The sequence below is a fragment of the Caretta caretta genome, chromosome 7, assembly GCF_965140235.1.
Source record: "Caretta caretta isolate rCarCar2 chromosome 7, rCarCar1.hap1, whole genome shotgun sequence".
Classification (NCBI taxonomy): Eukaryota; Metazoa; Chordata; order Testudines; family Cheloniidae; genus Caretta; species Caretta caretta.
The window spans coordinates 57,393,057-57,465,145 of record NC_134212.1 but is presented as its reverse complement, the minus strand read 5'-3'; the positions used below and the strand labels follow the sequence as shown (position 1 = coordinate 57,465,145).

The following is a 72,089-nucleotide window of genomic DNA, read 5'->3' as shown; positions in this document are numbered from 1 at the left end:
ATAAAGTCAGAAAGGGAGAGCAGAAAGAGGCTGAAGGGAGTTGGGTTGCCAGGTGTCCGGTTTTTGACCGGCATGCGCATTCAAAAAGGGACCATGGTGGCTCCGGTAAGCACTGCCAACCGGACTTTTAATGGCAGGGCTAAGGCAGGTTAGTCGCTACTTGTCCTGGCACCACGTTGAGCCCTGGAAGTGGCCAGTAGGTCCGGCTTCTAGGCAGGGGGGCCACAGGGTTCCATGGCCAATTGGACCTGGCGGCGGGGGGGGGGGGGGGGCAGCGGGTGGTGCCTGCTGGCAAGAGCAGGGCACGGAGCCTCCTGGCCCCCTGCCTAGGAGCCGGACCTGCTGGCCACTTCCAGGGTGCAGCGCTGAGCCTGGACAGGCAAGGAGCCTGCCTGAGCCCTGCTGTGCCACTGTCTGGGAGCCACCTGAAGTAAGCCCCCTGAATTATTCACTGTTTCTCAGGCCCCAACCCCCATGTCATATATTCATAGATTCCAAGGCCAGAAGGGACCATTGTGAGTCTCGTCTGACCGCCTGCATAATGCAGGCCAGAGAACTTTCCCCCAAATAATTCCTAGAGCAGAGCTTTTAGAAAAACATCCAATCTAGATTTTAAAATTGCTAGTTATGGAGAATCCACCATGACACTTGGTAGGTTGTTCCACATGTTAATTACTCTTACTAATTAAATGTGTACACCTTATTTCTAGTCTGATTTTGCCTAGCTTCAATTTCCAGCCATTGGATTGTGTTACACCTTTCTCTGCTAGACTGAAGAGCCCACAATTAAATATTTGTTTCCCAGGTAGGTACTTCTAGACTGGGATGAAGTCGCCCCTTATCCTTCTCTTTGTTAAGCTAAATTGATGATCCCCTTGAGACTATCAGTATAAGGCATGTTTTCCAATCCTTTAATCATTCTTGCGAATCTTCTCTAACCCCCTCCAATTTATCAACACCTTCTTGAATTGTGGGCACCAGAACTAGATACGGTATTACAGCAGCGGTTGCAGCAGTACCAGATACAGAGCTAAACTATACTTTCTACTCCTACTCAAGATTCCTCAGGGAAGAGAATCTTCACAGTGGGGAGTTTCCTGTCTCCTGGCCAACTGGTGGCAGATTTTTAATTATATTTCTTTTAGTGACTTCATTAGCTTGGAAGATTTTGTTTCTCAAAACTGCTAAATTAAAAAAGCAAAAACCAAAACCCACTTATTTTGGCTTTCTGAGGAAAGTCTGAAGGATAGCACCTCTGCTCCCCACTTCCCTCAGAAATGGCAGACGCAGGCAGCAGCCTTCAGAAACTCAGCTTCCAGCCAGCTTGTGGGCAAGGTCCACACTGAGACAGTGGAGCAGGCTGGAGCAGAGCCAACTTCTGGTCAGCAGCTGGGCAAGGTCCATGCTGAGATGGTTGAGCAGGCCGCATGGACGCTCCTTTCACTGAGACCAGGCCTGAATCACAGGCGTGGAATTAAAGGTAAGTATTTCAAAAGAATTGCAAAGTGCTTGCTGGGTAAGCCAGGGAGCAGAAAGGATGTGTGTGGTGGGTTGGGAGATGCTTACTTCAGAGTTCTTATGCTCTTCTTCCTATTTTCATTCAGTTACAGGAAAACACACCTCTTCCAAGCTCAGTTAGATTCAAAGCTGGTTGCTGTCACCCTTTCATTGGCTCAATACCTTCCCAGGTTTTCTTTAGGAGTCTCTTCATCTTATGACATACATAGTTTGTTAGGGCATATGTGCATTAGAGTTGTAATTCTTTCTCTACAGTTATATTTCTTTGTCTTTTTGGCAGGAGCTTCTTGGAACCTCTTTAAGTTCAGAGTTTTAACTCTTCTTTTTATTCAGTCCAGTTTCTGTGCTATTCCTTCAATTTTATTAGACTTCTATCAGAAACCAAAGTCTGTTTTCAATAAGTCTATCCTGTTCTTTATAGTTAAAGTTTATAGTACGCAAAACAGTCTGTGATGGGGTGTCAGCCCCACACTGGCCCAAGAGGGATTATAAGGGGCCTAAGGCAGCTGTGCCAAGAGTGGCCAATCAGAGAACAGCAGCCAATCAGGACCAGCAAGCCAACATAAAAGAGGGCTGCAGAGAAGAGCAGTTCCATCCAGTCGCTTCAGGGAGCCCAAGGTGTGAGAACTGAGTTCCTGCTGGGCTGAAGCAACTTCAATACCAGGGACAGCTCAGCAGCCAGTAGAGATCCCAGCGGCAGGGGAGAACTCTTGGCTGGCTGCCAAGGCTGAGCAAACAGGTTCTGAGGTGATGGCGAAGCTAGTGCTGAGGCTGGAGGAATTTTGGCAGCAGTGGACCTAAGTAGAGGGATGCAGGAGGAGGCTGTCATTTGTAGAGTCCCTGGGTTGGGGCCTGGAGTAGCGGGTGGGCCCTGGCTCCCTCACATTAGCCATTGGGGAAGTGGCTGAGAATTTAAGAATGCTGGACTATGAAGCCATACTCCCAGAAGGGGGAGACATAAATAGTGACATGGCTGGAGGGCCAAGCCATGAAGAGGATGCCATAGTTCCTGAGGTGGTGAGAAGGGCTGCAAGCAGAGGCAGTGATGGTGCACGGACCACTGACGGGGACATCAGCCTCAGAGTTAATCCCCAAAGAGACCAGAAGGAGGTGCTGGAACACGGTGAGTGATGTGCTCCGTGATAGTCTTTTAAATTTCAATAATTATTGGAAAGTCTTTATCTTAAATAGTTATTTGAGAAGTTGTAGTTTCTTTATACATTTCTTTGGAGGAAGGATCTTTAATGGCTGAGAATGCTCAAGCAATCCCTTCACCCAGTTCAGAAAGTTAGGTAAAGGGATTCTTTGAGCACTCCCTGCAATTAATAATTAATTCACTGCAACATGAGTAATTCTCTTTGTCTGAAATTTTGACACCTCTCTGTTTACCCCTTTTCCAGGTCATTTATGAATATGTTGAACAGAAATGGTCCCAGGACAGATCCTTGGTTGACCTGCTATTTACCTCTCTACATTGTGAAAACTCACCAATTCTTCCTCCCCTTTTGTTCTCTTCTTTAAAGCTAGTTACTAATCCATGAGAGGACCTTCCTGCTTATCCTAGGACAGCTTACTATGCTTAAGAGCCTTTGATGAGGGACCTTGTCCACAAGTTTGTTAACCCCTGACAGAATTGTAATAGATTGGTTAGACATTGATTTCCCTTTACAAAAGGCATGTTGACTCTTCCCCAGTATTTTGTGTTCATCTAGGTGCCTGATAATTCAATGCCAGGCAAATTGGTGAAACTCTAGTAAAAAACTGAAGTTAGGCTTACCAGCCTGTAATTGCCAGGATCACCTCTAGAGCATTTTAAAAAAATCAGCGTGACATTAGCTGTCCTCCAGTCATCTGGTACAGAGGCTGATTTAAATGAGATGTTACATACCACAGTTAGCAGTTCTGCATTTTCATATTTGAGCTTCAAAACTCTTGGGTGAATACCACCTGTTGTGGGTGACTTATTACTGTGTAATCTATAAACTTGTTCCAAAACCTCCTCTAATGGCACCTCACTATGGGGCAGTTCCTCAGATTTGTGATAAAAAAAAGAATGGCTCGGGTGCGATTGAAATCTTTCAGAGGCATTGGACTTCATACATTTACTCGTGATGTTTTACCATTTTCCCGTGTTTTTTTGCCGCCGATGCATGGATATGATCAGAGCTATACACAAACTTCCGGTATCCTGATCTGAATGATCTCCCATTTGCCCTTTTGTCGAGTCATGCTGTTAAGCACATTGAAATAGAAGCCATATAATAAAAGTATTAATTTGAAATAAACCAATCTGGTAAAAAATCAACCCCAAAATGTCACTGTCTAGAGGTCTAAAGTGTAAAAGAACAGCGACTTCATTTAAATCTGGATGGCTGAATGAGACTATAGAGACCGTTACATTAAAGTCACATAGTGTAATGCTTGTTAAACTTGTGAAATATTCACATATGATGAGGATAACGGAGTGGTTTGTGTATATTGTTGAGATGCCAGATCTTCAGGAGAATTTTCAACAGGAAGAATGTGGAACGATGTATGGAAGTTGGATTTCTTAAAGCGTCATCTGTCAAGTAAGTCTCATATAGATGGTGTAACAAGACTTAGAAACAAAAACCCTTCCTTACAGAGTGAATTGCTTAGGATGATTCTTGAAAGTCCAGCTGAAAAGCAGAGGAGGCAAATTAATCTCGAATGAAAGCGCTTAAACCCAGAAGAAATCAAAAAGAAAAGGAGTACTTGTGGCACCTTAGAGACTAACCAATTTATTGACAGTGTGTTATTGGCTATTAAAATGAACAGCTCAATGCTTTCTGTTCAGGATATTAATGACCATATAGAAAAGTATGTGCGCATACTAACAAGGTGGAAAAGTAAAAATTATGCTTTTGAATTTCTTGAAATTATCAACTGCATTGTCCAAAATGACCTCATGCATGAAATAGCATTGGCAATGTTTCATACTCTAGCTGTTGATGAAAACACTGATATATCCAATAACAGATACTTGGTACTCTACTTTAAATGTAGATCCATAAATTCTGCAGACTATAAAACTTTGTTTGGTGGACTATTACAATTGCAAGAATGTGATGCTGTTTCAATAGTGTCTTCAATCAAAGAGTTTTATAAAAAACACCAACTTAATTTAATGAAAATGGTGATGTTCACATCTGATGGTGCCTCCATGATGTTGGGCAAACTCAATGGTGTGGCGGCTCAGCTGAAATGTGATATTCCACACTTAGTCCAGCAACATTGCATTGCACACCGGGAAGACTTGGGAATTTCCGATGCATGGAAAGAGGTCAAGCTGATAAGAGACATCGAAACCTTAATGAGAACTGTGTACATGGTGTTCTGTCACTCATCCGGGAGAAAATGCAAATTTCAGGAAATAGTGGATGCTTCTGACTGTGAGTCAGTGGCTTTCAAGCCACTCAGTGAGGTACACTGATTATTGAGGCACTTTGCACTTCGAGCAACTATTCGCAACTATAATCCTCTTCTGGAATATTTTGAGCAAGACAAAGATACTGATCCAGTTTCTAAATATTGCCACAAAAAGCTGAATACCATGGAATACCAAATAACATTAGAAGTTTTGAATGATGTTTTGTCAGAGCTGGCTTCACTATCCATGCTGCCCGAGGTAAACTGAACAAGATCAGAAGACAGTACTTTGGAGATTCAGTCTTATGGAGTGACAAAGTTAAGGCTCTCTTAGATATGAGCTCTCAAGAAAATAATGAAATTGATACCAATTCAATAATAACTTTCATAAACATCTTGTGTGCACATTTGGCAGACAGGTTTCCAGAGGATGAAGTCCAGGAGTGGTCCTCTTTTGATTGTGCAGCAATAATTAAGTGTTACTTCAATTTTGGAATTCATCAGGTCAAATCCCTATGTTCAAAATACAAAGATTATCTTTCTGAAGAGATTTTTATAGTCAGTCAGTACAATGACTTCAAGTTTGCAGTAGCTGAAAGAATCAAAAGCCAATTGGTTTTAAGTTTCCTGGATATGGTGACATTTGCTCACTAGGATGAACAGTTTCAGGATCTTGCAAAGTTGATGGTGTCAGGGTTCCTTCCCCACTCTGAACTCTAGGGTACAGATGTGGGGACCTGCATGAAAGACCCCCTAAGCTTATTCTTACCAGCTTAGGTTAAAAACTTGCTCAAGGTACAAACTTTGCCTTGTCCTTGAACACTATGCTGCCACCACCAAGAGTGTTAAACAAAGAACTGGGAAAGAGCCCACTTGGAGACTTCTTCCCCCCAATATATTCCCCCAAGCCCTACACCCCCTTTCCTGGGGAAGGCTTGATAAATATCCTCACCAATTTGCACAGGTGAATACAGACCCAAACCCTTGGATCTTAAGAACAATGAAAAAACCATCAGGTTCTTAAAAGAAGAATTTTAATTAAAGAAAAAGTAAAAGAATCACCTCTGTAAAATCAGGATGGTAAATACCTTACAGGGTAATCAGATTCAAAACATAGAAAATCCCTCTAGGCAAAACCTTAAGTTACAAAAAGACACAAAAACAGAAATATACATTCCATTCAGCACAGCTATTTTACCAGCCATTAAACCAAAGGAAATCAAATGCATTTCTAGCTAGATTGCTTACTAACTTTTTACAGGAGTTCTGAAGAGCATTCCTGATCTGTTCCTGGCAAAGCATCACACAGACAGACAGACCCTTTATTCCCCCTCCTCCAGCTCTGAAAGTAACTTGTCTCCTCATTGGTCATTTTGGTCAGGTGCCAGTGAGGTTATCCTAGCTTCTTAACCCTTGACAGGTGAAAAGGTTTTGCCTCTGGCCAGGAGGGATTTTATAGTTCTGTATACAGAAAGGTGGTTACCCTTCCTTTTATATTTATGACAGATGGATATTGGAGGAACATTCCTAGCATCAAGTGCAGACTGTGAGTGTGGCTTTAGCTTAATGAACACTCTAAAAAACAAACTACAGAATCGTTTACAAGTAGATCATTTGGACATGCTGATGTGTATTAAGAGTTACCAGCTGGATGGAGGACTGATAGATCTGGACAGAGTTTATATTGAATGGGCAAATGAAAAAGATCACAGGGAAAAACAGTAAGGTTAGTTTAACAGTCTTTGACATTTCAACCAATAAGGAAATTAAAATGCATTTGTAATTACATATCTTATTCTTGGCTGATAATCATTTATTGATATTTTTTAGGAAAATTTTAAATTTAAAACAAACTCTTGTTTTTCTTTTTTTACTTTTACTTATGATATCTCTATCTGAAAACCCACATAAATTGACATAATGGCATACTTATTAAATTGTCTTTATTATATGTTTATCAAAATCTTTTTGGACATGTGAAAAGAATGAAAGATAAAAGTGGACACCAATGGGCAGAAGCCTATGAACTGATAATGATCATGATTAATATGTGCTTGATATATGCTCATGATTATCTATAAAAAAGATCATAAAGCGCAATGCTTAAAACTAACTTCTGCTTCATGAAGAATGGTTAAATTTCCTTTTTCTAAGTATTTTAAAATGACATTTATAAAATAACATGGTGTAAAACTATTATTATCACAAATTGCAAATTCCAAAACTTTTTAAATGTATAAGCATTTTACCCACTTGGGCGCATTTGCCTCATGGCCCACAAATTTGAACTCTGCTTCAAAAATTTGCACAGAAGAAATTTTTTGCGCATATGGCCTGTCAAAAATTAGAGGGAACATTGACTGGGAAATGCAAAGGGATGACAGCCCTTTACCAGGCTGTGTCCAAGAAAACAGCCTGGAGATTGCACACCCTAAAATTGAAGGGCTGATAGATGTAACTGGAGGTGAGGGTCCAGTAATTGACCTGACTGTTGACAAATTAAGCTGGGTCAGTCAGTCAATCCCGATATTAGGGGCTTTGTCTTATGTAAGACCCTATTACCTCTCACCCCCATCCTAATTTTTCACACTTGCTTTCTGGTCACCCTAGCCCCAGGGGTGAATGCCCCTCTGGGGCCTTTGGTCCAGCCTGCTGATGGACTCTGCCCTCCTTGGCTACTGCTTCCCCTATGGGGCACTGGGGGGGCTGCTGAGAGCAAATCCCATCTCTTGTTACTCACACCTGTGGCTCTGATTGGCCAGTGGTGCTGGTAGGTGGGGAGCAGAATGGGGGCCAGCTCAGAGGGGGCAGATAGGGCAGCTGGGGGGTGTACCAGCCCAGCTCCCCAGCTGTAAAATAGGGATAAGAATACCCGCTTTCTCCCACCCTTTGTCTGTTTGACCTGTTTAGATTGTGAGCTCTTTGAGGCAGGGACTGCCTCCAACTTTGTGTATGTACAGCCCCTAGCGCAACTGTGTCCAATCTTACTTGGGGCCTCTACAGGCTACTGTAATACAAATAATTAAGAAAAAGAATAAGGGTGCATCCTGTTCTGAATATGTTATTTGGATGTGAATATCTTTTCAATATCTCAGTTTAGGTCATGCTCTAGACATCAGCAAGATCTTTTAAATAACCCTCATTTACAGTCTCCTAGGGTATGTCTATATTAAAAGCGCTACAGTGGCACAGTTAAGGCTCTGCAGTGATATGTCCTACATCGACAGAAATACTTGAGTGGGGAAAATGTCCTTTGCTGGAGAAATGAAGGTTTATCCCTATAGAGGCAGAGTTAAGGTTCTTTGGATGATGTTAGACCATAGCTACAGAGCGGGAGACAGTGTCCTGGAAACCAGTTAGCATGAAAAGGATTTAGGAGTCACAGTGGACAAACCACTCAACACAAGCCCCCAGTGTGACTCTGTGGCATAAAGGTCTTGTATGGTCCTCCAAGGTATAAACAGGCAAGCAGTGAAGAGGAGTAGGGGTATGATTTTGCCTTTGTGTGAGACAGTGGTTCTCAAACGTTTCTACTGGTGACCCCTTTCACATAGCAAGCCCCTGAGTGTGACCCCCCCATACATTAAAAACACTTTAAAATATATTTAACACCATTATAAATGCTGGAGGCAAAGCGGGGTTTGGGGTGGAGGCAGACAGCTCACGACCCCCCATGTAATAACTTCACAACCCCCTGAGGGGTCCCAACCCCCAGTTTGAGAACCCCTAGTGTAAGACACCGGTGAGATTGGCACTGGAATACTGTGTACAGGTCTGGTGGCCACATTTTTAAAGGGATATTGAATAATTGGAGAAAAGAGTCACAAAAATGATTCAACGGCTGAAGAAAACGCCTTACAGTAAGTGCCTTAAACAGCTTATTCTGTTTAGCTTCTCAAAATGAAGACTCAGAGGTGACTTAATTACAAGGAATAAGCACCTTCAAGGGGAGAAAATAGCGGCTATTAAAAGGCTGTTTAATGTAGAGGGGAAAGGCAGAACAAGAACCAGTGACTGGGAGCTGAGGCCAGAGAAGTCCAAATTAGAATGAGGCACGTTTTTTACCGTGAGGGTGATTAACCACTGAACAGACTACCAAGTGGTGAACTGTCCATCTCTTGAGATCTTCACATCAAGATTTGTTGCCTTTCTGGCATAGCTGCTGGCAGGGCTGTCCCTAGACATTTTGGTGCCTTACGCAGCCCTCCGTTGGGGGGCGGGGAGAAGGGGGCTGGCCCCAGGCCTCTGTGTATGAGGAGATTTTGGCAAACCAGTAAAGTGCCTGAAACCACTACTGCTTATTGCTAAAAGCAGCCAAGTCACCAGGCTGTAAAGTGGCCATACAGCAGCCTCAGTTTGTCCAAGGCAGGAGGGGAGGGGCGTTAGGGTGCCACAGAAAGGGCAGCTTGACCCCACATCCTTCCTTATAAGAATTGTGTTGAAGTTGCTGATACATGCATTTTAGAAGAGCAGGATGTGCCCTCAGGAATGTGTCTGTTAGGGCCTCAAGGCTGCAAACTCTGGGAAAAACCCACACCTGGTTAATAATCAGAAGGAAACCTCTTGCTGGACCATTGAAACCACTTGCTTGACAAGTTTTCTTTAAGGGACAAGTCATTGCAGTACAAATAAGGGGGAAAAGGTTTGAGCCGGTGGGACTGCTCGCTTCCTCTGGATGCATCTTGTGTTCTCCGCCGGCAGACGGGCTGCCGCTGTGCCACTCGAGAGCCACACTCCGCTCCGGTAATTATCGAGGCTTGGGGGTGTTTTACTAACCTGTTGCGGACGTGTGTAAGTGCTTGAGACTAAGTAAAGTTTAGCTTTAAGTGAAAGCACTCTTGTGTTGTCCTGTTTGTGCCAGCCATCTATCGGTCAGATGGCTGTGGCTCCCGATTTATTTCCTGACACCACCTCGCACAGAGTAAAAGTTACCAAGAGCTTTGGGTTGAAAGAACCCCAGGTAGCATCCATGGGGGGGTGTCCCCAGGCCTCCGTGGGGGGGCGAGGGAGGGCTGCACCCAAGGTCTGTGGGGGGCAGGAGCAGGCTTGGGGGGCAGGGGGAGAAACCACCCCCCAGCACAAGCTGGAGGAGCGGGTTGGGGCCAGGTCGCTCCACTACCTGCCCCCCAGTGATTGCAGGGCAGGCCTGACTCCACGCTCATGGGGCAGCGGGAAGTGGAGTGTCCCAGCCCCAGCCCACTCTGCTCTGCTCCCCGGCTTCCAGCCTTGGGGGGCAGAGGGGAACCACCCCCAAGCACTCACCGGCGGTGCGGAGCAAGCCAGGTCGCTCCACTACCTGCCGCCTGGTGAGTGCAGGGCATGCCCGACCCCTGCTGCAGTCCCCTGGGACTTAGTTCAGGGGAAGGGGTGGAGTGGGGGTGGGGCTGCGGCAGAGCAGGGGTGGGAAGAGGTGGGGCCGGGGTGGAGCAGGGGCGGGGGCTTTGGGGAAGGGGTGGAGTGGGGGCAGGACGAGAGCGGGGGCAGCTTTCCTGGCTGGCTCAGCTGGCCTGGGTATCAGGCTGGCCGCTGGAGCAGCACGCAGCTGCGTAGTTTGCGTATGGATAAGGATGGCCCTGGGTGCTGGAACTAAGGGTGCGGAGGATGCTGCAGTACCCCGTGACTTGAGGTGGTTTCCATTATATACAGGATTTACAGTTTGGTTCAATGGTTCTCAGCCCTCCCACCCACTATAAACATTGTTCCAGCACCCCTGCTTTCTGGAAGATCTGGTTGTCAAGCGTAAGTTATTGGGCTCAAAACATTGTTCACTGGGTGAATGGCCTGTTCTATACAGGACATCAGACTAGAGGATCTAGATTCTTCTGCCTTAAAATCTATGACTCAATGTTAGTTCTGCATTTCCAAACTTTGAAACCACTGGTTTTCTTTTAAGCTCCACGCTGACCTGAGGAGTTGGTCCCTTTACATCCTGTTTCATTAATTTCTCCTGGACCCTGATCCAAATCCCACTGAAATAAATGGGAATATTTCCATTGACTTCCGGGTCATGTCAAGTCTTGCATCTCAGAGTCCTAATGTTTCAGTTTGAAACCAAGAGTTGTACAGGTTCAATATAAGAGGAGCAGGACTGTCACAACATTTTTTAAAGGTTAATCAAACTTTATGAAATATTCAAAAAGGTTCAGGATTTGGTTTGAATTTTTATCAAACATTCAGCTTGGTGTTTTTCTTAAGTGTCTGCTGCTCATCGATCCATACGAGAGAGCAGCATGAAAAGGAATGATCATTATATGTGTATAATGACCCAGCTGGCACCAAGGCGATGAGAAACATTAACCACATGAGTGGGGAGAAAGGAGGATTTCAGGATGGTTTGGGCAGTTTTACAGAGATTCAGTTTATGATTAATTTTCATGCTCGGTCAGTGACCACATGAGCAAATGGAGATGATATATTCATAAAATTCAAAGGAGTTCATTCCTAGTATGACGACTCCAGTCACCTTTGTTAGTCCAGAGGTTATCTTGTTAATTCAGAGGAATTGACAGCTCCTATTGGCTAATTGCTTGCACCCACTTTTGCTGTATACAATATAAAAAGCGAGGATCTACTTTTCCTTTCTTTTATCCTGCCAGAATCCAGAATAACTGCTGCACTCTGCAATGGAACCTCTGGAAGCAACAGCTGTTTTCCTGGTGATTTGTATCCCTTCGCTTCTTTTCCTTTTGGCATGGAGAAAGGTGTCTGGAAGCGGGAGGCTGCCTCCTGGGCCTGTAGCTTTTCCCATCATAGGGAACACGCTGCAGCTGAATATGAGGAATTTGCCCAAACATGTGGAGGAGGTAAGGGTGTTTTCTTGGTATCAGTTATTGGGTTTTAGGTGGACATTAAGCAGAGCCTGGCACAAGCCTAGCATGGTGGCAATTCCATGTCACTCATCTCAAATTTCTGACTTATTTTTTTCACTAAACAATCAATTGTGGATGCTAGATGTAAACTGTTCAGGATAATATACTGGTCTTCTTAGGGGGGTCTTATTCACAAGTGATCCAGAGTGCCCCCTGTAGCTGCCTGTGATGGGTACAAATTATAGCAGGGTGGGGTCTACTGTGTTATGTAAGGAAATGGCAGTCAGGTGCCTTGGGTTCTGTTCCTACCTCTGCTACAGACTCCAGGTGTGCTTTTGGGCACCATGCTTAATCTCTCTCTGCCTTAATTTCCCCATCTGTAAAATTGCTCTCATGCTATTTGCCTACATCACAAAACGATGGTAAGGCAGAAACTGCAGATTAGCTTTGAAGAAATGACATTGTAGTGTTGCATGTTCTGGCATTTTAGCCAGCTCAGCAAACACACCCTGGGATTGGACAGACAGGTTGGATTCTTTCCTTCTCGCAAACCATCACAAATAATGAGGGTGGTACAGGACAAATGTTGCCCCCAGTCACAGCTGTTCACCTTCATTCTCTTCTCATCATGCCCTGAGATACAGATGTGTTTGTCCATTTATTTGCAGAGGTGTAATCAACTGGAAATTGAACAGTAATTCTGCCGGTGATGTTAACGGGAAACAGAATCTTACTTTTCTCTGTCCTTGGCTCTGCAGGGCTGAGAAGAGTAAAACGAAGGGAAACTCTGTCCTGTCATTATAAAATCAGCTGACATGACTGAATAAACGCAGGCAGCATTTCTGTGGTGTTAGAAGTGTCATTTTTACATAGCACTCAAGATCACCATTTAAAGGCCCCATATTAATGTAGTCTGCTCTTATAATGAGGTAATTGTATAACACATATAGAATTATCTTTGAAAGGCACAAACACATCTATAGGAAAAAATGTCAAAAATGTATTAAGATAAAGTGAAGCACTGAAAGATCAGGAAGTCCCAGATCCTCTAAGATATATAGGCGTCTAACTCTCATAGAAATCAATGGAGTTAGGCTCCTAAACACTGTACCTTGGAGGATCTGGGCTGAAATGGCCAAGTCTGCACGGTGAGCAGTAGTAAACTTGCTTAGTATTAGCTCAGTGGCATGAGAGCACTTTCATCAGTTTGTAATTTGATCTACACACATTCTTATTCTTATTTGTAATTAAGTGGATCTGTTAAACATTCACAGCTCAGTGCAAAATATGGCCCAATTTTCACAATATACTTTGGCTCAGTATGCGTTGTGGTGCTGTATGGATATGAGATTGTGAAGGAAGCTCTGATTGGTCTCGGGGACGAGTTCAGTGGAAGAGGAAGTATGCCAATATTTGAAAGAATCTCCAAGGGAAGAGGTACATTTCAAGTAACGTCAGCATATAGAGGAGAACACAACTGCAAAGACAAAAGGGAAACAGCTGGAGTTTCATTCATAGAGTAGTAAAAATTGGATAAATAGTCTTGGTTTCAGGAAAGAGCCCATTCCCTATTGTGCCACTGTTGCCCCAGAATTCGACATTCATGCGGGGACCCCAGAACTTAACAGTACAGCAGTCAGCCATAATGTATGTTCAGCCACTGCCAGCTGAAAACCAAGTATCACATAGCTAGGAATAGTCTTAGGCCTTTGTGAGACAAGGTCAGACAGCTGCACACTTGCAGTTTGTTAATCAGAATGGGAGGATGGGATAGAAAGTTATGGAGGAAAGTGAGTGAATAGCGACCTTGGTTTTTAGGTGCCCCTAACATATTGTTGTTATAGCTAGAAATACCAGAAATGTTTTGAGCTAATGAGTAGTTTGTTGAAAGTAGGAGAATTGAGGACCCAGTAGAGATTATTATGCTCACCCACTAGGAGTCACTATAGTTTATGTGCTTTGTTAAAGTTAGCTATAAAAGATTAGGTAAAAGTAAATACTTCGGAGCAGTCTGAGGGAGCTTTTCTTTGGGAAAGGAGCTGATATCTAAACTCCCTATCTGCCAGACAGAAAGAGGGCCCCTGGAAGTCCGACTGGTGATTACTCAAAATCATCTCAGATTGTGGGTAACTATATCTGGGATGTTCCAAACTTATTGCTTATGTCTGTGTGTGCTTAATATCTAATAAATCATAGATTTAGATAAAAGCACGCTTATATCAATAATTTATCAGATGGAATTGCTGTGTTCTCATTGATTTATTCCTGACGCTGTCTGGAGTGAATCAGTTAAGTTACCACAGTTTTGGGTTCTGAAAACACTGGGTAACATCACTGGTTCACTGACATGGATGGTTCCGAGCATGTCACTACAGGTTTATGACAGGTAACGGCCAGGCCAATCTACCTTACAAGGTCTAGAATACAGCCAGGAAAGCAGGACTGGAGAGGCAAAGAGGGTCAGAACAAACCATGAATTTCTATCCTCTTCCTCCCCTGTCCTCACAAGTATAGGTATAGCCCATTTGTGCTGGAAATGGCCCACCTTGATGATCATACACATTGTAAGGAGAGTGATCACTTTAGATAAGCTATTACCAGCAGGAGAGTGGGGTGGGGGGAGGTATTTTTTCATGCTTTGTGTGTATAAAAAGATCTTCTACACTTTCCACAGTATGCATCCGATGAAGTGAGCTGTAGCTCACGAAAGGTTATGCTCAAATAAATTGGTTAGTCTCTAAGGTGCCACAAGTACTCCTTTTCTTTTAGCCCATAAGCAGTGAAGGATTATTTGTATTATTGTTTTACTTGGGTGTCTCAGTTTTTAAGGTTCTTTAGTAGTAAGGAATTAATAAATATGGAAGCACCAAGAAGTCCTTTTCAGGAAGTCTTTTATCTTGTTTCTGCATTAAGTGAAATATATTTACATTACAATCACAGTGACTGTGAAAACAACCTTCAGTATATTTACTTGATTGCACAGAAAAAAAAAAACACTTGAAAGGAACGTTATTGAGGTTGTAAAGTCAAGCACTAGAAGTTAGGAATTGCTAGAATTAAGATTCCCTATGCAACTGCACAGTTAGTGTTAATGAGTTAATGGAATAACTGATAGCAGCAGTAGCTTGTTATCTCACATGTGAACAGGCACCAGGATCTGTGAGGTGCTGGTGCATGCCCAGTAAAGACCGAACCTTTGGAGATTTTAGCTGCTAAATTCTAAGAAGTCTCTATTAAGCATGTGTGAAATATGATTTTTTTCAAAGGCTTGTAACTTGGGCACATTGTGGGAAACCACTGAAAATGAAGTGGCCTATAATGGCCAATTAACACCTCCGCAGTGGTGGGATAATGAAGGGTTAGTAGTCAGCAGGGTATCTTATAACTATTGTAATGGGCCATAAAAACAGTGTTTCTTTAAGAGTGAACCTCTTTTGCAGTCTGTCCCATCTTGTTTTTAGCTTGGACACGACAATTAACTGCTGCAGACCTGAGGAAGAGCTCGGTGCAGCTCAAAAGCTTGTCCTTCCACCAACATAAGTTGATCCAATAAAAGATATTACCTCACCTACCTTGTCTCTCTGATATCCAGGGTCCCACATGGCAATAGCAATACTGCAATCAGTATTTGCAATGTAGCTGTAATGTCATCTCCCTACTAGAACACAGACACAATATCGGTTAAGTTGAAGTTGAGTCATCAATGTTTGGGTATTTTTTCAAATCGGCAAACTGAGTCTGACCCTCTCTCCTTTCATTCCTGTTCTCTTCCCTTTTCCAGGTATTGTTTTCAGCAATGGGGAGCAGTGGAAGCAGCTTCGCCGATTTGCCCTCACTAATCTGAGAAATTTTGGGATGGGGAAGAAAAGCATTGAGGAGCGTATCCAGGAGGAAACCCGTTTTCTAGTGGAAAGACTCAGAAACACACATGGTGGGGATTGTTTCATGTCCGTTGGAAATTGAGGAGTCAAAGATTCTTGTCTTTCTGTTTTTCATTATATTAATTATTTGGTTCAAACGTCTTGTAACTCAAGCCATTAACTGCACATATAATAACCTGCGTTAATGTAATGGGAAAGGATGTGTGCAACTTTCCAGAGAGGACCATTTCTGGCTGTTTCTTTCTCCCCTTTTCTCCCCTCTGATCTGTGATCAATGAGCAAATGGAAGATATTTGTCTAGAGTGTATAGACACGAACACAGTGAGCCATATTAGAGCGGGTTAGTTCCAGTGTGCTGGGTTAAGAAGACCCCCAGGCCTACAGTTTGCTTCTTCTCATTTTTTTCTCGGCTAGATATCTGATACATGTTTGGCACCTTCATTCTATAGTAGCAGTTCTCAACCTGTGGTGCACGGGCCACATTCGGCCCAATTAGCACACAGCTGCAGCCCAGCTCAGCTGTCTGCTAAAGGTTGGCCCACATGCCAGGTCCCCTGGGTTCCTGGCTGCCCAGCGAAGGGGTCTGGGCTGCCAACACTAGTTTTGGGGGTCCAGGGATCCCAGGTGGCCCAGCAGGGTCAGGGGAAGCCGCCTGGCCCTACAAGCTCTGGAGTCTGAAGCAGCCATGCGGCAAGGGTCCAGGGTCGGGGCGGCTGGCCAGCCCTATGGGGTCAGGGGCAGGCAGCCGGCAGGCCCTGTGTGGCAGGGGTCCAGGATCCAGGGTCGGGGTCAGGTCCATACTGCTGCTTCCCTACCACCTGGTCCCAAGGGCTGGGATCCTTTCTGTGAAATGGGCCCCAAGTCAGACAGGCAGGTGTCACTCAGAGAGGGACTGGTGGCCCCTGGTCAGACCAGAGTGTGCCATGGTGCAGAGCAGAGTGAAAACTGATTGCCAGCAGAAAAAGTGGTGGTTGTTTAATTTAGCATGTGAGAGGTAAGAGTGGGGATTGGGACAGCCCTAACCCACCCTCCCCAAGGAATATTGCTGTCAGCCCCACCTTGCCCTAGGGTGGGAGATCCACAACGTCCCCGTGTTGCCAGGGACTCTGATGCTAAGGGTGAAGACACTGAATTAAAACTGATTCTTTTTAGTTTTGTTTTGCTCCAGGGCAGCCCTTTGACCCCACCCTCTTCCTTACTCACGCCGTCTCCAACGTCATCTGCTCCATCATCTTTGGGGACCGGTTTGACTATGAAGATAAGAAGTTTGTTACTTTAATTAGTCTTGTACAAGAAAATGACAAGCTCCAGCGCTCTCCCTGGACAGCGGTATGTTCAGGGGTTTATTTTATTCTCCTCGTTTGTATTGAGGGAGGGAACAGAGATTTATTTCTTTAACTATTAATTTTCCTTAAACAAGTGTTATTTCAGGTTCCCATAATGGTCTTATTCTCTTCATTAGGCTGCAGCTACAACCAAACCCAGCCTCAAACTTGTTTCTAAGTCTTGTTTAAATTCCCAGACAAAACACTTCATTAGCTCAGAATTAAGTTTGATTAAGGATATTCACTATCAACATTATTGGTAAAAAATCAAGAAAGTTGCCAGTTAAAATGTTGATATCCACACCAATCACATCACATGCCTTATCCCATAAGCAACATGATAGTGAATGTGATCATATTTCTCACCTCCAAAGCAAACTTTCTTTCACTTCCAGCTCACAGCCAACCACCAGACACATCCCCATTCCTGAAAATCTCGCTAATTGCACAATGAAGGGCCAAACTCTTTGTTGGCATAACTCAGTCAAAATAAAGGGAGTTACACCACAAGAGAGAATTTGACCCATTTACTGCCACCTCAGGAAGTCTAAAGTATATTTTCCTTTTAAAGACTATAATTGTTTATTGCTGCTTAAGAAAATCTGTGGTCAGAGCTAAGATTGGACACTTGAGTGTTTTTTTTTTGTTTGTTTTGTTTTTTTAGTAAAAGGATGTGTGTTCTGGGGGTGGCTTTATGTGGGGAAAAATGGAGTGTACCTTAGCTGATATAACTGAATGTCACTGCTGTTTTTGTGAGGAATTTATGTATGTTCGATAGCCTGACTTAGCGGAGTTCGCAACGATCTGTTGAATCCATTTTCATAAGAAGGTGCTACAGAAATATTGTATTGTTTTGCTGTACTTGAATCATTTGAGTGAACACGATGATTATCTGTTGTGTCCAGATATATCAAGCTGTGTTTTTCTTTCATCCTTTATAGCTGTATGTTTTTTTCCCGACTTTTATGGATTACATCCCTGGTCCTCACCAGGGGTTATTTAAAAATGCTCAGGAGTTCAGAAGATTTGTTCTGGAGAAAGTGAAGATGCACAAAGAGTCTCTGGATTCCAACTGCCCTCAAGACTTTATTGATGCTTTCCTCATCAAAATGGAAGAGGTATGTGAAGGCAGAAGCACTTCCCCTTTCTTGTAGAATGGGTTATATGTATCATTGGGATTAATTTGTTAAGCAATAACAGAGGACAGGGCTTTGGAGAAGGCCCGAAGGGGAGACATGGTCTCTGCCCAAGGAATATACATTATAATGGTCAAACTCTTCTCTCCTCCTTCACATAAAGAAAAAAAATCACCTTATTGCACAGAAAAGACCCAATGCACCACAGTAATACAGCTGTAATGTCAGGTGCTATGGGCCATTTTTGTGGGATTTTTATAATGATCAGAGGTGGGTCACCTGTTGGGTAGAAGAATATATATCTGAATATATCCTACAGTTTTACCGTCAATAATCAAAGATCTTCACCAAATCTTTTTTCAGGAGCATAAGAATGTCCAGTCAGAATTTAATGTGGAAAGTTTGATACGAAGCACAGTAGAATTATTTATCGCTGGAACAGGGACAACCAGCATCACTCTGAAATATGGACTCCTGATTCTTCTGAAATATCCAGAAATAGAAGGTAGCAGTCTTCCCTCCCCGCACACACAAAATGTTAGGTCCTAGGGGTACATGAGGAATACATGACCAGTAAATGGATACAGAGCATCTCCCCTTCAGTCACCAGAAGCGCCTGGCCTGGCAGTGACCCATGTTATTGTAACATGGTGATGGTTCATTAGTTTATGTGAAGTGGGTTGAATATGTGTTGGGTGGGGGACGACGGTTTCATACTCCAGTTCCCTGCAGGCACACGTTCACATTCAAAAAGCACCATTATAACGGGCATTACTTGTCCCCGTATTGACAGTCTGAGCAAAGGGGCCAAAGGCTAAATAGGCCATTGTGATTGAATTCCTCTCTCAATCCAGGTCAGTGTAGTTTCTGTAACCCCAAATTGACCAGGTTTGTTATAATCCGAAATTGCAGACAGTGTGATACAATGGTGGCAAATCTATGGAAATCCTCCTTTACCATTATTGTTAAGCCTCATTAATCTGATGACAGAGAAAGTTCATGAAGAGATTGACCATGTGATTGGCCAAAGTCGAAGCCCCTGCATGGCGGATCGAAGCCAGATGCCCTACACAGATGCTGTGGTACATGAAATCCAGAGGTTCTTCACTTTTGCCCCGTTAGGTGTTCCACGTGCTGTGACTAGAGATGTTCATCTCAAACAGTACCTTATTCCCAAGGTCAGTGTCTGTGAAAGGTTGGGTTCTTTTACCTTTTTCACCTTTTAATTTTGAATTATTCACAATAGAAATGCTTCAACTAGATTTTGTGTGGTGTTTTTTTTTCTCTTTTACCAATTATTGAATCCCTCCAAGCCTCTGCATGAAGCAGAACAGCAGTTTGCAATCTGCAGGCTGGACTTTTCTTCCAGGACAGGGTTTCCAGATCCTAGCTGTGGCATTTAGCTAATATGCAGAACCATTTTCTTCTTTTGAGGCTGAAGGGATTTTGTTTCTGGGGAAATTTCTTGGTACAGTTAGTTCACAACCAAAACAACATAGGAAAGTTTAAAAAGTATGAGAGCCCTCCCAACCTTTGCTTATTTCTGGAACGGAATGCAAGCCAATAAATACAAATATGAAACAAAATAAAAACTATACTTCAAGGTTAAAGTATTTTTAATAGTGAGCCAAACTTACACAGTTAATTCTTGGTTTTTGTTTACTAAATAATGAAAAATAGACTTGGATTTATATTAAATAGACTAATAGATTCTTATGCTAGACAGGACCATTGTGATTGTTTAGTTTGATGTCCTATATAACACGTGCCATGGAACTTGTCCAAGAACAGATCTTTTAGAAAAACATCCAATCTTGATTTTAAAAAATTGTCAGTGATGGAGAATCCACCACGACCCTTGGTAAATTGTTCCGATGGGTAATTACTCTAACTGTTAAAAACTTCCACCTTATTTCTAGTCTGAAATTGTCCAGCTTCAGCTTCCAGCCACTGGACCATGTTACATCTCTCTGTTAGATTGAGGAGCCCATTATTAAATATTTGTTCCCCATGCACTTATAGATACTTAGGGACCATTATCAAGTCACTCCTTGACCTTCTCTTCATTAAACTAAATATATTGAGCTCTTTGAGCGTATCACCATAAGGCATGTTTTCTAATACTTTAATCATTTGAGCTCTGGGCACCAGAATTGGACACAGTATTCTGGCAGGGATCTCACCAGTGCCAAATACAGAAGTAAAATAACCTCGCTACTCCTACTCAAGATTCCCCTGTTTTGCATCCCAGGATAGCGTTAGCTTATTTGGCCACAGCATTACACTAGGAGCTCATGTTCAGCTAATTATCCACCACAACGCCCAAATCTTTTGAAAAGTGATTATTTTACTAGGCTAGAAGCCGCATACTGTAAGTATGGCCCATCTTCTTTGTTCCCAGAGATGTACATTTACATTTAATTGTATTAAAATGCATATTGTTTACTTGCGCCCATTCTACCAAGCAAGCTAGATTGCTCTGAATCAGTGACCTGTCCTCTTCAGTATTTGCCACTCCCCCAAGTTTTGTGTCCTCTGAAAACTTTATCAGTGGTGGTTTTCTGTTTTCTTCCATGTCATTGTTAAAAATGTGAAATACAATAGGGCCAAGAACCAGTCCCTGCAGGACCCCACTGAAAACAGACCCGCTCAGTGACCATTTCCTATTTACAATTAAATTTTGAGATCTATCAGTTAGCCAGTTTTTAATCCATTTAATATGTGCCATATTAATTTAATATTGTTCTGGTTTTTAATCAAAATATCATGCAATACCAAGTCATGCCTTATAGAAGCCTAAGTGTATTATGTCGTCACTACTACCCCTATCAACCACCCTTGAAATCTCATCAAAAAAGGATATCAAGTTAGTTTGACACTCTATTGTCCATAACCCCATGTTGACTTGCATTAATTACACTATCCTCCTTTAGTTCTTTATTAATCTAGTCCCATAACATCAGCTCCATTATCTTGCCTGGGTTCGATGTCAGGCTGATATGCCAGTGATTAACCAGCTCATCCCATTGACCCTTTTTAAAAATTGGCACAGCATTAGCTTTCTTCCAGTCTTCTGGAACTTACCCACTTCTCCAAGACTTATTGAAAATCAACATGAATGGTCCAGCAAGCTCCTTGGCCAGCTCTTTTAAAACTCTTGAATGCAAGTTACCTGGACCTGCTGATTTCAAAATATCTAACTTCAGTAGCTTCTCCTTAACATCCTCCAAAGATACTAATGGACAAAGATAAAAGGCCAGGAGGACAATTGTGATAATCTATTCTGACCTGTATAACACAGGCCATAGAACCTCCCCAAAAAATGTCTTTGATGTAGCTTCTCTCTGACTGGCAGGGGTATTTTGCTGGGTCTGATATGCTGAATAATAATACTTATCTCAGGTTTCAGAGGAACAGCCGTGTTAGTCTGTATTCGCAAAAAGAAAAGGTTTCAGAGGAACAGCCGTGTTAGTCTGTATTCGCAAAAAGAAAAGGTTTCAGAGGAACAGCCGTGTTAGTCTGTATTCGCAAAAAGAAAAGGAGTACTTGTGGCACCTTAGAGACTAACCAATTTATTTGAGCATGAGCTTTCGTGAGCTACAGCTCACTTCATTGTGGCACCTTAGAGACTAACCAATTTATTTGAGCATGAGCTTTCGTGAGCCACAGCTCACTTCATCAGATGTGTACCGTGGAAACTGCAGCAGACTTTATATACACACAGAGAATATGAAACAATACCTCCTCCCACCCCACTGTCCTGCTGGTAATAGCTTATCTAAAGTGATCAGCAGGTGGGCCATTTCCAGCACAAATCCAGGTTTTCTCACCCTCCACCCCCCCACACAAATACACTCTCCTGCTGGTGCTAGCCCATCCAAAGTGACAACTCTTTACATAATCAAGTCGGGCTATTTCCTGCATAGATCCAGGTTCTCTCACTTCCCCCCCACCCCCATACACACACAAACTCACTCTCCTGCTGGTCTAAACTGACCACTCTCCAAGTTTAAATCCAAGTTAAACCAGAATATCTGGGGGGGGGGGGTAGGAAAAAACAAGAGGAAACAGGCTACCTTGCATAATGACTTAGCCACTCCCAGTCTCTATTTAAGCCTAAATTAATAGTATCCAATTTGCAAATGAATTCCAATTCAGCAGTTTCTCGCTAGAGTCTGGATTTGAAGTTTTTTTGTTTTAAGATAGCGACCTTCATGTCTGTGATTGCGTGACCAGAGAGATTGAAGTGTTCTCCGACTGGTTTATGAATGTTATAATTCTTGACATCTGATTTGTGTCCATTTATTCTTTTACGTAGAGACTGTCCAGTTTGACCAATGTACATGGCAGAGGGGCATTGCTGGCACATGATGGCATATATCACATTGGTGGATGTGCAGGTGAACGAGCCTCTGATAGTGTGGCTGATGTTATTAGGCCCTGTGATGGTGTCCCCTGAATAGATATGTGGGCACAATTGGCAATGGGCTTTGTTGCAAGGATAAGTTCCTGGGTTAGTGGTTCTGTTGTGTGGTATGTGGTTGTTGGTGAGTATTTGCTTCAGGTTGCGGGGCTGTCTGTAGGCAAGGACTGGCCTGTCTCCCAAGACTTGTGAGAGTGTTGGGTCATCCTTTAGGATAGGTTGTAGATCCTTAATAATGCGTTGGAGGGGTTTTAGTTGGGGGCTGAAGGTGACCGCTAGTGGCGTTCTGTTATTTTCTTTGTTAGGCCTGTCCTGTAGTAGGTAACTTCTGGGAACTCTTCTGGCTCTATCAATCTGTTTCTTTACTTCTGCAGGTGGGTATTGTAGTTGTAAGAAAGCTTGACAGAGATCTTGTAGGTGTTTGTCTCTGTCTGAGGGGTTGGAGCAAATGCGGTTGTATCGCAGAGCTTGACTGTAGACGATGGATCGTGTGGTGTGGTCAGGGTGAAAGCTGGAGGCATGCAGGTAGGAATAGCTGTCAGTAGGTTTCCGGTATAGGGTGGTGTTTATGTGGCCACCAGGTTAGCCGTGACATTATCGGGGATAGTGTTCCTGACGGCCTGTAGTCCATCTTTGTGTGGAATGTTGGTGTAGAGGGCTTCTACATCCATAGTAGCCAGGATGGTGTTATCAGGAAGATCACTGATGGATTGAAGTTTCCTCAGGAAGTCAGTGGTGTCTCGAAGGTAGCTGGGAGTGCTGGTAGCGTAGGGCCTGAGGAGGGAGTCGCTACCAGCACTCCCAGCTACCTTCGAGACACCACTGACTTCCTGAGGAAACTTCAATCCATCGGTGATCTTCCTGATAACACCATCCTGGCTACTATGGATGTAGAAGCCCTCTACACCAACATTCCACACAAAGATGGACTACAGGCCGTCAGGAACACTATCCCCGATAATGTCACGGCTAACCTGGTGGCTGAACTTTGTGACTTTGTCCTTACCCATAACTATTTCACATTTGGGGACAATGTATACCTTCAGATCAGCGGCACTGCTATGGGTACCCGCATGGCCCCACAGTATGCCAACATTTTTATGGCTGATTTAGAACAACGCTTCCTCAGCTCTCGTCCCCTAAAGCCCCTACTCTACTTGCGCTATATTGATGACATCTTCATCATCTGGACCCATGGAAAAGAAGCCCTTGAGGAATTCCACCATGATTTCAACAATTTCCATCCCACCACCAACCTCAGCCTGGTCCAGTCCACACAAGAGATCCACTTCCTGGACACTACAGTGCTAATAAACAATGGCCACATAAACACCACCCTATACCGGAAACCTACTGACAGCTATTCCTACCTGCATGCCTCCAGCTTTCACCCTGACCACACCACACGATCCATCGTCTACAGTCAAGCTCTGCGATACAACCGCATTTGCTCCAACCCCTCAGACAGAGACAAACACCTACAAGATCTCTGTCAAGCTTTCTTACAACTACAATACCCACCTGCAGAAGTAAAGAAACAGATTGATAGAGCCAGAAGAGTTCCCAGAAGTTACCTACTACAGGACAGGCCTAACAAAGAAAATAACAGAACGCCACTAGCGGTCACCTTCAGCCCCCAACTAAAACCCCTCCAACGCATTATTAAGGATCTACAACCTATCCTAAAGGATGACCCAACACTCTCACAAGTCTTGGGAGACAGGCCAGTCCTTGCCTACAGACAGCCCCGCAACCTGAAGCAAATACTCACCAACAACCACATACCACACAACAGAACCACTAACCCAGGAACTTATCCTTGCAACAAAGCCCATTGCCAATTGTGCCCACATATCTATTCAGGGGACACCATCACAGGGCCTAATAACATCAGCCACACTATCAGAGGCTCGTTCACCTGCACATCCACCAATGTGATATATGCCATCATGTGCCAGCAATGCCCCTCTGCCATGTACATTGGTCAAACTGGACAGTCTCTACGTAAAAGAATAAATGGACACAAATCAGATGTCAAGAATTATAACATTCATAAACCAGTCGGAGAACACTTCAATCTCTCTGGTCACGCAATCACAGACATGAAGGTCGCTATCTTAAAACAAAAAAACTTCAAATCCAGACTCTAGCGAGAAACTGCTGAATTGGAATTCATTTGCAAATTGGATACTATTAATTTAGGCTTAAATAGAGACTGGGAGTGGCTAAGTCATTATGCAAGGTAGCCTGTTTCCTCTTGTTTTTTCCTACCCCCCCCCCAGATATTCTGGTTTAACTTGGATTTAAACTTGGAGAGTGGTCAGTTTAGACCAGCAGGAGAGTGAGTTTGTGTGTGTATGGGGGTGGGGGGGAAGTGAGAGAACCTGGATCTATGCAGGAAATAGCCCGACTTGATTATGTAAAGAGTTGTCACTTTGGATGGGCTAGCACCAGCAGGAGAGTGTATTTGTGTGGGGGGGTGGAGGGTGAGAAAACCTGGATTTGTGCTGGAAATGGCCCACCTGCTGATCACTTTAGATAAGCTATTACCAGCAGGACAGTGGGGTGGGAGGAGGTATTGTTTCATATTCTCTGTGTGTATATAAAGTCTGCTGCAGTTTCCACGGTACACATCTGATGAAGTGAGCTGTGGCTCACGAAAGCTCATGCTCAAATAAATTGGTTAGTCTCTAAGGTGCCACAAGTACTCCTTTTCTTTTTGCGAATACTTATCTCCTGTATCTCAAAGCACTTTACCAAGAGGAAGTAGTATTGCTATCCCCATTTTACAGAGGGGAGCAACAAGGGCTCTGACACCAAAAGTGACTTGCCTAAAGTCACTCAGTGTATCCTAGCTCTGCCAATGAGTAGTACAAAGGCTGGACTGCAGTTCAGTGGAATTAGCTGTGCTCATGAAATTTTAATATTTCTGTTTCTGGTTGAAAGCATGACATTCAGGGGATGCAAGGAAATGAAGAAAAACAAAGTCTGATCCCACAGTCCACCTCAGTGAATTCTGGAGGCTTCTCTCTTTTGGATAGTATCCACTTTAACTCTTTTCTTCTGCATTTGCTAATTCAGGGCACCACGATATTTCCTTCACTGAAGTCAGTTCTGTATGACAGCAGGGAATTTCCAAACCCAGAGCAATTTAACCCAGGACATTTCTTGGACGAAAATGGTGCCTTTAAGAAGAGTGACTTCTTCATGCCTTTTTCTGCAGGTAAATTAAGCCATTTTTATTTCAGATCCCAGACTGTCTTCTGGCTTTGCCTTGAACTTCCTAGTGGCTCTCAGACTGTTTAGTGCATAGTGTTTTCAGGTGGCCTATGAAGCAGAGTCTCTCACGCTAGCAAAGCATCTATCAGTCTTTAAAGACAGGTTTTAGAGTAGCAGCCGTGTTAGTCTGTATCCGCAAAAAGAAAAGGAGTACTTGTGGCACCTTTAGAGACTGACAAATTTATTTGAGCATAAGCTTTCGTGAGCTACAGCTCACTTCATTGGATGCATCCGATGAAGTGAGGTTGTAGCTCATGAAAGCTTATGCTCAAATAAATTTGTCAGTCTTTAAAGAGTGTCACTTCCTGCTCGTTGTCTGAAGTCAATTTTTTGACTAACTACGCACTCCCTTCCTTCTCTTCACTCTGCCTGGCAACATCATGTCTAGCTTGTCTGGTATAAATTAATCCCTGATATAATGGCCAGACAACACTAAAACTGAATAGAGTACCAAATGTATGGTAAGACAAAGCCAACTGCATAATCATCTGGAGAGATATCCTAGAAATGCAGGGTTGGAAGGGACCTTGACAGGTCATCAAGTCCAGCCCCCTGAGCTGATGCAGGACCACATAAATCTAGACCATCTGTGACAGATGTTTGTCCAGCCTGTTCTTAAAACCCTCCAGTGATGGGGATTCCACAACCTCCCTGTATAGTTAAAAAAGTTTTCCTAATTTCTAAACTAAATCTCCCATGCTGCAGATTAAGCCCATTACTTCTTGTCGTACCTTTAGTGGACAAGGAGAACAATTGATTCCTGTCCTCTTTATGACAGCCCTTCACATATTTGAAAACTATTATCGGGTCCCCCATCAATTGTCTTTCTCAAGACTAAACATGCCCAGTTTTGTTAGTTTCCTCAGCGGTCAGGTTTTCTAAACCTTTGATCATTTTTGTTGCTCTCTTCAGGACTCTCTCTAATTTATCCACATCTTTCCTAAAGCATGGTGCCCAGAACTGGACAGGGTACTTCAGCTGAGACCTCACCAGTGCTGAGCAGAGTGGGATAATTACCTCCCTGTCTTATACATGACACTCCTGATAATACACACCAGAATGTTATTAGCCTTTTTTGCAACTGCATCCCATGGTTGACTTATATGCAATTTGTGATCCACTGTAACTCCCCTGGATGCTTTTCAGCAGTACTACTGCTTAGCCAGCTATTCCCCATTTTATAGTTGTCCATTATAAATGTCCATATATTATAAGCATATTCTCCAATCCATCATCCAAGTTATTAATGAAAATATTGATTAGTACTGGACACAAGAAAGGCCCTTCCAGGACCCCATTATATACACCCTCGCAGTCTGAAAGCAAACCATTGATAGCTACTCTCTGAATACGTTTTTTTTAAACCAGTTCTGAACCCACCTTATAGTAATTTCATCTTGACACCATTTCCCTAGTTCGCTTATGAGAATGTCATGTGGGTCTGTGACAAAAGCCATATTAAAACCAAGATATATCACATCTACTGCTTCCCCTCTGTTCTCTAGGTCAGTAACCCTGTTAAAGAAGGAAATCAGGATGGTTTGGCATGATTTGCTCTTGACAAATCCATGCTGGCTATTCCTCATAACCCTATTATCTTCTAGGTACTTACCAATTGATTGTTTAATAATTTGTTCCAGTATCTTTCCAGGCTGACTGATCGACAATTCCCCAGGTCCTCTTTGTTCCCCTTGTTAAAGCTAGGTACTATATTTTTCCATTTCCAGTCTTCTGGGACCTAAGCCATCCTCCATGAGCTCTCAAAGATAATTGCTAACCATTGTGAGATTGCTTCAGCTAGTTCCTAAAATTCATTGGCCCCTGCTGACTTGAATATGTCCAACTTATCTAAATATTCTTTAACCTGTTCTCTCCCTATTTTGGAGTGTGTTTCTTTCCCCTTGTTGTTAATATTAATTGTGTTGAGTATGTGGTCACCATTCACCTTTCCAGTGAAGACAGAAGCAAAAGGTGCATTAAATACCTCAGCCTTCTTGATGTCATCAAGGGGCTACTTAACTTCTCTACTTGAATCTAAGCTACTGAGCCTCCCTGCCACTCTGTTAACAGTGCCTTTCAGCCTTCTTCCTCCACCCTGCTATTCAGGACACCCACACCTCTCTACTTGTTACTTCTCTCCTTCTACTCAGTCACCACCATGTCACTCCCCCAGAAAACTGTTTAGCTCATTTGGAAAGTGGATAATCTATTCCTCAAACCGCACATCTTCCCACCCTTCACCCCCAACTGCCTTTAAAATGGCAATATAAGGAACTCAATTCCTCAGATTATCTGTGAGCAGCTTCTTAAACCCACGTACACTTTCATACCTTACTGAACTCTGAGAGACAACCATTATCCTCCATGCACTTGCCCTGAATCACTCTGTGCATCTAACTTTAATCCTGAGGTTTTGCTTCCTTAATAACCATATTTAATATGTGCTACAAAGAAAGATCTCCAGCATCAACTCAAAATTCCTTTTTCATTGCAGGGAAGCGGATTTGCGTGGGAGAGGGTCTGGCTCGGATGGAGCTCTTTTTGCTACTGACAACGATTTTGCAGAACTTTACCTTGAAACCTGTCGTTGACCCCAAACATATTGATATAACTCCCAAGTCGAGCTTCATGTCAAATGCACCAAAATCATACCAACTTTGTGTTCTTCCTCGATAAAGATAGTGAAAAGTCACCTCAATACCTTAGACCTGTGCATTAATTTGATTGTCTTTGATTCTGAACTCATTTACACAGTGACAGAAATGAACTCATTGTCTTCAGACAGACAGATCAATTACTAGTTTTTTTATGTAACTTGGATTTAACAAAATTATGTGTAGTATCAAAAAATAACCATACAATTGACTCAAAAAGCCATGTACAATAATCATGTAGTGTTCTCAGAAGGGCTCAGGTTGGAACAGAACCTGGCTATGTTTTCAGTTCATTTGTGGTTTGGTTGACAACTATGGAAACTTCTTTAGGCAGCTCTAAGGCTTCTTTATTGACAAAGAGTTGGTAACAGTGTACCAGCCAATGAGAATAAATTGTGATGATGTAATGCTTTTGGCTCAATATCCTACTTTGATAGGCAGAGTTTCTGTAGCATTGGACCGAACTAGAGTTCTCCCTCTCCTGCTCATTCATGCAAGTTAAACTAAGCACAGTGTTAATAAAGTTGCTCCTCATTAATTTTCCAACTCACCTAAACACTTCTATATATTTACATATTTATGTACTTTTGTGATACATATTCCAGGTCTGGGACCAAGCTGGGAGGTGCAGATTCATTCACCAAATAGTCACTGAACGAACAAAACATGATGCCAATTTAGATTTGGTATTGGGGGGTAGTGAGGACCTCATGGAACAACTGGTTGTAGGGGAAAACCTTGGTTCTAGTGATCATGAGCTAATTCAGTTTAAACTAAAGGGATGGAAAAACAGAAATTGATCTGCAACTAGGGCCCTTGATTTCAAAGGAGCTAACTTTAAAAACATAAGACAATTAGTTAGGGAAGTGGATTGGACTGAAGAACTCAAGGATTTGAATGTGGAGAAGGCTTGGAGTTACTTTAAGTCAATGTTACAAAAACTATCTGAAGCCTGCAACCCAACCAAGGGGAAAAATTTGTAGGAAAGGGCTCCAGAACAAGCTGGATGAGGAAGCATCTCAAACAGGTGATTAAGAGAAAGCAGAAAGCCGACAAGGAATGGAAGATAGGATGGATCAGCAAGGAAAGCTACCTCTTGGAGGTCAGAAAGTGTAGGGATAAAGTGAGAACTGCCAAAGGCTAAGCAGAGTTGGACCTTGCAAAGGGAATTAAAACTAATAGTAAAAGGTTTTTTCGGCCATAATAATAATTGGAAAACAATGAAAAAAGAAGTGGGACTGCTAAATTCTGAGGATGGGGGATGAGGGCAGAGAATGAAGATAATCTAGGTGTGGTCCAGCCATGTCCGGATTAACAGGCTTTAGGGGCTTCAGCGCAGGGCCCCGGGCTAAGGGCGGCCCCAGCACTGCAGAGCCCAGGAAGGCTGCCTGCATGCCGTGGCCCCATGCTGCTCCTGGAAGTAGCTGGCTACTGGCACGTTTCTGCAGCCCCTGGCGGGGGGCGGGAGGGAGGTGGCTCTGCATGCTGCCCTCGCCCCCAGCACCATCCCTGCAGCTCCCATTGGCCAGAAGCCAGCCAATGGGAGCTGCAGGGGTGGCGCTTTCGGGCATGGGCAGCACATGGAGACACGCTGTCCCTCTCCCTCCAGGGGCATGCAGAGATGTGCCAGCAGCCGGCTGCTTCTGGGAGCAGCATGGGGCCACGGCATGCAGGCAGGCGGCCTGTCTGAGCCCCACTGTGCCGACGGCTGGGAGACGCCTGTGGTAAGCGCCTCCCAGCCGGAGCCAGCAGCTAGCACCCCCTCCTGCACCTCAATCCCCTGCCCAAGGTCAGAATCCCCTCCTGCACCAAACTCCCTCCCAAAGCCCGCACCCCTCACCCTCTCCTGAACCCCAACGCTCTGCCCCAGTCTGGTGCCCCCTCCTGCACCCAAACTGCCTCCCAGAAAGAAACTAATATAACAGCTGTTCTAAGGTGATAAATAGGCTATTTTGAATTAACTTAACTATATTCTACATGTTTTAAGACTGAAATGTAACAGAACAGCTTTATGTTAATTAAAAGGCAAGTTTAGTATCACATTAATAGCCTTGATGCCATAATTGTGATAATTTTGTTTTAAATTAGGAAAAAGACTTGTATTCAGGGGCCCCACAAAATCTAATAGCCCCGGGCCCACAGGAGAGTTAATCCGGCCCTGGGTCCAGCCATCTGTACAATTACTTTGCTTCCATTTTTAATACGGGTAATGAAAAGCTTCGGGGTAGTGGCAGGTTGGCTAATGGGAATGAAGATATGGAAGTAGAAATTACCACAACCAAGGTGGAAGTCAAACTCAAACAGTTTAATGGGACTAAATCAGGGGGCCCAGATAAATTCCACCCAAGAATATTAAAGGCACTGCCACATGAGATTCCAAGCCCAATAGCAAGGATTTTAATGACTCTGTAAACTCAGGGGTCATATCATAGGACTGGAGAATTGCTAATATAGTACTTATTTTTAAGAAACTGAAAGAAAAGTGATTTGGGAAACTACAGGCCTGTTACTTTGATCTCAGTTGTACACAAGGTCTTGGAACAAATTTTGAAAGTTTTGAAAGAAAGTTGTTAAGGACATAGAGGTTAATGGTAAGTGGGATAAAATACAACATGGTTTTACTGAAGGTAGATGGTGCCATACAAACCTGACCTCTTTTTTTGATAAGATAATTGATTTTTTTAGACAAAGGAAATGCTGTAGATCTAATATACCTGGATTTTAGTAAGGCATTTGCTACAGTTCCACATGGGAATTTTTTAGTTAAATTGGAGAAGATGGGGATTAATATGAGATGTGAGAGGGGGGAAAGATAATAACAGAAAACGTGGAAATGGCAGAGGTGAGTACTGACTTCTTAGTTTCAGTTTTCACCAAGAAGGTTGGTGGCCATTGGACATCTAACATAGTAAATGCCAGTGAAAATGAGGTAGGATCAGAGTCTAAAATAGGGAAAGAACAAGTCAAAAATTACATAGACAAGTTAGATGTCTTCCAATCACTAGGGTCTGATGAAATGCATCCTAGAATATTCAAGGAGATGACCGAGGAGATATCTGAGCCACTAGCAATTACCTTTGAAAAGTCATGGAAGACGGGAGACATTCCAGAAGTCTGGAATAGGGCAAATATAGTGCCCATCTATAAAAATGGAAATAAGGATAACCTGGGGAATTACAGACCAGTCAGCTTAACTTCTATACCCGGAAAGATAGTGGAGCAAATAATTAAGCAATCAATTTGCAAACACCTAGAAAATAATGTGATAAATAACAGTCAGCATGGATTTGTCAAGAACAAATTGTGTTAAACCAATCTGCTAGCTTTCTTTGACAGGGTAACAAGCCTGGTGGATGGGGGGCAGTGGGAGGTGTGGTATATCTTGACTTTAGTAAGGCTTTTGATACTGTCTTGCATGACCGTCTCATAAACAAAGTAGGGAAATACAACCTAGATGGAGCTACTATAAGGTGGGTGCATAACTGGTTGGAAAATTGTTCCCAGACAGTAGTTATCAGTGGTTCACAATCATACTGGAAGGGCATAATGAGTGGGGTCCCGCAGGGATTGGCTCTGGGTCCAGTTCTGTTCAATATCTTCATCAATGATTTAGATAATGGCATAGAGAGTACATTTATAAAGTTTGTGTACGATACCAAGTTGGGAGGGATTGCAAGTGCTTTGGAGGATAGGATTAAAATTCAAAATGATCTGGACAAACTGGAGAAATGGTCTGAAGTAAATAGGATGAAATTCAATAAGGACAAATGCAAAGTACACCACTTAGGAAGGAACAATCAGTTGCACACATACAAAATGGGAAATGATCGCCTAGGAAGGAGTACTGTGAAAAGGGATCTAGGGGTCATAGTGGATCACAAGCAAAATATGAGTCAACAGTGTAACGCTGTTGCAAAAAAAGAGCAAACATCATTCTTGGATGTATTAGCAGGAGTATTGTAAGCAAGACACAAGAAGTAATTCTTCTGCTCTACTCCACGCTGATTAGGCCTCAACTGGAGTATTGTGTCCAGTTCTGGGCACCAAGTTTGAGGAAAGATGTGGACAAATTGGAGAAAGTCCAGTGAAAAGCAACAAAAATGATTAAAGATCTAGAAAACATGACCTATGAGGGAAGATTGAAAAAATTGGTTTAGTTTGGAGAAGAGAAGACTGAGAGGGGACATAACAGCTTTCAAGTGCATAAAAGATTGTTACAAGGAGGAGGGAGAAAAATTGTTGTTCTTAACCTCCGAGGACAGGACAAGAAGCAGTGGGCTTAAATTGCAGCAAGGGCAGTTTACATTGGACATTAGGAAAAACTTCCAAACTGTCAGAGTGGTTAAGCACTGGAATAAATTGCCTAGGGAGTTGTGGAATCTCCATCATTGGGGATTTTTAAGAGCAGGTTGGACAAACATCTGTCAGGGATGGTCTAGATAATACTTAGTCCTGCCTTGAGAACAGGGGACTGGACAAAATGACCTCTCGAGGTCCCTTCCAGTTCTATGATTCTATAAGGAACTGATTAAAAGGGAGACTACAAAGGATCAAACCAAAAGGTGAAATGTCAAGCTGGAGTAGGGTGACCAGATAGCAAATGTGAAAAATCAGGACTGGGGTGGTGGGATAACAGGTGACTATATAAGACATATTTCTGAATATTGGGACTGTCCCTATAAAATCGGGACATCTGGTCACCGTAGGCTGGAGGGAGGTTACTAGTGGAGTTACTCAGAGATCAGTCTTTGGGAAAACCTTAGTCAAAATTTTTATTAATGACTTTGGCACAAAAAATGGGAGTGTGGTAATAAAATTTGCGGATGACTCAAAGTTGGGAGGTATTGCCAGTACAGAGGAGGACTGGAATATCATGCACGAAGATCTGGATGACTTTGAAAACTGAAATAATAGAAACAGGATGAAATTTAATAGTGCAAAGTGCTAGGTCATGCACTTTGGGACTAACAACAAGAATTTTTGCTATAAGCTGTGGACTTATCAGTTGGAAATGACAGAGGAGGAGAAAGACCTGGGTGTATTGGTTCATCACAGGATGACTATGAGCCATCAATGTGATGTGGCTGTGAAAAAGGCGAATGCAGTCCTAGGACGCATCAGGCAAGGTATTTCCAGTAGAGACAGGGAGGAGTTAGTACCATTATACAAGGCACTGGTGAGACCTCACCTGGAATACTGTGTGTAGTTCTGGATTAAAACAACATGGAGTCCGGCAGCACCTTAAAGACTAACAGATTTATTTGAGCATAAGCTTTTGTGGGTATAAACCCCATTTGTTCAGATGCACGTGGGTTTTTTACCCTGAAAAAGCTTATGCTCAAATAAATCTGTTAGTTTTTAAGGTGCCACTGGACTCCTCATTGTTTTTGTGGATACAGACTAACATGGTGTAACGATGCTGCCTTTGGTGTGGCACTACTGAGAGTATCAATTCAGGACAAATTGCTTAGAGCAGGGTTACAGCCCAAGGCTGGGTTTCCTTTACTATTAAGGCACACCAAACCAGCCAAACAGAGAGGACTTTGGTTTCACCCCACTGGCTAACCATAAGTCATACAAGCAATTCCCTTAGACACTGCAGTTTCCCAGTATCACCACCAGTGCCACTCGTTATGGGGAGGAATGGTTATGAAAACCAATACCCCAGTAAAAGAAAAAAGGTTCTCCTGATCCCAAAGGACCAAGCCCCAGACCCAGGTCAATATACAAGTCAGATCTTACCCAGAAATCACAATAACTGTTGTCAGTTCTTTAGAATCTGAAATCTAAAGGTTTATTCATAAAAGAAAGAAATATAGATGAGAGCTAAAATTGGTTAAATGGAATCAGTTACATACAATGGCAAAGTTCTTGGTTCAGGCTTGTAGCAGTGATGGAATAAACTGCAGGCTCAAAACAAGTCTCTGGAGTACATCCACAGCTTGGATGGGTCATTCAGTTCTTTGTTCAGAGCTTCATTGCAGCAAAGTTCCTCCAGAGGTTAGAAGCGGGATTGAAGACAAAATGGAGATGATGATGCCACCTTTTATAGCCCTTTTGCCATGGCTTGTGCTTTCTTTGTTCCAACCACAAGCCACCCAGCACATGGCATGGAAAAACCTTAGAGTTCTGTCCATAGGCATGTCCCTGCATGCCTTGCTGAGTCAAGTATCTGCCTTTTCTCAATGGGTCAATTGTATAGCTGATGGTCCTTAATGGGCCATCAAGCAGGCTAGGCAGTGCTGATGCCAAATTGTCTGGGGTGTCGCCCAGAAGCATAGCACAAATTTGAAAAACATACAGGATAGAGCCAATACTTATAACTCTAAACACAAAAATGATACATGCATACAGACAGTACAGTCATAACCAGCAAATCATAACCTCTTCTTAGACACCTCACTTGACCTCCCTTGTACAAGATTTGGTGCCACTATATGACCTTGGTTACAACAATGGTCTATATGGCCACAGTTCGTGTCAATAGCGTCACACACGGCTACCCCTCTGATACTGAGTTCTGGATTGCCATGTTTAAGAAAGATGAATTCAGACTAGAACAGGTGCAGAGAATGGCTACAAGGACAATCAGAGGAATGGAAAACCTACCTTATGAGAGGAGACCCAAAGAGCCTGGCTTGTTTAGCCTAACCAAACGAAGGCTGAGGGGAGGTTTGATTGCTCTCTAAAAATACATCAATTGGATAAATACCACAGCAGAAAAGGAGTTATTTAAGTTAAGTACCCAAGGTGGACCCAAAAACAAATGGGTATAAACTGGCCATCAACAAGTTTCAGCGTGAAATTAAACAAAGGTTTCTAACCATCAGAGGAGTAAAATTCTGAAACAGCCTTCCAAGCGGAGCAGTGGGCTGCAAAAAATCTAACTGGCTTCAAGACTGCGCTTGATAAGTTTATGGAAGGAATGGTACGAGGGGACTGGCTACTCTGGCACATAGCTGATTTGCGACTGCTAGCAGCAAATATGTTCCACAGACAGTGATGGGACACTAGATGGGGAGGGCTCTGAGTTACAATTGGGCATTCTTTCCCAGGTGCCAAAGCTGCTGTGCATTGACCTTATTGTGCACAGATCTCCACTTCAAGTGGTCTCCCACTGATGTATGCGCATTGTTACGCTGACATAGTAATGCCACCTCCCCAACTGGCATTGAGCCATGATTGATGTACATATGTCAATTCAGCTTGAGTTGACCCTAACAGTCCTCCAGCAACTGTCCCACAATGCCCGATACTGGCTGCTCTTGTCACAATTGCGAATTCCACTGCCCAGTGGTCATGTAGACTGGAAGCCACTCTCGCCCCCCCACTTAAAACGTCCAAGAAGTTTTGCTTTCCCTTCCTATTATACTGGCAATGGCACCTCTGTGTGTTTTATCTGCATCTGGGGCCATGGTGGCCTTGAGGACTTCCCCCTCCACACCCATGGAATGACCAATCCAGATGAGGAGAAAAAAAGAGGATGTGGGAAGAGATGTTCTGTGAGATCCTGAAAGCCAGCGCTGCATCATGCCTTGAAGAGAAGCATGGAGGATGAACGTTGCAGGCAACCAAGAGAAGGAATGCGTGGAAAGGAGAAAGGACCACCAGGAAAAGAAGAGGGAGATGCACCAGGACATACTGGGGCTTCTCCAGCAGCAAACACAGATGTTGCAGACTCTTGTGGACTGCCAGGTCCAACAATCCCAGTATTGATTCCCATTGCAGTCAGTGGAGAACTACAGCAAAGCACCTCCCTAAATCCACCCCTCAAGCATTCCACATGGCCTCAGGGCCCACACGCCTACCCCGCACCACTCCACCCCAGGGGAAAGCATGGACAGCCACAGCTTCACATACACGGACCCGAGAGAGTCACGGCTGATGTTATGTATAGCTACAATGGACATGGATGTTCCTGTCCCTTGTTTATTTAGTAAGGTTCCTAAATTTTTTAAAGTTAAAACGTATTCACTTTTAAGTTCTTCAGGTTGTTCGTTAGGTGCTGTTTTTGTAACTGACTAAAACTCTTTTATTTTGAAAGTGATTAATCTTTATTAGTTTACAACTCATGGCTTACAATGCCTGCTGGCAGTGAAAGTAGTGGTCTTATACACTCCCAACCTATAGGATCAGTGGCAAACAGCAAAGCAAACTGTACAGCAAGTACCCTCACATTGTTAGCGTCACTCGCAGTGATATGGGCCCAGATGTGCAGCAAGCACCACACAATTCCTAACAGGCCCCCAACCTGCAGCGCCAGGCTGAGCACAGTGCATCACAGCACTTTACTCTGGTTCGCTGTTAAAGTGCCCCTCCAAAGTCTCCCTAACCCATGTTACTCTGCGTTGAGATCCTCTAATTCCCCTTGTGTCCCGCTGTTGAAACTCAGCAGGCAGCTGCTCCACCTCCACCCTGAGGCAAGTTTTCCCCCTTTGCTTCAGAGATGTTATGCAGGACCCAACAGGCAGCTATAACCATTGGGATATTTTTTCAATTTACCAAATACACATTCAGCTGTCATTCTGCACCCACTGAGCCTGTCGTTGAGGGTCTCTCGGTGGCCAGTGTATGGCTTCATGAACCAGGGAAGTAAGGGATAGACTGGATCTCCCAGCATCATTATTGGCATTTCAACCTCACCAATGGAAATAGGCGGGTCAGGACAGAATGTCCCTCCTTGTAGCTTTCTAAACAGTCCTGTGTTCTTAAAGATGCGAGCGTCAAGCACCTTCCCTGACTAGCCAACACAGATGTCAGTGAAGTATCCCCGGTGATCCACCAGCACTTGCATAACCATGGAAAAGTAGCCCTTTCTGTTGATGTACTCTGTGGCAAGGTGTCTGGGGCCAAAATAGGGATATGCATGCCATCTATTGCTCCACTGCAGTTCAGGAACCCAATAGCTGCAAAGCCATCCCCTGTGTCCTGCACATTGCTGAGAGTCACAGTCCTGCGTAGCAGGAGACGATTAATGGCCGTGCACTCTTGCATGACAACGGCCCCCACAGTGAATTTCCCCACTCCAAAATGACTTCCCACTGACTGGTAGCAGTTCAGTGTTGCAAGTTTCCAATCTCTTCTCCACTGTCTATGGCTTTCAGTTTGTTGTCCCCATGTTGGATTGCTGGGACGAGCTCAGCACACAAATCCAGGAATAAGAAAATGAATGAAGTGAGCTGTAGCTCACGAAAGCTCATGCTCAAATAAATTGGTTAGTCTCTAAGGTCCACAAGTACTCCTTTTCTTTTTGCAAAGACAGACTAACACGGCTGTTACTCTAGATCCAGGAATGTGGCCTTGTGCATCTGAAAGTTCTGCCGCCACTGTTTGTCATCCCAAACCTGCACTGCCATGCAATCCCACCAGCCAGCGTTCGTTGCTTGGGCCCAGAAGTGGTGTGCCACCATCTGCAGCTGCTCCATGAACACCAACAATCACCGTGAATTAATTCTCCCTATGTCTCACCGCAAACTGACTCCCAGAAAATCATCATCTTCCCCGCAGTACTTCACGCAGCTCTGCAAATACCGGAGCATTATGAGTCCTGTGCTTGCAACACTCATGACACTCGTGTAGAACTGTGCAGCTCCGTGCTTCTGTCAGAGATGGCGAACAGCAACCAGTCCCACACAGGGTTGTGGGAAAGCGAAAGTAGGCATGAAAATCATAGGGATAGAGATGATATTATGGGATGGAGAACACAGCATTATGGGATGTTGTCGCCTTGAGCCCAGTCACCTGTATAGGACTTGTTTATGCCCCGCCATGCATTGCCAAAACTACCCAAACAGTGCGCTGAACAGTGGTGGGTTGCTTAGTGGGAGATCTACCCATAGCTCATCACCCCATGCATTGGCACAAGCACTCTTGGCTGGTACGTGCGGAGCTGACACAGGGAGCCAAGTACGCACACACACAATCAACGTACTAACTCCGGCAGCTGTACACCAATGTAACGCGCATTGGCAAAACTTTGTAGTGTAGACATGGCCACAGTCTACACAAGGCAGTGCTAACGTGAGGCATACTGGCTCTCTCAAGGTGGACACGCACTGTTTTGCTTTGAGGGGCTTGCATGCCCCCCCTCCATTCATTTCATATCACAATCACAGCTCTGGCCAGCTGCTCCAGCTAACCCTTCCACCATTCCATACAGTTAGCCCCAACCTCAGTGACTGCACCTGGAGCGAATACAGATGATTCCCAGCCCCAGGGAGGCAGTTATGATTTTGTGGGTGATACCTTAACTCTAAATTACCTGGTTTTCACAAGTTTGCATTTAAAATACGCTTCAGTGTCAGGTTTTTGAGAAGTTTGAGTTTCGCTGAACTCAGTGTTCTAGAAGGACACAATTGTTCACTGGTTCTTTTCCCCACTATCCAGCCCACACAGGTTCACAGACCGGCTCTTGAGCTGAAGAAAGTATGTCATTTATTTGCTGCTTCAGTGAGTGATCAGTCCATGAAATAGGGCATAACATAGGGTTAAATGCAAGCGCACCCCCATTTTCAGGTGTTTGCTTTACATACATTTTTACAAAGCTATTCTTTTATATTGGGTAATCATCTTTCTGCCTAACACTATGATTAGTTTGCTAACTTGGTTGTTTTCCTGATCAAACTTCTGATGCGGGTGGCCACATGATGAAGTTGCTAGCTCAGCTTTTCACCTGGCTGTTCTCTTTAATTGCCAGACAAGTTGGCATCTTTTGATATGTTCTGACATCTAAAATATACATTCTAAATATTACATATCCTACAACAGTATACTTTGGGACAACCTTAACTATGTGTTAACCAAGTTTTTTGACAGTATAAGTATGTAATATTTCAGCTAACAGCATGCCTCCATGCAATATTTATCAAAACTAGAGAAGTCCATGGAAGTCTGGACAGCTTTAGAGAGATTCACTTTATGATTAACTTTTGTCCTCTTTGGACAAATACCTGGGGAACAAAGACTTGACGTGCAAACACACATGCTATACAAATAAAGTTTCAAAGGAGATAATTCCTATTTTGATATTAGGTATCTTTTGCTGGACAGTGACTAATCTAGTTCACCAAGAGAAATTGAGATCGGCTATTGCTTGCATGCTCTGTTCCACTGTACAATATATAAAGTGTGGATTCTGAAATACCAGTCAACTCCCTGCTAGAACCCAGAATAATTGCTACACTCTATAATAGAGCCTCTGGGAGAAACAACTATTTTCCTGGCAATGTGCATCTCTTGCCTTCTTTTCCTTTCAGCATGGAAAAAAGATGTCTGGAAGTGGGAAGCTGCCGCCTGGCCCTGTTGCTTTTCCCATCATAGGAAACACGCTGCAGCTGAATACAAAGAACTTGCCCCGATCAGTCCATGAGGTAAAAATGCTTGTTTCTCATCCATTGTTTGGTTGTAGGTGGAGGTTAAGTAGAGCCTAGCTCAAGCAGAACTCTGTGAAATGTCTGGCGTTTACACAGTGACAATCCCATGTCACTTAGCTCCTCAAAGTTCAGTCTTAATTTTTTTTCCCACAAAAACAATCAATCTTGAATGATAGATATAAACTGTTCATGTTAACATATGCCTTTTAATATAGGTGTCTTAGTCACAGGTAATCCAGAATATACCTCCCCAGCTTCACTACAATCTGTATAGACAATCACACTGTTGGGGGAGTGGTCTAGTAGTGGGTTCCGTCGAGAAACAGCAGTCAGACCTGGTTTTTATTCCTACCTTTGCAACAGACTCCAGCTCCATCTACACTTGGAGCTAGGGGTCTGATTCCCAACTCACATGGATGGACTTATGCCATCAAGCTAGTGTGCTAAAAATAGTAATAGCTGTGGAAGCATGGGCTAGCCACCCGAAGCATAAATCTACTTCTACCTCTTGGGTATGTATGCGGGGCAGCTAGCCCGTGCCACTCGCAGTGCTACTATGGCTAGGCTACTGTTCTTAGTGAGCTAGCTCAATGAGAGCTGGCATGAGTAGGTCTGCTCGAGTTGGGAATCAAACCCCTGGCCCCAAGTGCAGATGTAGCCCATGTGTGCATCCAAGTAAGTCACCTAAGCGCTCTCTGCCTCAATTTCCCCATCTGTAAAATTGTTGTAATAATATTTGCCTGCTTCACAGGGGACGGTAAGGTGTCAGCTGCAGGTCAGCTTTGAAAAAATAGCCTCGTTCTGCTCCATGCTATTGTTTCACTATAATTATAATCTCAAATACCATCGTCTCACGTGCGAAAGGCAATCCACAGCCTGGGATCTGACGGCCACATTGATTTCTTTCCTTCTCGCTCACCATCGCAAATAATAAAAGTTAAACAGGAGAAACTCTGCCCCCAGTTACATCTGTTCAACCTCATTCTCATTGAATCCTACCCTAAAGAGTTACAGATATGGGATGATTTAGTTGGGGATTGGTCCTGCTTTGAGCAGGGAGTTGGACTAGATGACCTCCTGAGATCCCTTCCAACCCTGATATTCCGTGATTCTATGATATGTAACTCCTTTGTGGTTGATTTGCACAGGTGTAAGGGATTGGAAATTAGGCAGTAAGTCTATTGATAATGTAAAAGGGGAACCAGAATCTCTCTCTCTCTGGTTTTGCAGGGCTGACAGGAATAAGAAAAAACTGTCTTGTCATTATAAAGTCAGCCGATGTTACTATGAATAAATGGAGGCAGGAGTTCTGTGGCATTAGAAGTGTCATTTGTACACAATCATTTTTCAGAGTAGAACTGAATTGTCATTAGTTAAATAATGCAAATTGCTAGAGCTCACAAATGAAAGGACCCGCAACTACCAGCAGTATGAGATAATTATATAACACAGATAGAATGACCCTTCTTTCACACTCACTCTATCTCTCTAGGAAAAACACAGTGTTAACAGAACATCAAGATTAGAAATTGAAGCAAAAGTCAGGCAATTCCCAAGTCAGAATAGTAAACTCTGACTAGTATTATCTTAGCCGCATATGAGCTCTTTCATTAATTTGTAATTTGATCTGCTTACATTCTTATTTTTAATTAAGTGGATTTATGTTAAAACGTGCTGGCTTTGTGTGTTAACTTTGACAGCTCAGTGCAAAGTAAGGCCCGATTTTCACAATATATTTGGGCTCAGAGCGGGTTGTGAAGGAAGCGTTCGTTGATCAAGGGGATGAGTTCAGTGAAAGAGGACGTATGCCAGTATTTGAAAAAGGTAAATTTCCAGTAACATCAGCATATAGAGCCGATGTTCGCTGTATGTGGAGAACACCACTGAGGAGACAAAAGGGGAAGCAGCTGGAGTTTCATTTAGAACAGTAGCAAAGATTGGTTCCCTTCCCTGTTACTCCACTAGGTCCCTGACATGAATGGGTCATAACATCTCATTAAAGGTGAGTGAGAGGCAGTAACTAGGCCATTGCACAAAAGAAGGGCCAGAATACAGCCAGGAGACCAGAGCTGGACAGGCCAAGAGGGTCAGAACAAATCATGAATTCCTATCCCCTTCTTTCCCTGCTCAGTGGTGTAACAAGGCCCCAGAGGGTCCTGGTCCAAGAATAGATTCGGATGCCCTTTTTCCAATAACCGGCCATAGCACCCAACTTCCCTCACTGCCCACCTAACATCCCAGCCTACAACTCACCTCATCACCCCCAAAATCCCCTATTTCACCCCACTTGCCCTTAATCCCTTACCCTGCAGCTCACGGACGCTCCCCACTCACCCTATAGCACCTCAACAACTGGCCCTCCAGCCCTTCACCTACTGCCCCGAAACCTTCCTGGCCACTCACCGGTGCCCCCGCAGTTCAGCGTTCCACTGCCATCCGAGGCTAGGGCTGCTCCTCCCAATCCTGGCTGCCCAGGGGTGCCCATCTCCCACCCCACACTCACGTGGCCTGAATCCAACTGGAGTGATGAGTGGGGTTGAGACTTGGTGCACAGGGTTGCAGCACCACTCAGGTTTGGGCTGGCTACTCCTTTGTCATGACAAAGGGCAGCCAGTCCAAACCTGAGTGCCCAGTCGCAGTGCCACTCAGAGCTGGCCCGGCTGCTCCTCCATTCGACCCCATGCTCCAGGTGCCGTGCTGGAGCACTGCTCCATCCGGTTGGGCCCCCATATACTCCTGGGCCCTGGTGACTGCACCACTTGCGCCGTTGTAGCTGTGCCGCTGCCTGTCCTCACTAGACTAGGTACGTCCCAGGAGCGGTGGAGGATTGTTTTTATTATTGTTTCACTTTGTTGCCTGATCTTTAGATTATGTATTCACTATATAGATTACTTAAGAATTCCCAGTTATCACTTTGAGGGTTGCCAGGTTCTTCCCCCCAAGATCAGGCCCAGAATTATTAAAATTATTATACAGTTGGGAACCCTGATGTGCACAGTTGCAACACTCACACTCTAGGAACTCTTTTATATTTACAAATATAGTTTATTAATACATTTAGTACTGTCACAAACACCCCAGCTCAGTAAGGTAGATAGAGATACTACAGAATGTACATCTGCACACCCCTATACTCACACCATCCCTTGCAGAATAATCTGAAATGTTAGCCATCATCTTCCTCATCACCTCGCTCATCATCACCAGTGGCCATCATTCTGGCACCTCCTAAGGACTACATCTCTCTCTCCTACTGCCCCTAGGCTGGGATGCCACTTTTATAATGTGTTATGCTAATGCCGCTATGTTTGACGTATATTCAGTAGGGGATTTCTCCCCTTTTCCTAATTTGTATTTCCTCACCTTACTAATGTTGGAGTGTCTTTTTCGTATAGGTTGGTTTATCAGTGATCTCAACTTATTATCCTATACTTCCATTCGTTACCATGGCCTCTTGTGATTAGGTATCACATTTATTATTTTTGTCCTAACTGGTTATTTCGGTTCTTTCCAAGTTGTGGTGTACCTGTTTACGTTTAAAAGGGTCTGAATTTAGGAAAGCCCCTATGCCAATCTGCTTTAACACATCCTCTAAGTTAAAGGTCACAGCCACACATGGACCTTATGCTTTAGCTCATCACAGTCTATCAAGGTGAAAGGTCCCAAACGTCTGTATGCTAACTTTGCCTTAACTCAACATACAGGATGTGGCCTGCAGGTCCCTTGTGTTACAGCCAAAGTATACTCTAACATAGACCTATAAATCTATTATAATAAAACAAATAATCAAACCCATAAGAAAATAAGAAAAGATATATAGGCAGGCAAGCAAGCAGGCTAGCCTAAGATGTATCTCGTGTACCTGTTATGTAAGTCAGTTCATTACCAGGACACTTCTGTGGTTGAAATATTTACCTGAGGTCAGAGCTTCCCTTTAAATTCTATTTTCAGCTCCCCAATTACTTGGGGTTTTCTGTTGTGCCCTTTATCTGTGCAAAGTTTATCCGTTCAAAGTTCATAGGCCTCAAGCCTTATGTTAACTTGCTGAAGCTAATGTCTTACAGGCCTGTAGATTTCTAGCATTACTGCTGAATGTAATGCAAAGAAGAATATAATACAAAGCAGTAAATATAATAAAGGCAAGCTAGCCCACTGGGCTACAGTAGCAGTTAATATAAGAAAGGCAACCTAGCCCACTGGGCTACAATGTGGGGCTCTCAGTTTTTTGAGATTCTTTGGCAGTGAGGGAGTAATAACTAAGGGAACACCAAGATGTCCTCTTTTGGAAAGTGGTTTGTTTCATTCATGCATTACAGTTACAATGCCTGAGAAAAAAACGGCTCGTGTAGTTACTTTATTACACATTAAAAACTATGTTAAAAGAAAACAGGCCGCAAAGTCAAGTCCTTTAACGTAAGGAAATGCAAAATTAAGGTGATCTGTGTGACTTTAAATCTGATGTCTTGTGGCAGAATTATTAACTTCCTTATGGGCTTTTTTTATGGAGTTAATCACTGTAGCACATGAGAGATTCACAAATATTTATTAATGTATCTTCATGACACCCCTGGGAGATGAGGGGGTATTATCATCCCCATTTTACAGCTCGGGAACTGAGGCAGAGAGATTAAGGTTAAAAAAATGTCCACTCATTTTGGGTGTCCCATTTGAGATGCCCAGGACTGGTCTGTTTAAAAGGGGGAGGGACAGCTCAGTGGTTTGAGCATTGGCCTGCTAAACCCAGGGTTGTGAGTTCAATCCTTGAGGGGGCCATTTAGGGATCTGGGGCAAAAATTGGGGATTGGTCCTGCATCAAGCAGGGGATTGGATTAGATGACCTCTTGAGGTCCCTTCCAACCCTAACCTTCTATGACCTGATTTTTTCGGAGAGCTCAGCTTTATGGATGTTCAAAGCACAGCTCCCATTGACTTGAGTAGTTGTGGGGGTGCTCAGCACTCCAGGGGCTCAAGCTGGGCACCCAGAAAATGAGGAACACACGGATAGTGACTACCTGAAAAAAATTTGGTTGAAGGGACCTGTCTAGTAGCACCACATAGGAATGCGGTGGCAGGTAGAAGAGTAGTATCCAGTTCTCTGGGGCAGCATTCTACTGCATGTTCATGAGACCATCCTTTCTCTTCCTGCAGTTCTCTTCCTCATTCATGGCACTTCTCCCAGCTTCCGCAACAAATAAGGCACAGACACCAGACTCCTCCACTATGGTACCCCGATTCATTGACAAATCAGGTTCATCCTCTGCTCTGAATGAGACAGGGCACCCTGTAGAAAAAATAATGTGTGTGTCATAGATTTCATGACTGCATCATAAAGGCACAGGATAGGGTTGCCCCCACAATCTTAATTCTGGCATTTCCTAACTTTTGAGTGCTTGACTTTGCAATGTTAATGTTGCTTTAAAGTAGTTTTTTGTGTGTAATTTCCTAGCATTTTCAAAAAGCAAAAATTCTATCATCTGGCCTCATATTGACTCCCGCATGGTTCATCAACAAGGTTGGAATCTTAGCTGCCTGGTACAGACCTCTGCCCCTTGAACTAATGGAGGAACTGATAGCAATAGTGGGTTGTCCTTTTCTGTATGGAACAGTAGTAGATGGAGATGAGATATAGACTTTGCCAGTAGGTTTCACAGATATTTGTTGACAGTAGACAAGCGGTGAGTCTCAGGAATGTCGGGTTCCATTCCAGTCTCTAAGGGGAGTGTTTTCTAGTAGTTACAGACCCTTCTGCCTGTTCCCCCCAAGCTTGACTACTTTTGCCCTGTCCCCTCCAATCTATATCCCTGTCCCCAGTCCTTTCTTGTCCCAACCCTACCTCCTCTTCCCAATCCCATTCTCCTTGCCTTCCTTATTCATATTTCTCATCCCAGCCCCAGTCTCCTTGCCCAGTTTCTCCCCTCTGGGCTCCCTGTCCAAGGCCCAGGCTCCCCACTGCCCTCATTCTAACTTGTCTCATTCTCCCTACCCCCAGAGCCCATCTCCTTGTCCAGTCAGTCCCAATTTCCCACTCTGGCTTCTCGTCATTCCCATCCCATCCAGTTTCCTTCTCCTAGTCTCCCCCTTCACCGGCTCTTGTCCCAGTTTCTTTGCCAAGCCAGTCCCAGTTCTCCCCCTGCAGCCTGGCTCCTTGTCAGATAGGTTGCCCATCTTCCCTTTTCCCCCTTGCACTGATTCATGGTCCCAGTCTCCTTGCACAGCACCCACTCATGCCCCCGTTCCTCATCTGATCTGAGTGAGTTCTCCTTCCATCCCTGCCAACTGGGTCCCAATACCCCCTGTTTCCCAGCTCCCTGTCCCAGTCTTCTGGCCCATTCAGACCCAGACTCCTCTCCCTCCCCCAGCTCTTAGTCCCAGTCTCCTTGACCCCCCCACTCCCAGCTGCAATTAGAGGGACAGTCTGGCTTTCCCCTCTAGTCCTGGAATAGAGCATGCTCAGTTGCTCTGTGAACATGGTACATGCATAGAATGCTCAACACTAGGAGCTGAGAGGACAGAATGTTCTGTTATTTTAGCCACTAATCCAGGGGTGGGCAAACTTTTTGGCCCGAGGGCCACATCTGGGTGGGGAAATTGTATGCAGGGCCATGAATGTAGGGCAGGGACAGGGAATTGGGGTGCAGGAAGGGGTGCAGAGTGCAGGAGGCGACTCAAGGTAGAGGGTAAGGGGGCTCAGGGCAGGGGGTTGTGGTGAGGGGTGCAGGAAGGGTTCAGGGTGCGGGCTCCGGCAGTCTCCCTTCCTGCCCTGGCCCTGTGCCACTCCCGGAAGTGGTCAACATGTCCAGCAGTGGCTCCTGGGGTGGGGTGGGGCAGGCAGCTCTGCCACGTGTTGCCCTTGCCTACGGGTACCATCCCTGAAGCTCCAATTGGCCATGGTTCCCCATTCCCGGCCAATGGGAGCTGCAGGAGGCAGTGCCTGCAGATGAGGGCAGCGCACAGAGCCCTCTGCCACACCCTCTCCCAGGGGCCGCAGGGACATGGTGCCGGCTGCTTCCAGGATCGGTGAGGGGCTAGGGCAGGCAGGGACTCTGCCTTAGCCCTGCAGTGACATGGGGCTGGCAGTCCTGTGGGCCGGATTGAAAGCCTTGACAGGCCGGATCCAGCCTGCGGGCCCTAGTTTGCCCTCCCCTGCACTAAATCCTAAGGTCTCTACTGAGTATGTGCAAACCTTAATGTTTTTTTAAATAGTTTTTGGTGTGTAATTCCCTAGGTTTTTAAAATAGCAAACTGAAAAAACAAAAATTCCATCATGTGGCATCATATTGACACCTACATGGGTCACCAGCAGGGCTGGAACCTTTAGATTCACTGCACAGACCTCTGCCACTTGAGCTAATGGAGTAACCGATAACAGTAGTAGGTTGTCATCTTTATATGTGGACCAGCACTAGGAGCTGAGTGGTGCTGGTGTATGTCCAGTGATGATAGTATCTTTGGAGACTTTAGCCACTAAACTCTATGTCTCTACTGACAATGTGTGAAATGCGATTTGTCAAGGGCTTATAACTTAGTGACATTTGGGTAGATTTTCATGGGGATGGCAAAGTCACACATTGACGCAAAGGCCAGCCCCTAGCCAAATTTCAAATCCCACCTCTGACAAATGGGAGTGCTAGAGTTTCTCAAAAAAAAGGTCCCAGCATTTTTTAACATAGGCAGAACAACATATTTTCCCCTAACCTTGTTTGTGGAAATGGCTGAAGACTTCGGCTGAAATATTCAAAAAACGTTCAACCTGAGACACACAGAGAGAAAAATTTTAGCCCAAATTGTTAAAATTTGGCAAACTAATTTGTTTCCCAGTTTACTTCATATTTTTAGTTTGTACCAATACACATACATTGCTCTAATTACTGTGACTGGAAGAAATGTCATTACTGTGATGGGCCACGCTCTGTTAGAGAACAAACTACAGGTATTGGACATGTTAATTGTGACAGGGTATTGGCTAAGAAACTCTGAGCCAGGCCTCTGTCATACCCACTCCAATCAAGAAAGGGGAATTGGAACTGGCTGAGTAAGCCCAGGCCTGAGTGGTAAACGGGAAACAGCTGCCGGCCTCATTAGCTAGGGGCTACATAAAGGCTGGCAGGAAGGAAGCCAAGGGGAGAAGGAAAGGGAGGAGCCAGAGAATAGAGGGAGTAGGAGCTCATCGCTGCTGGCTGCAAGACTGAAGCTGTTTGTAGCTACAAGGTGGTGGGAAAATAACCTGTAAATAAAGAGCACCCGTGATTACACCAATGCAGAGGTCTCTGGCTGGTTTGTCTGCAGAGCAGGAGCAGAAGCTAGAGGGGCCCAGCTGCACCTCATGACAGTAATGAATTGAATTATTTTTCTTCCTCATAACTGCTCTGAAACTGCAATGAGTTTAATGTGTAGAATATTGTGGTTAATAAACATATCAAGCAGATAAAATAGGAAGTGATGACTGTGTAACACAGTTTCCCAAGCAGAACACAGATACAAATAAAATTTGAGTTCAAGGTCATAAACTCAAAAGTTTATGAACAGGATTGTATGACAGCGTTGACTGCTATAGCAGGGGACTGGACTCAGTGACCCAGAAGGTCCCTTCCAATCTTATGTTCCTCTGAAACTTTGAATAAACAATGTTTGGATGGGTTTGAAAGTCTGGCCCCTCCCTCCTTTCTTTCCCATTCTCTTCCCTTTTTCAGGTATTCCTTTCAACAATGGGGTGCCGTGGAAGCGGCTACGCCAATTTACCCTCACCACCTTGAAGAATTTTGGGATGGGGAATAAGAGCACTGAAGAGCGAATCCTGGAGGAAGCCCATTTCCTGGTGGAAAGGCTCAAAACACTCACGGTGAGGATCAACTTTATGTCTGTTGGAAATTAGAATTAAAGAGTCAGTTAAAGTCTTTCTGTTTTTCATGATATTAACTGTTTGGTTCAAACGTTTTCTAACTAAAGCCTTTAGCTGCACAATACAAAAGTATGTGGGCAAAGATCTAAAGATGACCTTTTCTGGCTGTTGTTCCCCATGTTTTCTACCCACTGATCTATGGCTAGTGAGCAAATGGGAAAATGTTTGTCTAGAGTTTTCAGAAGCTAAGACAGTGAACCAGGTTAGATTGGATCCATTTATCTTCAGTCTGCTGTGTTAATGAGACACCCAGGCCTAGAGTTTGCTTATTCTCATTTTCATCTCTGCTACACGTCTGATACAAATTTGGCACCTACATTCTATAATGATGGGCTCCCACAGGAGTGATTGGGAACCACTGTGTAAATGGACAGTGCTTTATAAGTGACCCACTAATTATTACTATTTATATTCCAGTAGTGAGTACAGATCCCAAGATTGGGGCTTTATTGTGTGTATGCTATACTAACAGATAGGAAGGACTGTTCTGTACTGCAAGCAGCATACATTTGAAATAGACATGAAAAATAAAAAGTGGAGGAAGGAAGTGTAATGGATCTGCTAAGCAGGGGACTATATGGATGCCATCCTGGCAGACATGCAGGAAACCTCTTGCCCGGTGTATTTTCATGACATCACTGGGAGGTCATTTGAGAAGCACCCGCAGAAGTTGGGAGCTGTGCTGGAGAGGCTACGCCAAGCCAACTTAAATGTGAATTCAGCAAAATGCAATTTTTTTCTGTGACAAAGTAAATTACCTGGGGCATATGATCTCAAGGGATGTTGGTGGTGAAGCCATCCAGTCCTGGTCAGTGCCAAGTCCTCTCACTGAGGAGCAGCATTTCATTGGCCTGGTTTCATACTACTGGAGAGTCATTATTTGTTTTGCCACAATTGCACAGCCACTGCTCAAGTTGGCAGAGATGAGGTGGATGTTTGAGTGGACTAGTCCTGCCAAGAAGCCTTTCTGGAACAAAAGTGGAGGGTCACGTCTGTAACAATATGGGCCTACTGAGATCCCCAGCTACCATCCATTCTAGACACAGATGGCAATGAAGTTGGTATTGGTGCTGTCTTGACTCAACCATATGGAGACAAGGAAAGAGTAATTGCAAACATCAGCAGGACGCTGAACAAAGCAGAGCAGACCTACTCCATGGCTAATGCAGAGCTGCTGACAGTGGTGACCTTCACAAAATATGTTTGCCACTTCCTGCTGTGGAAAGAATTCCTGTGAAGAACAGATCATGGTTCCCTCCGGGGGCTTTATAATTTCCATGGTTCCCAAGGACAATTGTGCTGGTGGCTGGAACACCTGGCTCAGTTCCAGTACCAGATGAGGCACTGTCCAGGGTAACAGTACATGAATGCTGATGCTCTGTCCAGGAGACTGAGCCTGGACAGTGCTTGCAAGGAGGGCGGTTATGAGAGGGCGGGTGCCACCCTGAGATAAGAACAAAAGCAGGCTCACACCCAACAAACCAAGCAAAGGGGGCCGCCTGCGAGAGGAGGGTGCTGCCCTGAAAAAAGATTGTGATCGCAGGCATATTAGCCAGAGAAAAGGGGGCACTCATGAGAGGCGGGTGCTGACCCCCTTACAGGGACATTTGGGGATGGAGAAGCTTAGCCAAAGGGTTTGAAGTTGATGCTACTGGCCTGGATGGTGCAGGTCACTTAGGGACCATGGATGTCTTGTTATACCTGTGGGGCTCATAAGACCGATCATCCTACACCCAGAGCACCTATGACAGACAAGCCACGCTCTGGAAATGGTAGCTATGGTTATTCTGGGAGAGTCAGTCAGTATGCCTTTGTGAGAGCAGGCTACTTCTCTGAGTGGGCAGAGGCTCATCCACTGCCTGATCGAGAAGCACAAATGGTTACTAACCTCACTCCTTGCATACTGACCAATGGCGAAAATTTTGAATCATGCTTAGTATGAGGGCTGCGTGACCTCCTTGAGATAAATAAGACCTGTACTACACCTTACCACCCACGGACAGATGGGCTGTTGGTGTCAGGAATCAGGGGCTGCAGCAGAGTCGGTCTCTGGGCAACCTAACGAGGGCAGCTGGCCTGTGATAGGCTGCCTGATTAGCTACACCACCTACCCAGTGGGAAGAGTCAGCGGACTAGCTCTCAAGCCCAGCTGCAGCAACACTTTGGTGGCTGCTCAAAGCATTTGCCCATGGTTCTGATAGCTCCTGCTCCTGCCTTGCCTCATTCCACGTAACCTGGCTCCGACCTTTGGCTCCAATTCTTGACTTTTGACTTTGGCTCTGGCACCTGACCTCTGGGTCTGACCCTGGACTCCTAGTCTCCTAATCCTGGCTACCAACTCCTGCTCTGAGCAGTAGGCATGACGAGCCACACCCAGGTTTCTGCCAGGTGGAGCATCTGAACTGTACATTTGCAGCTATGTTGTAGATGCCAGTCAACAGAACTGGGACAGTTTTCTTTCTCTGGGTCATGATGACCTACAGGACTAATGTGCAGTTGTCCCTGGGATACACACCATATAATGTGATGTTTGGGCATGTGACCACCCTCCTAGCAGAATTGCTGGATGGGGTAGCCATGACAGATGAGTATACTAATCCCACAGAGTACCTAGCACTTGACAGGCATCCTCAGCACTGCTGTCCAAGCAATAAAGCCTCATCAGGGCCACCTAGAGACAGAAGGAGCCCTAAGATTTAAAGGGGACTGCTCAGATATACCAGGAGGGTGAACTGGTTTGGGTCCACAGAAGGAAAAGGAGTTTGAGTGCTAAGTTGCAGCAAAAGTACAGGAGCTCATACAGGGTGGTCAGCCAGGCATCAAAGGTATTTTGGATATGTAAGCAGTGTCAGGATGAGCTCCACCCTGACATCTGGTGGTGAGGTGTGGCAAGTTGTGGAAAAGAACTTCAGGGGCCGATCTCATTTGCATAGGCACACCCACCATGCCTAGAATGAGACCATAGCTGCCCAAATGGTCACTTTGGATGCTGTGGGATCCCCAGTGTCTCTGTTATTGGGGCAGAAAGAATAAATTGTTATTACCCTGATTATGGGAACTGTGCTTGGAACTGTACGTGGCCTTTTGTTATGATGGAGGGATTCACCATCAACTAAGTAGCACTCGCTAGGCAAGGGTCATGGGTTCCAAAACTGTGTGAATGGAGAGAGGCTGGGGACAAGTACTAATACTTGGTGGCATGGGCCCCTTGGTGAGGGCCTTACATGCTAATTGCACTTCCTCCTCTCTCCACTGTGGAATATCAGAGCTAATTTTGATTTCATTAGAAGTCTAGTTATAGGCTGCTGAGCTCATTTTGGGCTGACAGTGCACCAGCACTGGGGCTCCCCTACTACAAGCTGAATTCACCTAAGAGCTGAAATCACTGAGTGTTGTGTTAAGTAGTGGGGGAGCCTGAAGATATATTGTGGAGCAGTTGGCAGGACGGCTGGAGTGCCTTGCGGACCGGCTGGTGGAGCAGTTTGTGGATGGCAGGAGCTGCTTGTGGGCCGTGGAGCTGAGCGAAGGAGTTCGTGGGGCGGCTGGCGGAGCGGAGCGCAGCTGAGCGAAGGAGTTCGTGGGGCGGCTGGCGGAGCGGAGCGCAGCTGAGCGAAGGAGTTTGTGGGGCGGCTGGCGGAGCGGAGTGCTGCTATGGAGCTATGGGGCGGTCAGCTTCAGATCATGCAAGGTGCCTCTTACCCCCATCCCATTTCCACCCAGGTTGGGAGGTAAAGCTCCGCAGATAAACTTTCGAACTCTGGGGCTGCCCTGACCAGGGACAGAGACTTTTGGGGCATTGGACTTTTGGGACTTTGGGTGATTTGGGGTTGCTGGACTCAAGAACCAAAGGGAAAAGGGCACGCCCCAATTTGCTTGGGGTGGGTTTTTTGCTCATGGGTTTTGTTATGAATCCTGTTGGTGGTGTTTCCCAAACATAATGCCACATTGTTTCTCTCTGTTATTAAAAGGCTTTTGCTACACTCAGACTATGTGCTTGCGAGAGGGGAAGTATTGCCTCTTGGAGGCGCCCAGCGGGGGTGGTATATATTTGTCCCAGGTCACTGGGTGGGGGGCTCGAGCCGGTTTGCATTGTGTTATTGGAATGGATCCCCTAGATATTGAATCCGGCACTTGTTGCTGCCAACTCTGACGGGCAGAAGGGTTACAGATACAATCCATTGTCCTCAGTGGAAACAGTTTTGTGCTACATTACAACAGGCTAAAACCCACTTGGGTCCTTACTGAAATGAAGATATGATCAACTTGCCACAGCAGAGCCGAAGCAATGATTGAGAAAGCCACAGTCAGCTGAGAGGTTGACTCCCAGAGCACTGGAGAGGACCAGGCCAGGGCGAACACTAGCATGTGTCTCATTGAGTGGCGGCAAACCATCATATGGCATAGCCAGGTGTGGCTTTATCAGAAGGAACTGAAATGAACAACAAAGAGAATCACCAACAGTGGGAGGTGTACCTGTAACAGTACCAGGGAGGGAATTCTGTAGTCTGGGCTGAGGCGAGCCAATGAGTGAGCAAAACAAAAAGGATCCAGTGATACAGGAGAATCTGAGGCCACAGGAAGAGCACAGAGCGCCCTGCTGGCACCAAGACTGCCACATGGACTAGCACTATGTGCCGCCAGGACCCCCGAACCCCTTCCCACATCCTCCCCACCCTCCTGCACCCCAAACCCCTCATTCCCAGCCCCATCCCAGAGCCTGCACCCCCAGCTGGAGTCCTCACTCCCCTCCCACACCCCTGCCCCAGCCCAGTGAAAATGAGTAAGGGTGGGGAAGAATGAGCACAGAAGGAGAGGGTTGGAGCCAGCAGGGGTGGGGCCTTGGGACAGGGATGTTCGGTTTTGTGTGATTAGAAAGTCAGCAACCCTAGTCAATGGGGGAGTAGCAGCAGCTGGGCAGGGAGCCAGTGCAGAGGAGCCCAATGAGAGACACTAACAGAGCCTGGCCTGGAAACCTGAAAGCTCCTATTGGCTTGAACAGAGACTGCGCTGGAGAGGGTGTGCCAGGCACGAGCCCTGAAGGACCCAGACTCCCGCCTGGACTGCCCCAGGGCCAAACAACAACCTCTAGGCCTCACTGGGAACTGTAACTGTTTAAACCTCTGTACCTAGGGTATCTGCACCCTTTGCTGCCAGCCCTGACTCCATTCCCTTTTCCTGAGCCGTGGGTCTGAGTGGCTGTTGGGCCCCCACCAGGGCTAGCACCTACAAGGCCTAGCTGCTGAAGGCCTAAAGCACTTGCCTCTGAATCATAGTATGACTGGCGCACTATTGGTACCTTGGGGCTTTGGTGTACTCCAGCTCTGAGGAACCCAAATAATTACAGGATTGTTTCCCTTATTTAAGAAATGGAAAGCTGAGACACAGAGAGATGAAGTGACTTGCTCGAGGTCACACCTGGGATGTCTGCAGCAGAGCTGGGAATTGTTCCCAGATTTCCTGAGACCCAGGCCACTGCCTTAACCACAGACCATCCTGCCTCTTTGCAATATTTAATGCAACACTAAGGGCTAAACTGAAGTTGGCTCTGCCCATCTGGTGAATTGTGAGTGGGAGAGGAGAATGCACTGAGCCCCTTCCCCACCCCTGGTATCACATTAGTGCTGCTACTTGTGCACCTGAGCCAAGGGCAGCTGTTGCTGTTGGGAATGAGTCAAAGAGAATCGACGGATGAGGGACACGAGTAGGGGTCTGGTGCATGAAGAAAATGCTGCTTCTGGATGTTCCCCATGAGCACTGTGGCCTCAAGTCAGAGGGGTGATCTCTTGCCCATAATTCCCAGGAATGTTGTGCTGGTCCCTCTGATGCTGCAGCCCCAGGTTAGCTCTCAGTTACCAGCCCCGTGTGTTCCTTGTGCTTTTGAGGAAGGAAGAACCTGAAATGGAAGCTAAGATGTCACTGGTGAGCCAGTGGGAAATTCAGCCTCCCCAGCTGTGTTAGCTGAGCTGTGGGGCCTGCTTAGTGCACACTGAGGGCAGAAAGCAGCCCCATCTCCTCTGCTGTTGTGCTGGGAGCCTTTATTCCTTCCCTAGCACAGCAATCGTGCGTTTACGCTGCACGGCCTGGCCTGGCAGTGCCAAGGGGAGATTGCTGCGCTCTGGGAGTTAGTGATGATGCTACAACAACACAAGCAATGGCTCAGGCAGAGCCCTCTGAGCAGGATCCTGTTGTGAACAGGTTGGGATCCTTTCTGTGAAATGGGTTCCAAGACAGACAAGCAGGTGTCACCCAGAGAGGCACTGATGGCCCCTGGTCAGACCAGAGTGTGCCCGGCAGAGAGCAGCAGAGCAGACAGAGTGAAAACTGATTGCCAAGAAAAAAAAGTGGCACGTGTTTAATTTAACATGTGAGAGGTAAGAGGGGGGATTGGGGCAGCCCTAACCCACCCTCCTCAGGGAATATTGCTGTCAGCCCCACTTTGACTCTTGCCATGTGTTTGGAGATCCACAATGTCCTCGTGCTGCCACTGACTCTGATGCTGAGGGTGAAGACACTGAATTAAAACAGGCTCTTTTTGAGTTTTGTTTTGTTCCAGGGCAGCCCTTTGACCCCACCCTCTTCCTCACCCACGCCGTCTCCAACATCATCTGCGCCATCGTCTTTGGGGACCGGTTTGACTACGAAGATAAGAAGTTTGTGACTTTAATAGTTTGAAGTTTAATAGTTTGAAATCATAGTTTCCTCTATGAGTTTGTGACTCATAGAGGAAAGTAACAAGCTCCAGCGCTCCCCCTGGAAAGTGGTATGTTCAGGGGTTTATTCCATTCTTCTCCTTTGTACTGGGGGAGAGGACAGATTTCTTTCTTTAACTATTAATTTTCCATAAAAAAGTGTTATTTCAGATTCCCATAATCGTCTCCTTCTTGCTAGGCTGTAGCTACTACCAAATCCAGCCTCAAATTTGTTTCTAAGTATAGTTTAAATTCCCACACAAAACACATCATTAGCTCAGAATTAAATTTGCTTAAGGATATTCACTATCAACATGATCGGTAAAAATCAAGGAAGTTGCCAGTTAAAATATTAACATCCACACCAATCACATGTCACATGCCTTATCACATAAGTAGCATGATAGTGAATGTGATCATATTCCTCACCTCCAAAATAAACTCCTTTTCACTTCCAGCTCACAGTCACTCACCTCCATGCCCCCTTCCAGAAAACCTCACTAAATGTACCAAATGAAGGGCCAAACTGTCTGCTGGCATAACTCATTTGAAATCAATGGAGTTACATTGGCAGAGAATGTGGGTCTCTGAAATTCAACCTCAGCACAACTAAAGTAAATTTCCCTTTGAAAATCTATAAATGTGCTACCACTCGCTAATAAAAATAAAAGGGTGAAGATAGTGCACTTCAGTGTGATTTTTCAAGAACAGGATGTGTCTATTGTGGATGGTTTTATTTTGAAAATAATGGAGAGTCTTTTAGCTAATGTAACTGAATGTCACTGCACTTTTTGTGTGGAATATATATGCATTGGGTAATGTGGGTTGGTAAAGTTTTCAAAGTTCTTTAGAATCCATTTAGAAAATAAGGTGTCACAGAAGAGTCTGCTGCTGTAGTTAAGTCATTTGAGTAAATACTATGAAGGAAGCTTCTCTGCCCAGGAAAACCAAGATGTATTTTTCTTTCAATCTTTACAGCTGTACAATTTTTTCCCAACTCTCATGGATTACATTCCTGGGCCTCACCAGAGAATCTTTAAACACTTTGAGGAGTTGAGAAAGTTTGTTCTGGAAAGAGTGGAGATGCACAGAGTCTCTCTGGAGCCCAGTGGCCCTCGAGACTTCATCAATGCTTTCCTCATCAAAATAAAACAGGTAGGTGATAGCTGCAGCCCTTCCCCTTTACTGTGGAGTGGGTTATACATATCCGTGCTATTTATTTGTTAAGGAACAACAGAGTACGTGGCTTTTCAGAAGCCCCTAAAGGGTGACAAGGAAATTATAATATAAAGGGGGAAGCCCTACTCACCTCATTTAAAACCAACTTAGTGAACAGAAATGGCCCAAAGCACTGCAATAATGCTGCTGTAATCTCCAGTACTATGGCCCATTTCTGTACGATTTGTATAACGATGCCAGGTGGGTCACATTTTGGGTAGAAAATGAGACTTCTTTAGCTTGTGACAATAGATCCAATGCTTTTACAATCAATTATCAGCCATCTGTACCAGGTTTCAGAGTAACAGCCGTGTTAGTCTGTATTCGCAAAAAGAAAAGGAGTACTTGTGGCACCTTAGAGACTAACCAATTTATTTGAGCATGAGCTTTCGTGAGCTACAGCTCACTTCATCAGATGCATACCGTGGAAACTGCAGCAGACTTTATATATACACAGAGAATATGAAACAATACCTCCTCCCACCCCACTGTCCTGCTTGCAGGAGCAACAGAACAGCCAGTCAGAATTTACCACTGAGAGCTTGTTAAGAACAACATTAAGCTTATTCTTTGCTGGAACAGGGACAACCAGTGCCATCCTGAAACATGGACTCCTGCTTCTTATGAAATACCCAGAAATAGAAGGTAACACACACACAATGTTAAGTCTTGGTGAGATGTGAGGAGTGCATGGCTCTATAGATCAGTAAATGGAAGCAGAGCCTCCCCCCTTAAATCACCAGATCACATCTGGCCTGGGTTGGCAGTGACCTGTGTGACTGTGAGTTCATGTGAAGTGAGTTGAAGATGTGTTGGGGGACTTTCTTACTCCAGTTCCCTGCAGGCAGAAGTTCTCATCCAAAAAAGCACCAGTACAATAGACATTACTTGTCCCCATGCCAATGCCAATATGGGGACAAGTAATCTGAGGAGAGGATCCAAAGCTGACTGGGCTGTTGTGATTGAATTCCTCTCTCAAATCCAGATCAGTGTTCAGGTTCTCTGATAAGGGAAGCGTATCTGCATGTCTATGCTACAATTAAACATCTGTGGCTGGCCCGAGTCCGCTGTGTCTGGCTCACAGGGCTTGGGCTACGGTGCTGTTTAACTGTGGTGTAGATGTTTTGGCTTGGGCTGGAGCCCAGGCTCTGGGACCCTCCCTCTTCCTGAGTCAGCAAACATGGCCAGCCGTGGGTGTTTAACTGCAGTGTTAGTAAAAGAAAAGCCTGCACTGCCACGGACCAGGCTGTGCCTGTTCTGTGGGTAACAGATGCTTTCACATTCCAGGGCTGTCAAACAGGCCCCTTCCCCTTGAATGAAGGCAAAGTTGTTTTGTCTTTGGATTTAATGGACTTGTAGAGGACAGGATTATGTAAGGGCTTAAATCAAAGCTCTGCCAGTGCTAAAAAACCAGCTGTATCCAGTGCTAATTCCCACCTCGTGGGCTTCCAACTTCAGATTAGCAAATGGCCTTGACGGGGGAGGGGGGGGGGGGAGATGCTTTGGGACTCTTGCTTAATAGATATTTAGATGCACTGGTGATAACTTTACATTGTGCTCTAGTTAGTAACAGAACCAGGTATGAACAATATCACTGCCCTGTAATTATATTATTGGCCCTTTGTCATAGCTGTGAAGTACAGTAGTTTCTGTAACACAAAATTTGACCTTTTTTTTATATTCCCAATGTCCATCTGCTGAGACTTGTGTTCTGCAGGCAGAGCAACAGACTGTTGGGCAAATCTATGTGAATCCTCTTCTTTAGTCTTGGTGTTAAACCTCATTAATTTCATGACAGAGAAGGTTCATGTAGAGATTGACTGTGTGATCGGCCGAAGCCAGAGACCCTGCATGGCATATCGAAGCCAGATGCCCTATACAGAAGCTGTGGTCCATGAGATCCAAAGATTCATCTCTCTCACCCCTCTTGGTGCCCCACATGCTGTGACTAGACAATACATTATCCCTAAGGTCAGTTCTCGGTGTTTCTGTGAAAGGGCCAGTTCTTCTGCCTTTTTCTCTTTTTAATTTTGAGTTGTTCACAATAGAAATAGTTTGGCCAGTTTTTGTGTGGTAGGAATTTTAAATAATTGCCAGGAATGTACCAATTATATTGAAACTTTCCAAGCCTCTGTATGCAGCTGAAAAGACTTTGGTAGTCTGCAGGTTAGGGTTTCCATCCAAAAGAGGGTTTGAGAGCCTAGTTGTGTAGCAGTAAGATATGGAATAGAGAATAACTTTAGCAATGATGTGCAGCTAAGATATTGGTACCACACCAACGCGTGCAATCATTCCCCTCTTTTTTGAGGGGAAAGGGGAGTGTTTCTGGGGAAACTTCTTGACACTGTTCGTTCAGATGAAAACAAATTGGCACACGCAAATGAGCAATGAATGAATAAGTTTAAAAAGGATCGGAGCTCCCCACACCTTTGCCCATTACTGGAATTGAATGCAAACCGGTACAGATAAATACACGCCACAAAACAAACCACTCTTCAAGGCTGAGGTTTCTGTAAAATTGAGTCAGGCTCTTATTGTTAGTCAGATGATCCTAGTTTACTGAACTCAGTTCAGGCAGCAAGTGCCCACCCCTTTCTGCCCAAAAAAAAAAAAAGAAAAACCACACACACCCAGAAAAAATATTCATTTAGCTTCTGAAAATATTTGCAATTTGTCAGCAAGTTGGAAAAATCTGGTCTACTTCAGAAATCTTGGTGTGGGTTTTATCCCCCTTCTTTAAAGCTTTAGCCCAATGGATAGGGCACTTTCCCTGGATGTGGGAGACCTAGATTTGCACCCCCACTCTGGAGCAAGGATTTGAACTCAGATTTCCCCAGTAAGTATCCTAAGCACCAAGCTACAGACTATGCTGGGGAGAGTCCTCAATATCTCTCGCTGAAGCTATTCTGTTTTGTATCAATACTTTAAATATTCAGTGAAGCAGGAACTCAAGTGCAGGTCTTCCCCTTACCAGCTGAGTGCCCTAATCACCAGCATTTAGGTTATTCTGTTCTCAAGCCCTCCTGGTGAAGCTGTTCCTATTTTCATTAGGCCAAAAACCTGGGAGGTAAGAAATGTGGATTGAAATTTTCCCTCTGCTTGACTCTGACGAGGGATTTGAATCCACATCTCCTGCCACCCGGGTGAGTGCCTTTCTCACCAGGCTATAGAGTCATTCGCGCTGGCTCAGTGGATATTTAAATGTTAATAAAAAGTGGACCAGCTTCATAAGGAGAGATTGAAAGGAGCCTATCCTGCAATATCTGAGAGCTTGGAGGTTAGAATCCCCATTTTAGAGGGGGGGGGGGGAGATCTGAGTTCAAGTTGCTGCTCCAAATTGGGGATTCAAACATGAGTCTCACATCCCAAGTACCTTAGCCTCTGGCCTAAAAGTTATAGGGAGACACACACCCCTACTCATATGTGTTTTCTGAAGCAAATAAAGAAAAGAAAAGGAGGACTTGTGGCGCCTTAGAGACTAACCAATTTATTTGAACATAAGCTTTCGTGAGCTACAGCTCACTTCATCGGATGCATACTGTGGAAAGTGTAGAAGATCTTTTTATACACACAAAGCATGAAAAAATACCTCCCCCCACCCCACTCTCCTGCTGGTAATAGCTTATCTAAAGTGATCATTCTACAACCTATCCTGAAGGATGACCCAACACTCTCACAAATCTTGGGAGACAGGACAGTCCTTGCCTACAGACAGCCCCCCAACCTGAAGCAAATACTCACCAGCAACCACACACCACACAACAGAACCACTAACCCAGGAACCTATCCTTGCAACAAAGCCCGTTGCCAACTGTGCCCACATATCTATTCAGGGGACACCATCACAGGGCCTAATAACATCAGCCACACTATCAGAGGCTCGTTCACCTGCACATCCACCAATGTGATATATGCCATCATGTGCCAGCAAAGCCCCTCTGCCATGTACACTGGTCAAACTGGACAGTCTCTGCGTAAAAGAATAAATGGACACAAATCAAACGTCAAGAATTTTAACATTCATAAACCAGTCGGAGAACACTTCAATCTCTCTGGTCACGTGATTACAGACATGAAAGTTGCGATATTACAACAAAAAAACTTCAAAACCAGACTCCAGCGAGAGACTGTTGAATTGGAATTCATTTGCAAATTGGATACATTAACTTAGGCTTGAATAGAGCCTGGGAGTGGCTAAGACATTATGCAAAGTAACCTATTTCCCCTTGTTTATTCCTACCTCCCCCCCCCCCCCCCGACATTCTTGTTAAACCCTGGATTTGTGCTGGAAATGGCCCAACTTGATCATCATACACATTGTAAGGAGAGTGATCACTTTAGATAAGCTACTACCAGCAGGAGAGTGGGGTGGGGGGAGGTATTTTTTCATGCTTTGTGTGTATAAAAAGATCTTCTACACTTTCCACAGTATGCATCCGATGAAGTGAGCTGTAGCTCACGAAAGCTTGTGCTCAAATAAATTGGTTAGTCTCTAAGGTGCCACAAGTACTCCTTTTCTTTTCACAAATACAGACTAACATGGCTGTTACTCTGAAACCTGAAGCGAATAACTTTTTCCCAGCCAAAACTAATTGGGCTAAATTTGCAAATAGTTTCAGATCAGCTGAAACTGCATTTCTGGTGTATAAACTGTATTTGTCTGATCAATTTTACCCAGTTCTAATTTCCACCAAACTCTGAACCTGTTGAGGAGTTAAAATGACCAGAACTCACTATACTCAGGGGCGGGGTTGCTGACTGTGAGTTGCACTGTAAAATTGCATGGGGCTTTTAGCTTCATTACAAATTACAGGGAAACTGTTGGTGTGATGAATACAGTATCTTGACAAGGAAACTTCAAATGCTTCAGAGCACGAGTTCAGAGGTGCAAGTGAAACTTCTGGATCTTAGCCAAACTCTCCCCAAATTTGTTGATGTTGAATTCAGGATGGTAATCAAATAGGAGCAACCCCTCTGAAGAGATTTCAGGATTTCCCTGTGGACTTCAGTGGGATTAGCTCTTCTCATGGAATTTTAATATTTCTTCTTCTGGTTGAAAACGTGAAGTTCAGGAGCTGCAAGGAAAGAAAGAAAAACCAAGATGGGGCCCACTGTCCAGCTCTGAACTTTGAAGGTTTCTCTGCTTTGGACAGTGTCCACTTTAACTCTGTTTATCTGTGTTTGCTAATTTAGGGCACCACGATATTCCCTGCCCTGAAATCAGTCCTATATGACAGCAAGGCATTTCCAAAGCCAGAGCAATTTAACCCTGGGCATTTCTTGGATGAAAATGGTGCCTTCAAGAAGAGTGACTTCTTCATGCCTTTTTCTATAGGTAAAGGTATCCATGTTTGTTTCAGCTCCCAGACTGTCTTCTAGCTTTGCCTTGACGACTCTGCTGGCTCACACTGTTTGCAGAGTGTTTTCAGGTGGTCCATGAAGCTCTCACGCTGGTATAACATCTATCAGCCTTTAAGCCGTGTTACTTCCCGCTAGCTGTCTGAAGTGACTTTTCGGACGCACTACACATGCTCCTTTCTTGCTCTGCTTGGCAACTTCATGCTTTTCTGGTGGGTGTCTGGTGTCAATGAATCCATGATGAATTATTCCTTCAGTCACCTACTCATGATCCTGCCTGCCCCTCCTTACTTGTTACTCAATAACCACCACATTACTCCCCCCTTAACACCTATTAGCTAACTTGGGAAGTGCATAAACTATTCCTCAAACCCCACATCTTTCCAACCCTCTCCCCAAACTGGATTTAAAAAGATGGCTTAATATATGGAACTCAGACCTTAAAACAATCTTTGAATGGCTTCTTAAGCCCCAAATGCTTTCCTACCATCCGGAACTTGAAGTGACTTCCCTTATCCTCCATGAATAGAAACAGCCTGTAAAATGCTGGAAAGAAAGATCTCCAGCATCTCTTCAGTATTCAGTTTTCATTGCAGGGAAACAGAGTTGCATGGGAGAGGGTCTGGCTCGGACAAAGCTATTTTTGCTACTGACAACGATTTTGCAGAACTTTATCTTGAAGCCTCTCATTGACCCCAAGGATATTGATATAACTCCAATGAACTTCACCTCCAATACCCCAGTGTCTTACCAGTTCATTGTTATTCCGCGGTAAATACCTTGAAAAATGATTAATTGGATTGTCTGTGATCTTGAACTCCTTAATACAGTGACAGAAATGAACTAATTGCCATGAAATGCACAGACAAATTAGTCAACTTTTTAAGTAACTAGGATTTAACAAAATTAAGTGTTATACCATAAAATAACTATATAATGGACTCTAACGGCATGTACAAATCCTGTAGTGTTCTCAAATGGTCTCAGGTGAGAATCTATTCTCAACATAGGCTGGGTATGTTTTTTGTTCATTTGTGGTTTAGTTGACAACCATGAAAGCGTCTTTGACAGCTGTAAAGGCTGCTGTATTCACAAGGAGCTAGTGACAATGTCCAGCATTTTGCATCTGTTCAGCCAATGATAGTGAATTGTGATGATGACGTCCTGCTTGGGTGGGGAGAGTTTCTGTGGCAGGGGACTGAACTGGCATTCCCACTCTCTGCTTTACCCAGGCAGGTTCAAATTCAAATTCAGTAGGATTAATCTTTTACTCTTCATAAAGATTCTTTCTATATTTTTTGTAACTCACCTCTGGAGTCTTAAATCTATAAAATAAGATTCCAGGAATGTCACTGTCACTCTGAAACCTAAAATGTCTGCTGAGTCAGGGGGAAGGGAGGGAAGTGACTACAAGCATGGTTGAGTTCCTTTTGTTCAGAATATCAAACCCGTTTGAATAATCATTAGGTTTTGTGGTTTGTTACCATCCAGTTTTTAAGTTCAGTCATTTTGAATTTATGAATTACTCCCGTGGGTTTAGTAAGGCATGTATTTAGGCCCTGCCAAGAGTCTTAAACCATTGTGATATCCAGGGAAACTCAACCAGTCACCACCTTTATTCTATAGCTAACTTGTGTGCAACACATTCATTGACTGTATGAGGAAGACTGCACAGAGGGTAGATTACTTGGGCCAGCTGCCACACCTGTAGGCCGAGCTGTCCCCTGCGCAAATCCACACAGCTCTCCCAGCACAACACAACCACACACAAATCAACACGGCAACATAGCTAGCATACACAATAACCCCAAACATCACATCCAAGCCGAGAATGTCTGTAGAGTCACTGTGAAGTGAAGGAAACAGCTACAAGCATGGCTGAGAGCTCTCGATGTTTAGAGGATCTCTACTTTCAGTCATCATTCAGTCATCAGCCTGTTACAGTGCACTTTAAGTTCTCAGCCATTTTTGGCTTTTTTTGCAAGCAAGATTAGGAATTATACCTGTGCAACAGCACAGGCTTTCAACTACTCGTATTTATTTAATGTCACTATTTAACCCAGTTTTACGACATGTAGAAGTATGCAGTTGGAAGATACCAGTAAGATTAAAAGAGAAGGTCTATAAAACTGGTTCGTCGACTTTTACCATACAGCGCTGAGTGTTGGGCAACAAAGAAGAAATATGAGCAAATGATCCATTCCCCAGAAACGTCAATGTTGAGCTCGATGAGTGGTCTAAGTGATAAAGACCACCCGAGGAATGTGTATGTTAGAGACATGCTCAAAGTAACATCCATGAATGAAAAAATGAGGGCGTGCAGGCTCAGATGGGTTGGGTCCTGACAACTATGTGGGTAAGAAAGTCCAAGAGATCAAGATTGAAGGGAAAAGACAGAAAGCTGACCCAAGAAGTAGTCATGGGATGTCATAAAAGGAGGCATGTTAGCATGTGGTGTGATAGAGGGATATGGCACTGAACAGAGCACTTTGGAGGGAGATGACTCATAAAGTGGACCCCTTCTGACAGGATTAATGCAAGGAAAAAACCCACTTACATTACATGCAGAGGGTATGGGAAGATGGATGATGAGTGTGACCCGTTACCCTGCGTTTAGAGACCCTTACGCCAAGGGGCCTTGTACATACATCACCCTTAGGAGATAGGTTAGAACCTCCCTTCCAATTAGCTTCTCTGTCCTCTCCCATCATCCTCCTTCCCCAACTGTCAGCTTCATGCCCTCCAAAGGAACATTCCTTACACCTTTGTTCATCAAGTGCCCCCTCTTTCCGCATTCCAATCTCTTTTTGTTGCTCCTCCCTTTGAGGAATCCCTTATCTTTGCTTTTCCTCATCAGCATCCCCCACCCCTGCACAGCTGCCAGGATTTATGCAGCATCATGCGTGGCGCAGATTTCTCTCACAGGATCCCTTCAAACAGTGGGAGGCAGGACCTGACTCCTTGCTTCCCTCAGAAGGGTGTGTGTGGGGATGGAGGTCTTGTGGGGAACCAGATGTAACTGCAGATGTGGTGTCTGGGCAGGAGGGGGGCTGAGAATTATTGGACCCCTGTGGTGTTTGCGGTGGGCGTGGCTATGGGTTCGGAGGAATGCTGGGAGGTTGCTCAGGACTGGGCCTGGGTGTTCTGCGAATCAAGGCAGAAAAGTTTTCAGCACTCCCCTCAGAGCTGGGGTGACCACATAGCATAAGTGTGGGGGTTACTAGGGTCCTATAGAAGACAAAGCCCCTAATATCAGGACAATCAGGTCACCCTACTCAGAGCAACTGTGGCAGGGAAAAAAAAGCCAGCTGAGCAGCACAGCAGTATGGTGCCGCCACCTCCCCAGTAATTGGTGGCCAGGGCAACCACTTTGTTCACCTGCCCTAAAACTGGCCTAGGGAATCCTGGAGGTGAGTGGGGTTCGGTGGAGTCTCTCTCATTCTTTTGCTTCCCATTAGCCTCCCCCAATCAGCCCCTGTAGGCTGGGCCTACCCCCTCCAGCACATCAACCCTTTAAGTTCAGTCCCTGGTCCAAGCTTAACCGCACATTTCAACTTCTGCTTTCCCAAGAGCCCCTCCTGCCTCCATTAACCCCTCATTCTCTCCCCAAGAGCCCCTGCTGCCCCCACTCAACAGCTCTTGTCCCCCTTAGCTTGTGCCTGCTCCTCCCAGTTGAGGGGATGCTGACACCGAAACCCCCACCTTGTGTAAACTGACCTCTCAGAGTAGGTTTATTGTGTTATAGTTCAAAATACATCCAAGGGGCACCCTATCCCCAAACCACTGACCAAGATTTAGCAATGATCCATCACAGCGGTGGTATAATTTACTCAGCAGGTGAGAACTGGGGGGGAGGGGGGCATGAGGGAGGTGTTACACAGTGATAAAAGGTTGTTTAATGGTAGGGAAGGTATTAGAATATAACAGGGATTTTATTTAAACAAGGAACAAAGACAACTGGATTCCACCTACCTAGAATAACATTTTAACTGTTCTGCCAGGTGGAGCCAGCAGCAACCAGGGCCAGGTTCCTCTTCAAAAATACAACACAAAACTGGCTCGAGCCCCCACCCAGTAACCTGGGGAAATTACACACCACCCCTGGGCGCCTCTGAGAGGCGATATTTCCCCACTCGCAAGCACAGAGTCTCAGTGTAGACAAGAAACTGTTAATGAAAGGGGAGAAGTCACCTGACATTAATTAGGGAAAATGCCACAAGCAGGATTCATAAACATAGAACTGCGAGCAGGACACTCACCCTAGAGTGCGTGAGGCAGTGCTTTCTGCGTGATGTTCTTGAATCCTACAACCGAAAGTTCCTTTACTGTACCCAATTCTGCTCCCTCACCAGACCCCCCTCACAGGGGGTTGTTCTTGATCCGTGAGGACCCAGGGTTCAATGGTGCATCTGTGTGAGTTCACCTCCCACCTAGGGAAGAAGGCACCTTGCTTACTCTGCCATATGAATGCTTGCCCTGGTTACCGGTTCATTGCTCCACCAGCCAGGCTCCCACTGGCTGCTCCTGCTGGCTGCCCGCTGCTCCCACTGACCTGTCAGTCACCTTCTTCTCTGCTGTGACCTCTGCAGGTCAGTCTGTTCATGATTTTTAGCTCTTAGCAGGCTGGGCAGAAATACAGTCCCACCACAACTGATTTCAGCTCTGATTGAGCATTTGAAATAACAGAGGCTCCTAGTGAAGCCTATTTATCTCTGTCTTTGATCAGCGGGGAGAAACAGGTTAAACCAGACCAGGGACCCTTGGGGATAGTCCATACCTCCTGGCTGGGACACCTGTCCCCACCCCTTTTATTCGAGCCCCTGGCTTAACGAGGTCCTTTCAGCTGAAGGTGACCCCCTCATTTGGGACAGGTTAAGCACAATTCTGCTCCCCTTTATTCATATGGTAATGACAACTGTGTTGGTAACAGCATTTCACTACCCCTGCATTCAATACCAAAGTGATTTATAACCCAACACCAACCAAAGTTGATTACTTTGAGCAACACCACTCTATCTGCTGGATATTTAAGCAGAACAGGTGTGTTCAGGAACAAACTGTATTTACATGAAGTCTCTCCCCATTCCAGCTAGCTGTCAGGGGAGAATTCATTCAGACTCTGCTTACACATTAAATATATGAAGAATATACATACAAAAAAAACCCACACAAACACACACACACTATAACTTATGTGACAAAGTTCCTCCTCTACCTTGGTGGGTCTTGTGCTTATTGGCAGATTTGCTCGCCTTGGAGCTTCACAGCAGCCCTCAGTTTGGCCATTTTTGTGAACCCACAGTCCAGGTCAACTCCTTCTGTGTTGGACCAGGAATTAGGAGGTTTGGGGGAGGGGGGAACCCCACCCTCTACTCCAGGTTCCAGCCCAGGGCCCTGTGCAATGCAGCTGTCTAGAGTGCCTCCTGAAACAGCTGTGTGACAGCTACAACTCCCTGGGCTACTTCCCCATGGCCTCCTCCCAACACCTTCTTTATCCTCACCATAGGACCTTCCTCCTGCTGTCTGATAATGCTTGTACTCTTCAGGCCTCCAACAGTATGCATTCTCACTCCTAGCACCTCTTGCTCCCAGCTCCTTACACACACCACAAACTGAAGTGAGCTCCTTTTTAAACCCAGATGCCCTGATTAGCCTGCCTTAATTGATTCTAGCAGCTTCTTGATTGGCTGCAGGTGTTCTAATCAGTCTGTCTGTCTTGTCTCCAGAAGGTTCCTGATTACCTTCCCTGTTACCTTACCCAGGGAAAAGGGACCTACTTAGCCTGCTCTCCTGCTGCTGCCCTCTGGCCTGGGCTTTCCTTGCTTTTTGCCCCGGCTTTCGGCTCCCCCCCCACCCCGACCAGGCCAGATGCTCTCCCCCCTTCTTTTCTTTTTGTTGTTGTTTATTTCTTTCTCTGCTGTTGCTAGAGTGCTGGCCGGCTGCCGGCTGGCTGTTAGCCCCACCCCGCCCCGCCCGCCCTCAGATGCTGCTGCCGCTCCAGCTGAACCCGCCCCCCAAGAGAGGGGGGGCCTGCTGGCCTGCTTCCCCAGAGGGGGAGAGTGGAAGGACCCAGCCCCCAGACCCAGCCACTTGCTGTTTGTCTGCGGACCTGTCTCCGGTCGAGAGGACTCTTATCACTTGCTCCGGCATTTCTGGAGTGCAAAAAAGAAAGCCCGGAACAGACAGAGAAAAAGCTGTCCACTGGAGGAACACCACCCGGGGAATCTACAAATTGCCATGGAGGGGGGCCTAAGACTGAGTAACTTTTAAACTGTGCTTTCGTGTGCGGGGAGGCCTTGACTGTGTCTTAACTGTGTTTGTAGGGACACAGGGGGTGTGGCATGGAGCTGCCCCCCGATCCATCTGTGTCCTCCCAACCCCCTCACTAAAATCTTCACCCCCTCACTCCACCATCTTTGCTGGCTGTCTAACATCTGCCTGTAGACTCAGCTGCTTGCCCTGATTCCACCGTGTGGGCCAGAAGCACCAGCCAACCAAACAGGACTCTCTGGACAAGTGTATGGTAGTTCATGTGCCCCCCCCCCCCGAATTGTCCACCCCACAGCTTGTCCCTTTTTACCTGACCCCAACTCCTGTTAATCACCTGCCACTGCCCCCGCTGGGGCATGGACAATGGAGGGCACCGGGGTGACCTCCGCCGCTGCCATGCCCATCGCCTCCCCAGACTCTAGGGAAGCCCCCCCAGCCAGCGGGAAAGGCCAGGGCAAGAAGAACGGGAAGGGCCCCACTAAAACCACCGGGCCCTCCATGGCAGGGGCCACCCCCACTGCTGCAGCCCTACCACCGACCACAGTGTCCTCCCCCACAGCCCCCTCCACCAGCTTTACGCGTGTCCCTCCCTCAGCCCCCAGAACCTATGCCCGGGTGGTGGCAGCCCCCCACCTGCCGCCTCGTCATCTCTCCCCCCGACCACCTCCGCCACCATCAATAGCGGCCGGGGCCCCTTTCCCACCATGACAAGGAAGCACAGTGTCCGATGCCTCCTGGTGCCCACCTCGCCCCACATGGAGACCTACGTGCGGGCATTGGCGAGGGTGGTGGGGCCCTCGGCCATTGTGGCGGCCTCCAAAATGTACGGGAAGGTCGTTTTCTTCCTAGCATCAGAGGCTGCCACCCACGAAGCGGTGGAGAGGGGCCTGGCGTTTGTCCCCCTAGAGCCGCTAGAGGACCTGGGCATCTGCCTGGTCCTGACCTCTGGCCCTCCTTTTCTCCCCAATGCTGCCCTGCTACCTGCCCTTTCCACCCTGGGGAAACCTGTTTCTGTTATCAGCCCTCTCTCATTGGGCTGCAAGGACCCCACCCTCCATCACATTTTTTCCTTCCGCCAGCAAGTGCAACTTTTACTGCCGTTGGCGGCGCGTGACGGAGTGGTGCTCGAAGGGTCCTTCCTAGTCTCCCACCAGGGGGCCCGTTACCGGGTGTACTTTTCCACGGGGGCCTACAAGCTCCAGCCCATCAGGCACCCTGTCGGGGGTCCGCACCCTGCTTGTCCGTTTTACTGGACCACAGGGCTGCACCAAGGGCCCCGCCGTGGAACGACCGGGAAACCGTAACCCCACCCCCCCATGAGCTGCAACGAGAGCTGTGGAAGTTTTTAGAGGATGTCTGTGGCTCCCGCAACAAGGTACAGCTTGCTCTCCAGCAATGAGGGGACTTTTCTCAAATCCTCCAGGCCACAAGGGCCCTCATGGAGGAAGGTAAAGGGACAGGGAAGCAGGATGCCGCGGCCTACTGGCGGGTCCGCGTCTTCCGTGAACAATTACCCACCTACGGGATGGGTCACGGACTGCTGCACGGCCCGCTGGGAGATGCGAGCGTCCCTGCCAGTGAGGACCCCCCCGACCCTCCCCATGATACCTCTCACCATCGCAACGTTGAACACCTGGGGTTGTAGGATGGCTCTCTGCAGGTCCCAGGTGCTCTCCTTCCTTCGGGAGGGAGTGTATTCTGTGGTTTTCATGCAGGAGACCCATATAGACCCGACCACCGAAGACAGTTGACGGCTGGAGTGGGGGGACAAGGTCTACTTTAGCCATGCCACGGTTCGACAGGCTGGAGTGGCGACCCTGTTCTCCCCCGACCTACGGCCCGAGGTGCTAGGGGTCGCCGAGGCCATGCCGGGTCGCCTGCTGCATCTCCGTGTCCGTATGGAGGGGCTCGTGGTTAACCTCGTTAACGTCTATGCCCAGACATCGGGCCCGGAGCAGCTGCAATTCTACCAGCGGGCGTCCGCCTTCCTCGGCACCTTAGATTCTCATGAGTGCCTGGTCCTGGGAGGGGACTTTAATACCACCCTCGAGGAACATATCTGCTGGGAGAGCAATACAGCGGTGCACAGGCAATCCAGGAAGTTTTTGGAAAATGTAGGGGACAATTTCCTGGTGCAAGTGCTGGAAGAACCAACGAGGGGCAGAGCTCTTCTTGACCTGCTGCTCACAAACCGGGAAGAATTAGTAGGGGAAGCAAAAGTGGATGGGAACCTGGGAGGCAGTGACCATGAAATGGTCGAGTTCAGGATCCTAACACATGGAAGAAAGGAGAGCAGCAGAATACAGACCCTGGACTTTAGAAAAGCAGACTTTGACTCCCTCAGGGAACTGATGGGCAAGATCCCCTGGGAGAATAACATGCGGGGGAAAGGAGTCCAGGAGAGCTGGCTGTATTTTAAAGAATCCTTATTGAGGTTACAGGGACAAACCATCCTGATGTGTCAAAAGAATAGTAAATATGGCAGGCGACCAGCTTGGCTTAACAGTGAAATCCTTGCTGCTCTTAAATACAAAAAAGAAGCGTACAAGAAGTGGAAGATTGGATAAATGACCAGGGATGAGTATAAAAATATTGCTCAGGCTTGCAGGAGTGAAATCAGGAAGGCCAAATCACACCTGGAGTTGCAGCTAGCAAGAGATGTTAAGAGTAACAAAAAGGGTTTCTTCAGGTATGTTAGCAACAAGAAGAAAGTCAAGGAAAGTGTGGGCCCCTTACTGAATGAGGGAGGCAACCTAGTGACAGAGGATGTGGAAAAAGCTAATGTACTCAATGCTTTTTTTGCCTCTGTCTTCATGAACAAGGTCAGCTCCCAGAGTACTGCACTGGGCAGCACAGCATGGGGAGAAGGTGACCAGCCCTCTGTGGAGAAAGAAGTGGTTCGGGACTATTTAGAAAAGCTGGACGAGCACAAGTCCATGGGGCCGAATGCGTTGCATCCGAGAGTGCTAAAGGAGTTGGCGGATGCGATTGCAGAGCCATTGGCCATTATCTTTGAAAACTCATGGCGATCGGGGGAGGTCCCAGATGACTGGAAAAAGGCTAATGTAGTGCCCATCTTTAAAAAAGGGAAGAAGGAGGATCCTGGGAACTACAGGCCAGTCGGCCTCACTTCAGTCCCTGGAAAAATCATGGAGCAGGTCCTCAAGGAATCAATTCTGAAGCACTTAGAGTGGAAAGTGATCAGGAACAGTCAGCATGGATTCAGCAAGGGCAAGTCATGCCTGACTAATCTAATTGCCTTCTATCACGAGATAACCGGCTCTGTGGATGAGGGGAAAGCAGTGGCAGTGTTGTTCCTTGTCTTTAGCAAAGCTTTTGACATGGTCTCCCACAGTATTCTTGCCAGCAAGTTAAAGAAGTATGGGCTGGATGAATGGACTATAAGGTGGATAGAAAGCTGGCTAGATTGTCGGGCTCAACGGGTAGTGATCAATGGCTCCATGTCTAGTTGGCAGCCGGTATCAAGTGGAGTGCCACAGGGGTCGGTCCTCGGGCCGGTTTTGTTCAATATCTTCATTAATGATCTGGAGGATGGTGTGGATTGCATCCTCAGCAAGTTTGCAGATGACACTAAACTGGGAGGAGAGGTAGATACGCTGGAGCGTAGGGATAGGATACAGAGGGACCTAGACAAATTGGAGGATTGGGCCAAAAGAAATCTGATGAGGTTCAACAAGGACAAGTGCAGAGTCCTGCACTTAGGACGGAAGAATCCAATGCACCGCTACAGACTAGGGACTGAATGGCTCGGCAGCAGTTCTGCAGAAAAGGACCTAGAGGTTACAGTGGACGAGAAGTTGGATATGAGTCAGTGTGCCCTTGTTGCCAAGAAGGCCAATGGCATTTT

The 72,089-nt window shown here is 45.4% G+C and overlaps 1 protein-coding gene and 1 pseudogene across 3 annotated transcripts; both read left to right on the top strand.

Annotated features, from left to right (window-relative positions):
- The first annotated feature begins 2,338 nt into the window (after positions 1-2,338).
- Positions 2,339-28,822, top strand: LOC125639793 (cytochrome P450 2H2-like). Of its 3 annotated transcripts, XM_075130720.1 has the most exons (10): positions 2,339-2,641; positions 4,005-4,088; positions 11,505-11,711; positions 15,499-15,648; positions 16,767-16,927; positions 17,865-18,041; positions 18,423-18,564; positions 19,050-19,237; positions 25,564-25,705; positions 28,256-28,822. In XM_075130720.1, the coding sequence occupies exons 1-10, from the start codon at positions 2,437-2,439 to the stop codon at positions 28,435-28,437; spliced, it is 1,638 nt and encodes a 545-aa protein (XP_074986821.1). In that variant the 5' UTR covers positions 2,339-2,436; the 3' UTR covers positions 28,438-28,822. The 3 variants fall into 3 exon arrangements, with proteins under 3 accessions (XP_074986821.1, XP_074986822.1, XP_074986823.1); XM_075130721.1 differs by lacking the exon at positions 4,005-4,088; XM_075130722.1 differs by lacking the exons at positions 2,339-2,641; positions 4,005-4,088 and adding an exon at positions 12,992-13,154.
- A 9,201-nt stretch (positions 28,823-38,023) lies between these two features.
- On the top strand, positions 38,024-62,726 carry LOC125639792 (cytochrome P450 2H2-like; annotated as a pseudogene).
- Positions 62,727-72,089: the final 9,363 nt, after the last annotated feature.

Bases quoted from the DNA above. Each gene is read 5' to 3' on its own strand.
- LOC125639793 (XM_075130720.1), top strand. From the start codon at position 2,437: ATGCTGGACTATGAAGCCATACTCCCAGAAGGGGGAGACATAAATAGT. The intron at 4,089-11,504 runs GTAAGTCTCATA...TTATCCTGCCAG, and splicing joins CTTAAAGCGTCATCTGTCAA to AATCCAGAATAACTGCTGCA. The intron at 18,042-18,422 runs GTATGTGAAGGC...ATCTTTTTTCAG, and splicing joins TCCTCATCAAAATGGAAGAG to GAGCATAAGAATGTCCAGTC.